Source organism: the organism of the source record quoted next, unplaced genomic scaffold (genome assembly GCF_019419815.1).
Source record: "Pyrus x bretschneideri cultivar Hongxiangsu unplaced genomic scaffold, Pyrus_bretschneideri_v1 Contig77, whole genome shotgun sequence".
NCBI lineage: Eukaryota > Viridiplantae > Streptophyta > Magnoliopsida > Rosales > Rosaceae > Pyrus > Pyrus x bretschneideri.
The window spans coordinates 285,949-346,896 of record NW_025999817.1 but is presented as its reverse complement, the minus strand read 5'-3'; the positions used below and the strand labels follow the sequence as shown (position 1 = coordinate 346,896).

The window sequence follows — 60,948 nt, the reverse complement described above, 5'->3', positions numbered from 1 at the left end:
TATGGAAGCCCCAATGAAATCCGGAGTGTCGTATGTTTGGAAAAATACTGCACGAAAGGTTCTGAGTTTGGGTCTAAGATAGCAGGTGGGTACTGGACAATCCATTTGTATTTGGGAGGACCCTTGGATCCCCATCCCATCTCGGTTTCACCTATATTCTACCAAATCGGTGGGATGCATGCTGACAACAGTGGATGAGTTGATTGACCTTGCTACAAAATGTTGGAAGATTGGTGTGTTGGAAAATTTATTTTATGCAAAGGAGGTTAACTTGATCCGTGCAATTCCTTTAAGTGTTCGTGATCCACCAGATTATTTGATTTGGCATCATAGAGGCATGGAAGATTTATGGTCCGGTCGACCTACCATGCGGCAACAAATTGGCTACAACCCTCAAACCAGGGGGTATCTCCCTCAAACTCTGATGGTAAAACTGTTTGGGCAAAAGTATGGAATGCAAAAGTGCCACCGAAAGTTAAAATCTGCGTATGACGACTTGCTAATGAATTGGTTTCTACTAGGGCTAATTTGGCGGCAAGACATATTACCACGGATTTGGAGTGTGTATTGTGTGGCGCTTATGGTGAATCTACCATCCATCTAATGAAGGAACGCCATTACGCGAAGTGTGCATGGATGGGTTCACAAGTGGGTCCATTTTTTAGGAACAATCATCCTCCATCCTTTAAGGTGTTGATCAGTGAAGTTGTGGATTTAATACCAAAGTCATGCTTTGATGTTTTTTTGATGGTTTGTTGGGCACTATGGGGAGCACGAAACAAGAAATTTTGGGAAGATAAACTGGAGTCACTTAAGGTATGCACTACTTGAGCTATTCAATGGTGGCTGGAGTTTATTAGGACTACAAATCTAGTCATGAAGCATGGTAGCAGGCTGATAAATACCCCCAGATGGATTCTCCCACCTCAGGGCCAGCTCAAGATGAATATTGATGGGTCTTGGAATGTAGGAAGGCGTGTTGCTGGGTTTGGTGCCATTATTAGGGATAGTGATGGTCTCTTTGTGGTTGCCCTTAGTGGAAGTTTTGGAGATGTATCCTCCCCACTGCTATCGAAGGCTATGGCAGTTAGGGTAGGTTTGCTATGGGTGATTGACAGGGGTTTTCAATTCAATCTCTTCAGATTGTAGGGGCGCTGAGAGATCCCATTCTCAATTTATCATCCACTTGACAAGTTGTGGAGGATTGCAAAGCTCTGCTCAACACAATCATTGAAGTAAATATCACTCACACTCGTCGCAAAGCAAACGCTGCCACTCACCACCTTGCAAAAGTCGGTCTATCTCTGATGCAAAATTGTGAATGGGTTGGTTCCCCCTAGTATTGTAACATACTTGTTGAGAAATGTGTGTAGCTCTATGCTTAGAGATGGATAAACTTTTGTAATGCAACTATCGTATCTTTTTCACATAAAAAAAAAAGAAAAAAAAAAAAGGGTTGGTCTTTATTAATTTAGCTTCGTTTTTCCTATTCGTAAATCACATCGGAAACATGGCAAAGATGCTTAAACTACCACAGCTGTGGTCCTGACCAAGTTTTTTTATTCATTTCATCCTACTTGATACTTATTTATAATTAAAGTTAGATGTACGTAGCTTAAATAGGACTAATTAGATAATCCAACGACAATCTTCTTCAACTTTGACGCATGCTAGCCTTCGGTTGTGTGCCGACACATAAAAAACCAATGGTTGTTATGATTAGGGTTTTGTTCAAATGTCAAAACTTGGATGTAATTAAGGAAATGGATTAGTACTGATCTTTTAAAGGAATTTGCTTATTTAGACAGACAGTTCTTGGCATTGCATGGTGGTCTTGTTCACTGTGTTAGGGCTGGTTTGGTATTGCTGTGCTTTGAAAAAAAGCTGCTTCTGCTGTGCTGTGAGAATAAGCAGCTGTGAAATAAAGCAGCAGAGTGTTTGGTAAACTTTTTTGTAAAAGTGCTTTTGAAAAAAAAAAGCAGTATTAGAGTGTTTGGTAAACTTTTATGTAAAACAGATGTGAAAAAAAGCTGGTTTTTCAAAGCTAGGTTTTGCAGCTTCTTGTTTTTGGCTTTTTTTCATCCAAAACTGTGAAAAAAAGCTGAAGCTGAGTGTTTACCAAACACAAAAACAGCTCCCAGCTTTTTTTGATAGCAGCTTTTTTCAGAATCACCTCAGTACCAAACCAGGTCTTAGTCTGTTAGACTACCGATAGCACTGCATCCAGATGTCATGTGCCACAAATGGCACATTATATTAGGGGTGGGCATTCAAGTCTTGGACACATGGGGCAGGGCGGGTCTAGCCTGTTCAGGGCGGTTATGGGACGGTTTCGGATTTTGTAAGCACAAAATGGGATTCAACTTTTATGGGACTAGGACTTTGAACCTAGATTTATTCAACCTTTATCCCCACACCAATCATGATTCTTAATATTTTTCTCATCCAATAGATTTAGAGTATATGAGCCTAGTGCATGCAAAATTAGGTCCAAACAGATATAGACATATTCACAACCATCAATTACTCAAGACGATCGCATAGTATGCGTGCATGAGAAGATCACATGTTAATTCTAGATCTCACAACGATTATCTTACGTCGGTTATCAGTTTTTTTCACAATGATATTGGCAAAGTTCCTTTCCATTAGTATAAGGACAATAACAAGTATCACTAGAAGATAGTGTTAAGATGATTTCTTGAATGTTAAGGGTCTCTCCTCTCCACACAAATCGTGGGAAGTAATCTTTTGCCATAACAAAAGCATTTGCAGATCAGGGAGACAAGCATATCAAACAACTACCCAAGTCATGTTCTAGGTCAAAGTAGGCAAGGGGACCTGATTTCCTCAAACTATACCTAGCATATGACCCAAAGCTGATATGATATAAACGTATAGATTCTATATAGATTCTGATAATGCTCATAACATTAGGCAATGCATGTAGGACCATTCCAAACCATCCGCGTGACCCTAAGCTGTGGACTAATCCTTATCGAAGAACCCCCAGCACACGATGACTTTGTGCAAATTCAAACCCCCATAATCTTTCTTTTTTTTTTTTGGAAACCCAATCCCCCATAATCTTTGAGCAATGAGATTGCATTAACCAGATTAAAGTGGAAGGAATCAAGTGTTCTGTAAGGAACCCTAATTTTTATTTTTAATTTATTTTTTTATGAAGCAAATAGTATTTGTAACGATACAACGGTCAGCACTATGTGTATTTTAGTTATAGAGAAAGAATATTTAAGGGGGGGGGGGAGAGAGAGAGAGAGAGAGAGAGAGAGAGAGAGAGAGAAGATATGGAGGGCCTGGAAATGTGGTAGCGTGAGGTGTTTCTAAAATGTAAAGAAATGTGGCACTATCATAGGGAAGTGCAGTTGGATATAGGAATTTGATATATCCTAAACTTAGTTTTATAATGAATATTCATGCCGATGATCATGTTTGTTTGGTGAGTTCAAGAGGCAGAGGCACAAGATTTTTAACTTCTAAGAAACATACTGCTGTCAACCAGTCAAAAGTTAGTTTAACTTAAAATATAATATTATCATTAGCGTAGAAAAAATTGGCTCAACTACAACTAATTAAAACTCTAATTGATAATTTATGCTCAACTAAAAGTTCATTTGCGATTGCTTATTTTAAAAGTACTTATGCTCACAATCATTTTTAGAGTGCTTTTATTATAATTAGTATGCTGATATTTTATTAAAATTCAAGTGCTTTTTGAAATTTTTTTTTTCTAACCGCACTTCTATGAGTTATAAATGCCTTTAAATTTTTTGACAAACACAGTAGAAAAATGTTATGAATATCAGGAGGTGTTTTTTTTTTTGCCCTTGTACAAACAATCTCAAACCTTCCCCAACTAATAATTTTTATTCTTGTAGTTTAAGAGCCTTATACTCAAGGTCACGTTTGATTCATTCATCTACTAATATTGGTTGTATGTATATCAAGAGAAAAGGTAGTATTTTTCTCAATATTTTTCATCCATATAGTGATGTATGTTGTATTTGTTCATATCAATATTTCTTTCTCATCTCTTAATATTTTTTAGTCTGCTTCATTTTCATTACATGCATCCAATAAAGAAAACCATGGACCTCTTCTTGTATCATTTCATTAAAAGTACTATTTGAAAAGGAAAATGATAAAAATTTACTTCTATTAGAAATTCTTAGTTTCTTCACCTCTAAACTACATATTAATAGAACTTTCTTTCTCAACTAAAAGAGGGTGAAAAAACTATTTAATCTTCTATCACAAAAAAAAAATTAAAGACAGTAACGTAAATTCACAAAACAAAATGTTGTTTTTTGTTCAAGCCTCACATACATGTAATTTTAACATTTCTAATTTTTTTTTTAAATAAACCTCTATTCCCCACCTCCCCACTCCCACGTTCTCTCTCTCCCTCTCTCTCTCTTCTCTCCAATTTTAAAAATAAAAATAAAAAACATTCACACACGGTGTATGGGCATATACTAGTATATGTTAATGTGATTCCATAAATATTGATGACCAAAACGATCAAAGGGGGTGCGCCGGCACACGGCCCCGAATTTCTGAGCGGCCCCCAAAATTTTGATTTCCTATATGTTACATATATATGAGTATAATTTTCTAATAAGAAAGTTTTTAATTGAAAAGAACTTATGATTTTATCTATATTATAATTGATTAAATATATTAATTTTTCACTTTTCTCTAGCAATAAAAAAATTTGTATATTACTTTCTTCCACTTTTCTTTAATGATAAAAAACTAACTTGTATATTACTTTCTTCCACAAACATAAGCATGTTTTCGTATCTCTCTTTTAGTCATACTCCATATTTTCATGGATGAACCCTAAATCATTATTTCATGGCATGTAATTGGGGATTTTTCAACTAGTAAGGGTAAGATACTGATTTCAATTAAGTTTGAATATTGATTGTTTACCTCTCTATGAATATGTTGTCCAAATTATTATTTTTTTAATAAAAATGATATTTTTATTAAATTCGCACTGCACCCCTAAAATATCAGAGATTGCCTTGAAAAAGATCATAACAGATTACCAAATACGAGCTAGATGTGTATGCTAATTATGCTAAGAATCAGTGTTCTAAAAAACGGCCTAGGCGCTGGGCGGTGGTGACCCGAGGCGTTTTCTTGCAAATTGGTTGATAAAATCGGCTGGGCTCTGGCAGCTTGGAGTTTATTATTATTATTTTTTTGAAATTACAAAAAAAAAAAATCCTATCTACATTACTATATTTCCTTATTTTCCTCCTATTTTGCATTTTATGTGGTTTTAAACTGTGAACTTATTGTACACGTGTCATCCTACAAGACCCCTCATTATGGTTATATGGCATATATGCTTAATGTGTTTTTAAATTTTGGACTTATTGGATACTCTTTTTGGATTTTATCATTTTTTTATTATCTTATTCATGGATTTCATACAAGTCTAATTTTTTGTAAGTGTCAATATGCACTTATTTACAAGATATATAAGAAATTTACCTAAATCCATCTAGGCGCCTGCCTAGACCTCGCCTAGCCGCCTAGGCACTAAGTGCCAGCCCGCCATCCGACTGGCGCTTATCGTTTTTTAGAACCTTGTTAAGAACTCATAGGATTTGTTACATATTTTTTTACTATTTGACGAGAAATATTCTGTTATCAACTTGGTTCAACGATGAAGATACTTATGCTGCCATCTTTTTAATACACAATATTTTGATTGATTTTTGTTTGAATGTGTAGTCAAATGCACAACTTACAATATAATGTTTGCCTCAAGATATAAAAAAGATATATATAACAATACTACTTCAGACTTGAACCATTAATGACTCAGATTGCAATATAACGATATGAAAATTTATATATAAGTACGGCAATAGAACAGCATGCACTACTCTAGTTGATCAAACTATATATAAACATTGAAGGTCGCATAGTAGATGTATATATGCTCATTATATTTTTTTTATTTAGTTTCTTTAAATGTGGCCTTGATCAGTGATTCCTTTAATCTTGAGCTCACATGGAACTTGGTTGGTACCAACTGCCCCATGTCAGCATTTTACTAGTTTATAAAATTCGGGAGCACCTGCGGGAACACATACAAATGAAATGCATTATTCAAGACACCAAAACAAATATTAATATACAAGTGGGATGGTAGAATAATTCCTCAAGAGATGGAAATGCTATATACATAACACATCCAAATCCAAAAATATAAATTTTCTTGACGTTAGTAGTCAATTGGTATTTCTCTTACTTGGTTGATACAGTCCCCAAATTACCCCAAATTAATTTGGATTTCCGTTTCCCCACATAAAGTTCAATTTTTATTACAATTTTTTTTTCTCCTAACCCCTGAATTTTAAGGAGACCATATTTTGTATTAAAGTGACGCATACGTGCCATCTTAATAATTAAATAGATAGTGATTGTAGTCACTCAGTACTACGATCTGATGGTATTCCTCTTCGTTTAGAAGTGAGAGGTCTTAGGTTCGAATCTCGTATATGGTGAATTTAATACCAAGTTAGGTTGCCTGTTGTGTGGCTTAGCCGAACTCTCCCTCCCCCTAGTGTAAAAATATTGATACACTAAAAAAAAAAAAGACAGTGGTTGTATGAATCACTTGCCATATCAAGTGGTACACAAATGTGGTACAAATATGTGGTCTGCGTAGCATTATTCAATTTAAATTTGGCCATATTTTGTAAACCATTGGATGTTGATGATTGGATTCCTTCTTTAATCAACTACTACATCATGTGATCTATAAAATATGGTCTAAAAACATAATCCCCTAACATTTTCCTTTAAATTGAGACCTTTTAGCTTAATTACTAACTCTGCAAAAACTTTTAGCTAAACTACAATCTTTTTAGTTTGGGTACAAATAAGATATTCAATCAAAATAATTATAAGTACTACTATAATTCAGCATAATTATTTGATTGCTACTCAATTCTACAATGTTTTCCAACCGGCTAATTAAATTTTCTAGTCTCGAGGTCACATTAAATTTTTCGGTGTCAAGGTCACTGTTCAACAATGAATTTAAAAAATGCTAATAATTTTCTCATAAATTCTCTAATTTTATTCCCATAACTAACATAATTGAAGATGAAAAAGTTGTATCTATTTCTATTTGTTACGTCAATGTTGAACACTGACTTGAAATTTTCCCTTACATTGCTAAGAAATCGATTTAACAATCACATTGTCCCACCAATGTTGTCTCAATATGTTCCTCAAAAAATCCAATTTGTGAGGAATCTTCCCCCAACTAAAGAAGAGGTCTTAGCGGAATTGTTGCATATGAATTTGAGAACAATTTTGCATATATATAGCCTACTTGTTTCTCTAGAAGAGATGGGAAACATGCTCAATTTCATTTAATTGAATTGATGATCCAACTACTTGTTGTTTGAACAAGCAATTGCTTCAATTTGGTTTTTTTCCTTCATAAAAAGCAAACATGGGATAACAAATCCAGTCTTTCACTAAGATTTCAAATAATTGTACTGAATTCAGTAGATTAACTAAAAACAATATAAGAAACCAAATTCAATCATTACTAAGGTACATGCAAATAACGAGATATTTTTCAAAGTGCCATGCATTACAGTGGGTACTCCATCTATTACAAAATAAGTGAAAAAATACTAAAAAATATATCATTTATTCCACTTATATTATGATATGTAAAATATCGCTTGAATACTGAGTATTTGAGAAATCTCTCGCAAAATAACCTAGAACTCAAGTTTTGGTTCACCGAATCAGTAGAGACTACTCTTTTAGCTGACACCACCAGCGTCTCAAAACTCTGATATTGTTCGCATTGCTGGACGAACTTGTCATTTACTAAACTTGTGGAAATCTAGTCCCACATGTGCAAAGCACCCGTTTGGATTTAAAATCTTATATAAATATCAAGATAAGTATATAATTCATTTCCAGTTAGCAAGAGTGTTACTTAGCTGTCGACTGAAAGAAAAAATCCAAGTTGAATTAATACTGAAATGTAATACGAAAGATAAGTATAATCCATTCCCATTTTTTGGAAAAGTGTGACAATCTATTTTCATTTAAATAAATTACATGCATGTCTTAACTGTCTCACAATAAAAAAGTTCAGCTAAATTAAATAATGACATGTAACAAACCATCTTTAGAACATGGTCATTGGATTTCTAATGCAATCACCATCACATTTACCAACATGAACATACGATGAACGTTTGTGGTGCAGATCAATGATGATGTCAGGGTTTTATCCTAATAGACGCATAACAATAATACCATCATAGAAAATAATTTTCTTTCCTCTTTATGACGGGGGTTTCATGAAAGTCGGACCATTGAGATGTCACTCAAAGGTACCCATAGAAATGTATTAAATCAAATTCAACTTCTTATGTAAACCAAGGCCAATGCATTCTAAGCACATGTTGTTGATGCTCATTCCACCATTCTCTAAGCAAAATATTCACCTCCTATACATATTGTACTCTTGATACACATCTATAATATATTGTGCATACCCTTAACTATTTACAAAAACATATAAAAAGGGTAAGGCCTTCAATAATCCTTCTTTTCTAGATTTCTTCGGGGTCAAGCTTAATAATTAGAGGGAGACAATTGGCCTTATTGGGGTCATAAGATCCCAACGACCCCACCTTCTCTCCGGTACTGGTACAGGATCAAAGTCATGGTGATATGAACAGATGATGACCGAAAGAAAAGTGTATGGCAGGGTACAAGGTCTAGAACGCTCTTCTGTTTTCTCATGATGAACACAGAGATTCACTTCGCAAGTTATGGCTTTTGTGGGTTTTGATTTAGGGCGCAAGGGTAATTTAATAAAGAGTTGTCCGGAGTCCGGAGTCCGGGTTATGGTGGCATCAAAATAACCAGAGAGAGTTGTCAGTTTTGGCGTGCTTTACTGTGCAAGGTGGTGAGCGAGCGAGCGAGTGAGGTGAGTGAGTTTGGTTTTTTATTTTGTTTTTTTTTCTTTTTAACAAACGATATTATTTATATTAGAGGATAGAAGGTGGGTTTAGCTTCATAATGAACTAGTGATAATATGGTTCAAATTCGTCTTTGACGAGAATTAAATCTAAAACTTCTTATATACATGTGAAGACGAATACCATTAAATCGTAATACTAAGTGGCTAGATGAGTGAGTAAGTTGGTTGTGTTAATTATGCACCAAAAAAACTCAATGAATCTCTCTCTACTTTTTTTCTCACCAAATTAAAGTAGAGCAAAACTAGAAGAAAAGGAAAGGAAAAACATTTTCTGTGCGCCAAAAAGAAGAGTGGTAGTGTATCTTACTTCCGAGGACTGAATCATGCATTTAGTAAATAACAAGTTTGCTTTTTTCGCACTTGGGTAATTTTTTTTCAGTATCTTGGGGGATGGGTCGACTTTAGATTTTGGTTTGGAACTCAGAAGTACTAAACAGCTGGGAGCTCTTGAGCTATGTGTTATTTTTTGCCCTTTTGGTTTTTGTTTTTCCTGAGTTGGGTGAAAGTTTGTTTGGTGGTGTGTTTGCTTCTCAAGATATGAATGCTTGTGCAACAGCAGCAGCATTCAAAAGCCTCGCCCTTTGGTCTCTTGTTACTCTTCCTCTGAGCGCTGAAAACTCCTTCTGATTCCTCAAGCAAAAAGCTTGAATCGATGGCATGAGATTTTGGGTGAGTCTCTCTCTCTCTCTCTCTCTCTCTCTCTCTCTCTCTCCACCTTCTGTGGTTCTGGTTTTTCTGTTTTCAAATTGCAAGTAGCCAAGTAGGTGATATTTGTTAGTAGATTTTGTACAGCTCTGTAGATTTGATGAAATGGGGTCTTGGGTTTTGTGGGGTTTTACACGGAGAGTGGATTTTGGGGGTTGTCTTTTTGATTATTTCCCAATTTCTTCATGCCCTTGAGATTCTTTGCCTATTTCTTCATGTGGGGTTCTAAGATTTTTACTTTTGCAGCATAATATGATCTTTTGCCTTATTGTTTAACTAGAATTTCTATGACAATATTCTGGTAGATTCCTCAGATTTTAGTCCAATTTTGTAATGATTTATTTTATATTTTGTATGTGATATTTTCTCATTTATTCCCGTGCTTTGCCCAAATAAAAAGAGATGCTTGTTGTCTACCCTTGTGGTGGTTTCTTCAACTGATACCGAGATGCTTGTTGTCTACCGTTGTGGTGGTTTCTTCAACTGATACCGAGATGCTGTTTTCGGTTGCAGGTTTTCAAACTTCAACGGTAAAAAAAAATCTAGAAATTAGGTGGAGTTGATGTGTACATGTTGGGTTTGGAACTTGATTCTTTGAAGGCGTCCAAGGAGGTCTTGGTGGCATGAATCTTTATTAGCTTTTAAAAAGGAAAACAAAGAAACAGAAAACAAAGAAACAGAGTAATCAGAGGAGAAAATATAAGAAATAGTCGGGGAGTGTGGTGGAGTCAGATTTGTGCTTGTGAGCGTCTCTGGTGTTTGATAATTGTTTAGTGTTTAGAGTCTGTTGGTTATGTCCCCTCGCCTGACTTGATGCGCCCGGACTCCGTGGGCTTTGCCGCCGACCAAGGAAACAGCCTCTTCTTTGGCTCTCTTGCCATTCAAGAGAACCTTTTCTTAAAAATTTCCACAAACCCCATCTTCTCTTTCCCTTTCTTTCTCTCTCTTAGATTGCCTTGGTCTGTGTCAAGATTCGGTCATACGCCCCTGCCTTGCCTACATATAAACTCCCCTCTGTCTTTGAGATCCTTCTTTTCTCTCTTGGAGCCCAGGAAGTTGGTTAAAGTGTTGGTCCCCGGTCTTGGTGCCTTCCCTTCCATTTCGAGCAACTTTTCCTCGATTGGGATGCATTCTTGTTGGGGGTTTTTGGTGGTCTGGACGTGAAGTATTTGATCAGGCAGTGACAGGTTGAGTAGAGGGTAAGTTTCGTTTAGGGAAGTGGAGGAGAAGCATTGTTTGCTTGCCAAGATGAAGTTTATGAAACTTGGATCAAAGCCGGATTCTTTTCAGACTGATGGAAATAATGTTAGGTGAGATCTTCTGTCCCTATCTTTGAAAACTGTGCTCTATCTTTCCTCAGTTATCAATTCGAATCATGTGCTGGGCTATTGTGACTCATGCAAAAGCCTGAAAGTATAATTCCTGTTGCAAAATCCTGAAAGTATAATTTTTTTCGCCTAAATTTGAGATGGTTTTTTGTTCATTGGAAAATTCTGGATATTTCTCCTCATGGATAATGGCTATGTCCACTCATTAGTAGCCATCTTGGTTTAAAAATTGGGCTATAAGTTTTCGTCCTTTTTTCCGATTCTCATTGTTTTCCCACTCTCTATTTGCTTAAAATTATTCTTGTTCTATGACTTGGTATCAAATTTGCTCTCATTTACTTTTTAGTTTTTGGTTCACCGAAAACTTGGTTCTCTTACTGCGGCCGCCCGAAGAGAACCTTTATTGAATCTGTCAGTGTGTCACTTGCTCTAGATCAATTCTTTTGGAATATCTGAATCCATTCTGAGCTATTGTCAATCTAGTATTTATTGGTTATCTCTTATAGCTATCATAAGTAGATCACCACACATAATTTGTTATTCGAATTATAAAACTATTGTTCATTAATTTAAGGATGCAAGAGGTTGTGAGCTAATAAGTTAGACTAAACCAGGGTAATACTGTAAAAAATGATAGAGTTGTGTCAAATGTAGACAAAACTTAGAAATGCTAATCAAATTAAATGCATTGATAAAGCAATGTTATAATATAAGAAAGAACGGATGCAGGCAATTGAGTTGTACTTTTGTATAGGAGGAGAAAGATTTCTGGGCTCCTGAAAAGAAAAGTTTAGAAAAGAAGAAAAGCTTGATTTTCAATTGCTCGTTGCAAGATCTAAATGTTTTAGTATGCAGGTCTTCTTATTAGTGCTCTTTTATATACAAAGTCCTTACTAACAGTACAAAAACATTCTTATATGCAGGTATGTCGCAACGGATTTGGCAACAGACATCATTGTTAATGTTGGAGATTCAAAGTTTTATCTACATAAGGTAGTCATCTGGTCCATTTTTCTATATATGGTATCTTGTATCAGGATTGCCAAAAACTGTTTAGTCCTCTTGTCGTTTTTCATTTCTTGGTGAAACAAACGGCTCCCCAGTTACCTTTCATGTTGCATTTTCAAGTGGAGGGATCTATAGTCAGTAATTTATTATAGTACTCATATTAAAGCATCCAGAACAAATCGAGATATGTTTAGCTACTGTAATTATGAAATAGATAAAAGAGGTGTAAGGCTTATAAGCAATATGCATGCGCTCAACTTGTTTCATATAGATAAACTGAACATTTACGGGGATATGACTATTTAATTAATTAAAGACTACTCTGTTGATACTCGACAAATAACCAATCGCTTGACGAATTATTATGATTTTCTAGAGACCAACAGAGCTTTGATAGGTATAGATACTGAGCTTTATAGATATGTTAAGCTCTTTTAAATTCAATAGATGACACAGTCTTGCCAAACTTGTGTTGATTCTCAAGACAACTCTTTTCGTTTTCAAAATTTATGTGAAAATCTGCTGTATATCTACAGATACATGTTTTGTGATACCGATCAAAGTGATAATGTTGTATGCAGTTTCCTCTTCTATCAAAGAGTGCTCGCTTGCAGAAGTTGGTTGCAAACACTAATGAATCAAACACTGGTGAAATTTACATTTCTGACATTCCTGGTGGCCCTGCTGCCTTTGAGATATGTGCAAAGTTTTGTTATGGCATGACTGTTACCCTCAATGCTTACAATGTTGTTGTGTCTCGCTGCGCGGCTGAATATCTGGGGATGCATGAGTCTATCGAGAAAGGAAATCTCATTTACAAGATTGATGTCTTCCTTAGCTCTAGCATTTTCCGGAGCTGGAAGGATTCCATCATTGTTCTTCAGACTACAAAGTCTCTTTTACCGATATCTGAGGAACTGAAGTTGGTTAGCCATTGCATTGACTCTATTGCCACTAAGGCCTGCATGGATGTTTCAAAAGTTGACTGGTCCTATACCTATAACCGGAAGAAGATCCAAGAGGAAAATGGGAATGCTCCAAATTGGAATGGTGTCAGAAATCGTCCAGTTCCAAAAGACTGGTGGGTTGAAGAATTGTGTGAGCTTGAGATTGATTTGTACAAGCGTGTTCTAGCGAATATTAAAAGCAAAGGGGTACTATCTGGTGAAGTGATCGGAGAGGGCTTGAAAGCTTATGCTTACAGAAGGTTGCCAGGTTTCAGCAAAGGTATGATCCAGGATGGAGATATGACAAAGCATCGATCAGCAGTGGATGCAATTGTCTGGCTGTTGCCTGAAGAGAAAGGCAGTGTCTCTTGTAGTTTCTTGCACAAAATGTTGAAAGCAGCTATATTTGTGGACTCTGGAGACACGGCTAAGGGAGAGCTGGTAAGGAGAATAGGGCAGCAACTGGAAGAGGCTTCGGTAAATGATCTTTTGATACGAGCAGCGGAAGGTGACCCTTCTGTTTATGATGTTACTGTAGTCCAAAAAATAGTAGAAGAGTTTCTAAGGCAAGGTCGAAGTCCAGAGATTGAATCACTAGATGAAGGCGATAAACTTCAGGAGGTGAGAAGGCCAGGGATATTGTCAGATGCTTCCAAGCTGATGGTGGCAAAACTGATAGATGGGTATCTTGCTGAAATTTCAAAGGATCCCTGCCTACCCTTGTCGAAGTTTGTTGATCTTGCGGAGATGGTAAAAGGTTTCTCTCGACCTTCTCACGATGGACTTTACCGAGCCATTGACATGTACCTTAAGGTTAGGGGTTTTATACATTTATTCTCTTCATTGACATAAAGTTGGGGTCTTTCATGTTGTGCAAGTTTTTAAATGTTACGATGCAAACAAGGTGCTTCAGATTTTCTGTTCTGTTGTATTTTAGTCAGTGGTGAAATATGATCATGCCATAAAAATTCTGTTTTCCCCCGTGCTTTTGTGTTTTATCTTTGTTACTGTTGGTGGTGATATATGTTTCACACGTTGGCCTGCTTTGCTATGCAGGAGCACCCAAGGATCAGCAAGAGCGAGAGGAAGAAGATATGCAAGCTGATGGACTGCAAAAAGTTATCTGTAGACGCGTGTGTGCATGCAGTGCAAAATGAGAGACTTCCGCTGCGTGTAGTTGTGCAGGTACTATTTTTTGAGCAAGTCAGGGCTGCTGCTTCATCAGGCAGCAGCACTCCTGACCTACCTAAAGGCATGAAGGATTTAAACAGTGGGTCCCATGGTAGCTCAAGATCTGCAACAACCAACACGGAGGAGGATTGGGATGCAGTAGCGTCGGCTGAGGAGCTTAGAGCCCTAAAGGGGGAGCTAGCTTCTTTAAGGTTGAGCAGTGGTGTGGGATTGTGCGACAGGAATGGAGATGGGAAAGGCAGTGTTGACAAGGCGGCAGTAAGTAAAATGAGAGGGTTGCTCAAGTCAAAGAAGAAGATTTTTGCAAAGCTTTGGTCAAGCAAAGGGGTACAAGGTGAGAACAGTGGCTCTGATTCATCCGAGAGTCTTGGTTCGGGTAATCCCGAAGAGGCTAAATCTACACCTTCGAGAAATAGGAGGCATTCGGTTTCTTAGTAGAACAATTGACCCAGAAATAGGTTGGGAATTTTCGGGTTTCACCTTCTCTCGTTATGATCTTAGCAACTAAAAAGGAAAAACTGGTTACCTGAGCAAAAGTGGAGTACATATAGTTTGGAAGAAGGCTTTTTGTTGTTGTACTTGCAGAAAAATTCGCAGGGTGAGAAAATGAGAGAATTTACCTAGAGAATGTAACTGCAGAGGTGATCCAAATGCCAAGAGTTAACTCTCATACTTAATTGTGCTTTTCAAAATCTTTTGTATGCTATATGACTTGTCTAGCAAGAAAAGCATTTATCTATCAATAGCTTTAGAGAATTAGAGGTGGGCTTAATATGATCAGTCCAACTACATCATTCAAAATTCGTTTGATCGAAAAGTTCGCGCTTCTATTGTAGGACTAGATTAATTAAAAGCCGTTTGATTGACGAGTTCACCTTTCTCTTGTAGGTTTAGATTGACGAGTTGGCCTTTCTCTTGCACAATAAAACTCTTGCCATGCTATTACTATGTTGCATTCTTTACTTCATACAAAACAAGGTCTAAAATATCGCTGATATCAGAAATATTGGAATATTATCGATATCGATAAAAATTGAATAAAAACCACGAAAATTGTAAGAAAAACTTGGAAATTTTTATTGAAACTTTGCAAGATGTTTATTTAGTCAATTATCTATTAGTTTATCACAAACAATTGGAAGGAAATGCATTGCATGATGGATTTAACTGATTTAAGTTGATTATATAGCGAGTTGGCAAACATTGTGAGTGTAGAAAATATGTAGTAATTAATGAAAGAAGTTTAAACACACCATAATCATTTATATATAATGAATTAGTACAATATTTTACACTTTATACATTGCATGGTAAGATACATGAGTGACTTAGTACCACATAGAGTTCCTATGAGGTTCAAAATTTTCACTATCTTCATCATCTCTATGTGTAGAGTAACTATATTGTGAAGAGTAGTCATCAAATGATAAATCCCCAAAATAGTTTTGCATGTAATTGTTAACATGTCATCCATATGGATCCGAGATTGGTTGACGTTGTACATAAGCAAAATCATTTGAAGATTGAGTCTCGGATTCTTTCCATGAGTCGCTCAATTCCATCCCAATAGGAATGGGATATGAAGGGTAGGGAAATGGTTGGTTATGAGTATAACCATAGTTACTACTTCTCACTCCAACAAAGTCCGAAGTTATAGATAACGAGTCATCTTCTTGACTTGACAAAGTCCCCTTGCCTCTTTCTCTACGAATATAGTCCTTCCCTATGGAACCAATTCCTGGTCCTGCCCGCCTACTACCATGATCCTTATCCTGTGTTGCATGCATGAAGTTTGCCTCACCAGTGAAGGGGCTCATAAATCAGGGAGGTGGTCCAACATAGTTTCCATATCCACCACTACCTCCAGCTCCATTATATCCTTCATCATTCCTACCTTTGGTGGTAGGTGAGTCTCTTGATCTTGTACTAGAGCTATCATTAGTATCAGCAGGATCTTGTGGTTGTGTAGGATTGGAAGAAGGTGGAATTCCAGTGTTTCTTGGTCTTGGGCGCAAAAGTTCTTCGAAAGAGTCAGCGCTGCTAGATCCCACCTCCTCCTGTAATACTCTTTCTACATTTATCCCTTCATTATGTGCTTCTTCAGCAACTCTTAGAGCTGGGTTACCTTCATCATCATCTAAATGAAGAGGTCTAATCCATTGATAAAGTTGGTTACCCTCTGTATAATCATTTTCAACAACAATATCAAACACATCTAGTGGGTCACCATGGTCGACATGATCTATTTCTGCTTCCTTATCTCAAATTTGAAGCTTCATGTTGTAGTAGCAATAAACTAATTTTTCCAACCTACTATGAGCCAACCTATTTCTTTGCTTTGTGTGTATGAGTGCAAATGGACTCCAATTTCTTTCACAAGCAGATGAGGAAGCTATTTGTGATAATACTTTGATTGCTAACTTTCTCACAGTTGGCGCATCAGTCCCATACATGATCCACCATTCAGCTATAATGAAAAACAATGTTGATAAGTCTAATAACTCCAACAAATTCTATTATAAATTGATAGTGAAATATGTTTACACTCACTAGGAGACATTTTTGTTTGAGTAGCAACTGATGTTGGTTCTCCAAAAGTTCTTCTTGCATCTTTAAACCATGTTAGCTGAATTCAATAAATCGTGTTAGTTTAATCCAACAGTGTAATTATTATAATTTAAGTAATTGTGTACCTCATTTCCAAATTGGCCAACTGCTGGTGATGCAGGGTCTAATTTAGAGTATACATTATGTACAGCACGTATAAGGGTACCATCATCTCCAACACCGGGTCTGTATTGGTATCGAGGATTCAAATAATATGCTATTCAAAGAAACACACACTCTAATAAGAGAAATAATACTTATGCAACTAAAGAAATGAATTGCAAATTATGATATAATTTATACCTGCTGCATGCAAATCGTGGTATAATGTTTTATACCATCGGTCATCAATTATCTTTATGACCCACCTTGCACCATGTTTTCTTTCCAAGTCCTCCTTCACTACACGCATCAACTCATATATTGCCCCCATAATAGGATACACTTCTGTGTCAACGATCCGTAAAACTTTGTAAAAAGGTTCAAACAGTTGGCACACATGTTCTGATTGAGTCCAAAAAGCATGATCAAGCACTATACTTTCCACCATACGACCTGCATTTGAGCGGCTGAAATTGTGGTTGGCCCAATCGTCACTAGTGAATAGTTTCTTCAACCCTGCTTTCTTCTTAAGTAGGTTGTCTAATGCAATATAGTTGGTGGCGAATCGAGTGGTAGCTGGACGAATAATTTCTCCTTTGCAAAATTCACGCATCTTTGCCAACAACCAACCGTGATTGTAAATATAATTTGTGATCGTTCTAGCTATTTTTACGACATTAGCAATATTCTCTTTCTTCCCCATTGCCTCAAACATGAGATCAATACAATGTGCTGCACATGATGTCCAAAACACATTATGATGCTTCATTAATGATGCGAGAATTATATACGCACACAAATTAACCCTCTTTTTGACAATTGCAGTATAAGTATAAGTAGGGATCGTTCTTAACCGGGGATTAGGAGGGATTGCTAAACACTTGGAAACTGACTTAAAAACTCAAAAACAAAGTTTAAAACACTAAACTTGACTCAAAGAATGCAAAACTAAAAGTTAAAACACTTAAACAAACCTAAAACCCAAAACAGCAACTAGAAGACTCAAAACTGCCTAAAAACCACTTTCTGGGCAGTTTTGAGCACCTACACTAATTTGGACGAAATTGGATGAAAACTTGAATCAAAATACTTAGAAACACAAATCAAAACACTTTCTAACTAATTTGGACAATACAAAGACTCAAAGGACTCGAAACAAGTTCAAAAGACTCAAAACTGCCTAAAAACACTAACTAGGCAGTTTCTGACCTTAAACACAAATTTGGACGAATTTAAGATTATAGGTGGATTCAAAACACTTTAAAACATAAATTAAACAGATTCTAAACACTATAGAACAAGAAAGTAAAGGGGGGGGGGTTTTGATTTGACGAAAATTGAAATAACAAAACAAGTTAATAAACTAGGCAGAATTGTAAAACGAATTTGAGAAACAAGATGATGGATGGATTAGTTAGAGGTCCATTCTCCACACAAGACACATTTGTATATGAATCGATTCTCCAATTGATTTTCACTAACTATGATGCTCAACACCCCAAGTTAACCGTGATGCACTAATTAACCTTCAAATTTTCCTTATGTCAATGAATTGGATGATGCATGCGACAATTCAAAGTATTCTCCAACGGTCCTCAACATGAATGCATAGAAGAGATACAGTGAGAGATCATTATGCTCTATGAAAATTATAAGTGTTGACGAGGCAATTGTAACTATGAATGCATGATACTCTTGCCAAGAATTCAATTAACGCGGTTGTGACTAGCAACCTTCACTACTCATGTTTATAAACTTGTGACGATTAGGTGAAACTCGTTTATAAACTAGCATCAAGTTCATGCATGAAAACTAAGTATGCATCCTTAATCAACATACAAGAACAAGTTATGAATAAAACAGATAATTGAATTGCGATCACAACTTAACAAATCACAATTGGAAGAAATCAATTCATATTTCAAACAAGTTCATGGCTTCAAACTTTCCCCTAACTAATTAGGGGTTTAGCCACTCATGATTACAGCAAACTTAGAAGATAATAACAAAGTAAACATTGAAAACAAGAATCGAAGTACACCTAAAAATTCCAACAACTCAATCTTGAATTGTATGAACGTTTAAGCCTCTTCTCCTCTAGTTGCTGCGACACAAGGGGTTTTGGTGAGTTTTGGGGGTTATGGATGATGTAGAATGATGTGTTTAGGGTAGGGATGGATGTAGGGGAAGGCAAGGAGTGTTTTTGGGCAGAAAATATGAAGAATGGTGAAGTATGGTTGTGTTAGAGAGAGGGAATGAATTTCTGGCGTGAATGAATGTGTATGAGAGGTGGTAATCTGATCTAGGGGTTAATATGAGTATATATAAGCACTTAAAACCCTAGGGTAATCAGATATGAGCTTGTGACAAGCTAGGACGGCTAGGAGACAAGCTAGGACGGCTAGGAGACAAGGTAGGACGGCTAGTGACAAGCTAGGACGGCTAGGAGACAAGCTAGGACGGCTAGTGACAAGGTAGGACGGCTAGGAGACAAGGTAGGATGGCTAGTGACAAGCTAGGACGGCTAGGAGACAAGCTAGGACGGCTAGGAGACAAGCTAGAAATTAGGCACCATGTGTGAATAGATAAAGCCTTCTAGAAATAAGGTTTTTAGGCCCCCTTGCAGCTCCCTAACTGAATTCAAGCCTTCAAATTCGTCCATCCTCATGCCTCCATGCTTGCACTATCCAATCTTGGCCCAAAAATGCTCTAGAATGCTCCAAATTGCTTCTTTCTGCATACTTTGACACTAAAACCTGAAATTGCACGAAAATGATTTTAAACACTAAACTAACTAAGGAAAAACAACATAAATGCATGAGAACAAGCCAATTAAGTCGCATAAAAATGCTCCTATCAAATTCCCCCACACTTAGCTTTTGCTAGTCCTCGAGCAAAACAAAGAAATAAAACAGGACAAAACAAACAAACATAATCTAAACCTTCCAACGTTTGCCTCAGGGATTTCCAATGCACATGACATGTTAAAGTTTATCATTCCCACAGATTTGAGTCAATTTAACACTTAAGCACATGCTTAATCATAGTCACTACTTACTAGTTCACAATTAACCAATTAAAACAATGTTTTGAATGTAGTAACATGCCTTAGAGAATTCCCTCAATCCTTAATAGATTTGCACTCTATTTTCACTCAGATTTTATAACTACACACCCTATACTAGTTATATGTGAGAGAATTGATGTAGATATAAAAATGAATGCTCACATATATGTATCACAAAGAACGCAATTTCCGGAGTTAATAGGCATGTTTAGATATGATCTCATGAATGGAATGCTACTACTTAGATGCGAGAACCAGTGACACCATATGCTCATACCAAATTCAAACTCAACAAATTGAAACACATAACACTCAAGATAGAAGTTTAAGGGTTGCAACGGGGCTTGGGGTATTGGTTAACAAAGAAAGGATAGGGAAAACAAACGTTCTTCAAGCATTAGTAAGCAAAGTAATGAAATTAAGACTTAGAATTCACTTAGTTTGCAGAAATTAACTTAAAAACACAAGGGGAAGACTTTAAACAACTTCTTGGGGCCGAATTCAACTTTTTGGACCCTTTCTTCAACAAACAACACCTTGGAACTCTTTTTCTCATGTTGTTCAACTCTTTTCATACTTTTTTTTTCTTTTTTTTTTAACGAATTTTTCTTTTCTTTTCTTTCTACCCGTGCTTATGGCACATAATTCTCAAAACAAAAACTTCCCCCACACTTGGTTTCTGCCATAAAGGAATTCCATTTGAAGCATGCTTACTATACTTTAAGAACGAGGGTATGGATAGTCCTAATCTAGGCTAGGTGAGGGTAATGTGGGTTAACAAAGAAAAGGCTAAACAAGGCTCAATGGGGTTAACACCTAAACATATAATGGAGTAGGGCACACGGCTTTTTGGCTAAAGTGGTGGTCACTACACAACTTCATCTTGAATATGTGTTATGCTAATCAATACCATGCTTTGAATGAAATGGGCATGACTTCTAGTGTTTGGAACTAAATGATGAAACACCTTCTAAGTAGCAACCAAACAAAGAATAATGAGATCATGCAACGATTTTAGAAAACAAAGAATGCACAGATTTTAACTCTCCAAATAAACGTTTAGGCTCAAGTCTCACAAGGTTGTAGCGTTATTTTGAGTTCCTTCCTTCAAGCATGTTACAAAAATTGATTTTTTTCTTTTATGATTGCATGTGAATTCATAAGTTATAACCACAACCAAGCATAAATATAGAGTAAATCAAACTTTCATCCATGTTTGTAACTTTCTTTAACCGTCATGCAATTAAAAACCAAATCCTCATCATTGTGTTGGAAGGTAACCTACGACACCAACAACACACAAAAACAACTCTTTTTGGGTTTTTCAAAACAATTTTTCAAATTTTTATGGTATTTTCGGATTTTTAAGTCAACACACCCTAAAACACTCTAAAATAGCTTAAAAACACTTAAAAACAGTGGGAAACAAGTTTAGACATGTTAGGTGGTAATACCCTACGAATTTCATGCAAAAATATATCAAAACAGAATGTTACCCCCCCACACTTAAACTAAACATTGTCCTCAATGTTTTAGACATAATTAAAAACACAATACACATAACATAAAGAAAGCAACAAAGGAAAGGGTTTAGGGACGCAAATCTGAGTATGGAGCGATTCCCAAGTTCTTCCTTTGTTGATTGCATGGGTTGCCTCCCAAGTAGCGCTTGCTTTAACGTCTTCCAGCCGGACGAAGAACCCAATCACTCCAGATTGGAGCCCACGGCACCCAAGGGAAGCTCTTCCACAACATGCTCCACAAAGTTCTCATAGTATGGCTTCAATCTATGTCCGTTCACCTTGAACTCGTGGCCACTTTTTAAGCTTTGGACTTGGACTGCACCATGAGGAAAAACATTAGTAACAACAAGAGGTCCAATCCATTTAGAACGTAACTTACCAGGGAATAACCGAAGTCTTGAATCAAAAAGCAACACTTTCTGCCCCTTGGAGAACGTTTTGGTACGAAGCATCTTATCATGATAAGCCTTCGTTTTGTCCTTGTAGATGTGAGCATTCTCGTAAGCCTCGTTCCTAATCTCCTCAAGTTCATCTAATTGGAGCTTCCTATGAACTCCAGCAGCGTCTATGTCCAAATTGAAGGTTTTCACAGCCCAATGTGCCTTGTGCTCTAACTCAACGGGCAAATGACATGGCTTACCATATATAAGCCGAAAAGGTGACATGCCAAGGGGAGTTTTGTAAGCCGTACGATAGGCCCACAATGCATCGTCCAAGCGCAAACTCCAATCTCTTCTTGAGGGTCCCACGGTTTTCTCTAGGACTTGTTTGATCTCCCTATTTGAAACCTCCGCTTGCCCATTAGTTTGAGGGTGATAAGGTGTGGAAACCTTATGAGTAACGTTGTACTTCTTGAGCAAAGCTTCAATGGTGCGGTTACAAAAGTGAGAACCCCCATCACTAATTAAAACTCGTGGCATCCCAAACCTAGCAAAAATATTAGATTTCACAAAATCTGCAACAACCTTAGAATCGTTAGTACGGGTGGCTTTGGCTTCCACCCATTTGGAAACATAATCGACAGCTAGCAAGATATAAGTGAAACCAAAAGATGGAGGGAAGGGGCCCATGAAATCAATACCCCAAACATCAAAAATTTCCACAAAGGAGAGAGATTGTTGCGGCATTTGGTCCTTAGGCCCTATGTTACCTGTTCTTTGACACTTATCACATGTTAAACAAAACATTTTAGCATCTTTAAAGAGATTAGGCCAATAAAATCCAGATTGTAACACCTTTAGGGCTGTCCTTTGGGTGCCAAAATGTCCCCCACATGCATAAGTATGGCAGAATGTAAGAATGGAATTAAAATCAGATTCGGGCACACATCTACGCACAATCTGATCTGGGCAGAATTTCCACAAATATGGATCATCCCAAACATAAAAACGTGCATCATGAACAAGTTTATCACGTTGGAATTTGTTTAGGGTACTAGGAACTTGCTTAGACACCAAGAAATTGACCAAATCGGCATACCAAGGGGTTCTTACCTCAATGGACAGAAGTTGTTCATCCGGGAATGTCTCTACGATGGGAACAGGCTCTTCCTCACGCACCATTCTACTTAGGTGGTCAGCCACTACGTTTTCACACCCTTTCTTGTCTCGAATTTCAAGATCGAACTCTTGAAGTAGGAGCATCCATCGAATGAGTCTTGGCTTGGCCTCCTTTTTTGTGAAAAGATACCTCAAGGCTGCATGGTCAGTGAAAACAATGACTTTAGTACCAAGAAGATATGATCTAAACTTATCTAATGCAAATACAATAGCCAAGAGTTCTTTTTCGGTTGTAGAATAATTTAGTTGTGCATCATTCAACGTCCGTGAGGCATAGTAGATGACATGCGGCCTTTTGTCTTTCCTTTGCCCTAAAACAGCCCCTAGAGCATAATCAGAGGCGTCACACATCAATTCAAAAGGGAGACCCCAATCAGGGGGAGCAATGATTGGTGCCGTGGTCAACAACTCCTTGAGTTGATTGAATGAAGCCGTGCACTCCTTGGTGAATTCAAACGCCACTTCTTTTTGTAGGAGACGGCAAAGAGGTTGTGCAACTTTTGAGAAGTCCTTTATAAACCTACGATAGAATCCTGCATGGCCAAGAAAAGAACGAACCTCTCTAACCGAAGTTGGAGAGGGTAAGTGACGTACAAGATCTATTTTAGATTTGTCTACTTCAATGCCGTTTTCAGAGATAATGTGCCCTAAAACTATGCCTTGTTTAACCATGAATTGACACTTTTCCCAATTAAGAACAAGGTTAGTTTCAACACAACGTTTTAGAATCAAACTCAGATTATGCAAGCAACCATCAAAAGAATTACCAAAGACGCTAAAATCATCCATAAAAACTTCAATGATTTTCTCAACATAATCAGAAAATATACTCATCATGCATCTTTGAAACGTAGCAGGTGCATTACATAAACCAAAAGGCATGCGACGATATGCAAATGTACCAAAAGGGCATGTGAAAGTGGTTTTTTCTTGGTCCTCGGGTGCTATGACAATTTGATTATAACCAGAGTAACCATCAAGAAAACAATAGAAAGCATATCCCGCTAACCTTTCGAGCATTTGGTCAATGAACGGTAATGGGAAGTGGTCCTTCCTTGTGGTGGCGTTTAACTTCCTATAGTCGATGCACACCCTCCAACCAGTTTGAATGCGCGTAGGAACAATCTCATTCTCGGCGTTTTCAACCACAGTTACTCCGGATTTCTTTGGAACGCATTGCACGGGCGAAACCCACCTGCTATCAGAAATAGGATAAATCACTCCACAATCAAGCAATTTGATTACCTCTTTCTTCACTACTTCCATCATCGGAGGGTTCAGACGGCGTTGAGCCTCTCGAGATGTTTTGGACCCCTCCTCTAGAAGAATGCGATGCATGCACATAGTAGGGCTGATTCCCTTTATGTCGGCCAAAGTCCATCCAATTGCCGTCTTGTACTCTTTAAGCACTCGCACTAATTTGCTCTCTTCTTGTGCCGTGAGTGAGGATGAAATAATGACGGGCAATGTCTCATCCTCTCCCAAGAACACGTACTTCAAGTGACTCGGCAACGGCTTAAGTTCAAGTGTAGGTGGCTGCACAACTGAGGGAAGCATTTTATTAGTCGAAACAGAACTTAAAATAGGGTCCAAAAACTTACCTGAATGGGATGGCAATGACTCGAGTGCAGCCACCATCTCCATCATATCCTCACTAGGGGGCACGGCCAAGGACTCCTCATGCATGCCGTGGGGTTCCTTGGTGGTTGTCTCAATGTTCTGCACGTCCCTTCCTTGTGCAATGACCAATTCAAGTGCATCGTCCTTCAAATTGTCCAAATGGTCCTGCGCTAGAGAATCAATTATATCAATAGCAAAACACGAATGATTCTCACTAGGGTACTTCATAGAATCAGAAAGATTGAACTTAATAACTTCCCCATCAAATTCCATTGTCAAATTGCCATTATATACGTCAATCTTTGTACGAGCAGTTTTCATGAATGGCCTTCCAAGGAGGATGGGCAATGAAGGGGCATGGTCGGACTCATCCATTTCAAGCACATAGAAATCCGCCGGAAAGATTAAATGATTGACCTGTACTAAAACATCTTCCAAAACTCCCTTTGGATAGGCATTAGATCTATCGGCCAATTGTATAATAACACCATCATTTTTCAATGCTCCTAGATTCATAGATGCATAAATTGAATATGGCATGACGTTTATTGACGCACCTAAATCTAACATGGCAGATTCGAAACGAGTATTACCAATAACACATGGAATTGTAAAACTACCCGGATCCTTGCATTTAGGGGGCAGTTTTCTTTGCAAGATGGCGGAGACATTTTCACCCACTTTGACAACCTCCTTGGTCGAAATCTTCCTTTTATTAGTGCAAAGCTCCTTCAAAAACTTGGCGTACCGCGGGACTTGCTTGATTGCATCCAAAAGAGGGATATTGACTTGAACTTTCCGAAACGTTTCGAGAATGTCTTTTTCGGCTTCCTCTCTCTTTGTTTGCATGAACCTACTAGGAAAAGGCACATTCGAAGGAAAAATATTAGTAGGAACTGAACTTAACACGTTTTTACCTTTATTGGACAGATTGGGTGGTTTAGAGCCACTAGAAGCTTGCGGCAAAGGGAGTTCCACCCTTCCCGTGGGTTTGGTTACTTCCCCCTCTTCAAAATGCAGTTTTTCATCCTCTTTGTGACATGTTTTTGATGAAGAACCTGCCCCAACTTCTTTTCCGCTTCTCAACACTATGGCTTTGGCAGATTCGAATCCACCTTTCGGATTCACTTGCGTTGAACTTGGTAACTTACCTTGTTCTCTACTAAATTGCCCCATGAATTCCGCCATTTGTCCCACTTGTCTCTTCAAATCCGTCACCTCTCGAGCTTGATTTTGTACCTCATTGGCGTAATTTTGCATGTCTTTGGCTTGTTTTTCTTGCCCCTGCGCCAATGTAGTTAGTAATTGAATAACTTGAGAATTATCAAAAGACGAACCTGAGTTGTTTTGGGACGATGGTGGTTGGGTTGCTTGGTATGGCCGTGGGAACCCAGGGGGGTTTTGTTGAAATCCCCTTTGTGGTGCAGATTGTTGGGACTCCCTCCACTTGAAATTGGGGTGATCTCTCCATCCGGGGTTGTAGGTGTTGGAGTATGGATCATGTTTGGGTTGGTTTTGGCCTTGGAAACCAATGGCATTGGCAGATTCCCATCCTCCATTCTCTATCAACTGAGGGCATGTCTCGGATGGATGCCCTTGCATTGAACACACGCCACACACTTGGTTGTCTTGTGGTTTTGATCCCTTGACAACCTGAGACACAAGAGAAGTAAGATTAGCCAATTGTGATTGAATATCAGAAATTGCACTTACCTCATTCACACTTTGTTGCCGTGGCCCCTCTCTTTGTCCAACACCTTCATATTGTTGAGCGTTGTGTGCTCGGTTGGCAATTAGAGCTTTGGCATCCACTAGAGTCTTGTCCACTAATGCACCACCCGCCGAAGCATCTAGCATTTGACGTTCCATGGGAAGGAGTCCCTCATAGAAATATTGAATGAGCAGCTCCTCCTTCATTTGGTGCTGTGGACATGAAGCAACAAGTGATTTAAAACGTTCATAATAAGATGGAAACGACTCACCTTGATTTTGTTGGATGCCACTAATTCGTTTCCTCAAGAGAATGATCTTGGCAGTGGGAAAGAATTTCTCTAAGAATGCACGTTTCATACTTTCCCAAGAGTTGACAGTTCCAGGGGACAATTCAAACAACCAATCTTTGGCCTTGTCCATAAGTGAGAATGGAAAGGCCTTCATCTTCAAAATACTCCCATCCACGTTGATGGGTGTCATACTTGAGCAAACTACTTCAAATTCCTTAAGATGCTTGTTAGGATCTTCCATGGACAACCCATGGAATTTAGGAATATGATGTAATAAACTAGACTTAAGTTCAAATTCTTCCGTCTTACCTTCAGCTGCCGTAGGGTATTGTATGCATAAAGGAACGGCATTGCCCATACCTGAGGCAGAGAGCTCTTTGATGGTACGATTGTCCACGGCCATGGTTGGTACTTCCTCCACAAATTGTGCCGTGGGCTCTCTTTCCTCCACAAACTCGGATGTAGAGCTAGAAGACGGTGGGGTAGGGTTTTGTTGATTCTTTTGCTTCCTCAACGTCCGCTCAAAATCGTCGTCAAAGTCTAAAATATGTTCGTGAACCGGATTAGAACTCCGAGTCATAAACAAGTACCTAGAACAAGAAACAAAATAACATAAGAATCTGATCTAATAAGAAAACGAAAATAACAATCCAAAGGATTAGCAAAGTTGCTAATCCCCGGCAACGGCGCCAAAATTTGATGCGAGAATTATATACGCACACAAATTAACCCTCTTTTTGACAATTGCAGTATAAGTATAAGTAGGGATCGTTCTTAACCGGGGATTAGGAGGGATTGCTAAACACTTGGAAACTGACTTAAAAACTCAAAAACAAAGTTTAAAACACTAAACTTGACTCAAAGAATGCAAAACTAAAAGTTAAAACACTTAAACAAACCTAAAACCCAAAACAGCAACTAGAAGACTCAAAACTGCCTAAAAACCACTTTCTGGGCAGTTTTGAGCACCTACACTAATTTGGACGAAATTGGATGAAAACTTGAATCAAAATACTTAGAAACACAAATCAAAACACTTTCTAACTAATTTGGACAATACAAAGACTCAAAGGACTCGAAACAAGTTCAAAAGACTCAAAACTGCCTAAAAACACTAACTAGGCAGTTTCTGACCTTAAACACAAATTTGGACGAATTTAAGATTATAGGTGGATTCAAAACACTTTAAAACATAAATTAAACAGATTCTAAACACTATAGAACAAGAAAGTAAAGGGGGGGGGGTTTTGATTTGACGAAAATTGAAATAACAAAACAAGTTAATAAACTAGGCAGAATTGTAAAACGAATTTGAGAAACAAGATGATGGATGGATTAGTTAGAGGTCCATTCTCCACACAAGACACATTTGTATATGAATCGATTCTCCAATTGATTTTCACTAACTATGATGCTCAACACCCCAAGTTAACCGTGATGCACTAATTAACCTTCAAATTTTCCTTATGTCAATGAATTGGATGATGCATGCGACAATTCAAAGTATTCTCCAACGGTCCTCAACATGAATGCATAGAAGAGATACAGTGAGAGATCATTATGCTCTATGAAAATTATAAGTGTTGACGAGGCAATTGTAACTATGAATGCATGATACTCTTGCCAAGAATTCAATTAACGCGGTTGTGACTAGCAACCTTCACTACTCATGTTTATAAACTTGTGACGATTAGGTGAAACTCGTTTATAAACTAGCATCAAGTTCATGCATGAAAACTAAGTATGCATCCTTAATCAACATACAAGAACAAGTTATGAATAAAACAGATAATTGAATTGCGATCACAACTTAACAAATCACAATTGGAAGAAATCAATTCATATTTCAAACAAGTTCATGGCTTCAAACTTTCCCCTAACTAATTAGGGGTTTAGCCACTCATGATTACAGCAAACTTAGAAGATAATAACAAAGTAAACATTGAAAACAAGAATCGAAGTACACCTAAAAATTCCAACAACTCAATCTTGAATTGTATGAACGTTTAAGCCTCTTCTCCTCTAGTTGCTGCGACACAAGGGGTTTTGGTGAGTTTTGGGGGTTATGGATGATGTAGAATGATGTGTTTAGGGTAGGGATGGATGTAGGGGAAGGCAAGGAGTGTTTTTGGGCAGAAAATATGAAGAATGGTGAAGTATGGTTGTGTTAGAGAGAGGGAATGAATTTCTGGCGTGAATGAATGTGTATGAGAGGTGGTAATCTGATCTAGGGGTTAATATGAGTATATATAAGCACTTAAAACCCTAGGGTAATCAGATATGAGCTTGTGACAAGCTAGGACGGCTAGGAGACAAGCTAGGACGGCTAGGAGACAAGGTAGGACGGCTAGTGACAAGCTAGGACGGCTAGGAGACAAGGTAGGACGGCTAGTGACAAGGTAGGACGGCTAGGAGACAAGGTAGGATGGCTAGTGACAAGCTAGGACGGCTAGGAGACAAGCTAGGACGGCTAGGAGACAAGCTAGAAATTAGGCACCATGTGTGAATAGATAAAGCCTTCTAGAAATAAGGTTTTTAGGCCCCCTTGCAGCTCCCTAACTGAATTCAAGCCTTCAAATTCGTCCATCCTCATGCCTCCATGCTTGCACTATCCAATCTTGGCCCAAAAATGCTCTAGAATGCTCCAAATTGCTTCTTTCTGCATACTTTGACACTAAAACCTGAAATTGCACGAAAATGATTTTAAACACTAAACTAACTAAGGAAAAACAACATAAATGCATGAGAACAAGCCAATTAAGTCGCATAAAAATGCTCCTATCAATTAACTTTCTTCCAGCTTTGACAAATGTAGAATCGTTGTCAGTCACGACTTGGACAACATTATGCTCCCCCACTTCCATGATTACATCCCTCAATAATTTGTAAATATACTTGTAGTTCTTTATATGGTCTGAAGCATCAATGGACTTCAAAAATATTGTTTTTCCCTTGGAGTATACCATGAAGTTTATGATAGACAATCTAGTCGGGCCAGTCCATCCGTCACACATGATTGTGCAACCATTAGTTTCCCACTTTGACCTCAACGTGTTAACATACTCGCCAATGTCTTTATACTCCATTTTCAAATATTTTTTTCTTACCTCATAGGGAGTGGGAGGTTGTACTCCAACATCGCCCTGTTGACATCCCAATACCATATTTTTGAAATGATGTGATGATGCCTTCTCAGCAGGGACATTTTCATAGATAAAGAACTTGCTAATTAGACGCCCCATTCCCTCCTTTACATTACCTCCAGTGAAATAACTCCAAACACTCTTTTGACGTGCTTTGGATGACTTATATAAACTTGGGGCTATTGGTGGTGTTGGTTGTGATTCTCTAACACTTGCTCCCCGTCTCATTTGTGCACCACCACTTGTCCCGGAACCTTGTGCTCTATTAGGAATTTTATAAAGGTGTTCTCTTTCCCATGCTGACTGTTTGGAGGCACGTAATGCTTGTTTGAAATTGCGTCGTTCTTCAGGTCCTATGTCATCATCACATTCGTCCTCATCGTCATCATCATCATCATCATTGTCAACCACTTGGCCAATGACTTCTCCTCGTAGCCCAGCTTGAATATTTTCCATTCCATGTGTTTTCTTTTCCTTCTGGTATTTTTTATTTTTTAATAATGTGATGATGAATGCCTTCACTTCTGGGGGGACATTATCTCATCGTTGGACATTATTTCCTGGATCTAATCCACCAAGATGGTACTTAAGTCGTGTCACTCCGCCACTCTTCATTACCTGACCACAATATTTGCAAATTGTGCCATGTTTGTTTCCGTCTATTGGGTCTCCATGTTCCCAAGCTAGATCACGTTTAGTAACTCCACTAGACATCTTAAACGTACCTATATTTATTTTTCATGGAAATTAGGCAATTATTTTTTGGCCAAAAATATAGTAGTGATGATGGTTATATAAGAGAACCTAAATAATAAAGTTATTTTACAGAAGAATTAAACACGAAGTAAAGAAAATGATTGTAGTAATTATAAAAATAATATGGAATAATAAAACCTAATATTAATGAATAATAATCCAATTTGATAATAATCCAATTTAATAATAATCCAATTTAATGAATAATCCAATTTGATAATAATCCAATTTAATGAATAATAATCCAATTTGATAATAAAAAGATCTAATATTAATGAATAATAATCCAATTTGATAATAAAACCTAATATTAATAAAATAATAAAATAATAAATAACATTAAACATATTAAAATTATCCTAGGGAGTAATTATACAACATTACTTAATTACTTCAAAAAATTAACATGCAAGTATTATTTGGTTCTTAGATCACATGTACGGGTCCACACAAATTTTTTTGTTGTTGTATAAATTACAATAATATAAATATAAGTTTGTAAACTTACCTTAAATATGGAACCCTTTGTGTTGAAGCTTTGAAAGGGCTCTGGAAAGGCTCTGAAAGGGCTAAGGGAAGAAGAAGAAACGAAAAGGTGTAATAGAGGTGTGATGATCTGATACTCCAAATGTGAAAGAGTTGGAAGTGGCACACGGTTTTGAGTATGAAACCAACCACCACTACTTTTTGTCTTGTCAAAAGTTTCAAAAGTTGGCCTGTTTGGGGGATTTATATTTTATATATATATATATATTATATTATATTATATTATATTATATTATATTATGTAACTTATCATAACACACACACCACCACACACACGCACTGACACACACACTGAATTATTATGTTTATTTTATCGATATTATCCCGATATTACCAATATTACCGATATTATCCTGATATTACCGATGTTATCGATATTATCCCAATATATTGACGAAAATAAGGTGGATGCGTGTGAAAATATCCCCCTCTAAAAAAAATGATATTATCGGCGAAATATCGCTGATAATATCAATATTTAAGACCATGATATAAAATACGATGAAACTACATAAATAAAATTCACCACCTTCACTAAAATTGTCTTGGATCAACAAAAATTGAAATCCCAGGAGGAAATTTGGTGTAGTCCTCAATAGGCCCATCACTGTAATCCTCCACAAGCCCTTAGATACACCACAAATCTTTAGCGCACGATAGACTCATCCAGTGTGGTACTGCTATCCTTAACGGCTCCTGTTTGGCCAAATCTCTGTTAGTAAATATAATTTGTATTTCATCAAATGAATAATGTTGCACAATTGAATATTTATGCAAGGAACAAAACTTAATGAGTAAGCTAACTAAGCTTAACAGCTAACAAAACTAACTTTTATAACAACTATTGCATCTTCAAGTCATATCTCTAGAGGACAAATTTACATTTTTACCCTTAATATCCCCTTTTAGACCAAATTGGGGGATCCGAAGAGCTAGTTCATCATGAAGAAACAAGAATCGTGGTTTTGACAGTGCCTTAATACACATATCAGCAAGTTGATCCTAAGTGCAGACAAACTTAACAAAAACCTGTTTAGCCAATACTTTCTCTTGAATGTAATTTTAATCAATTTCGACATGCTTGGTGTGGACATGAAAGATTGGATTCTTTGCTAGGGAAATGGCTGAAACATTGTCACACCAGAGCTAAGCAAAAAATGGCAGTTTGTAACCAATATCAACAAGTAGCTTGCATATCCAAGTGATCTCTGCAATTGTGTTTGCAAGAGACTGATACTCTGTTTCTGTAGAAGGACGAGCTACATTTGGTTGCTTTTAGCACTCCAACTAAAGATAGAACTACCCAAAAAGATACAAAACCCTGCAGTTGGTCTTCTGAGAACATTCTGCCCAATCAGCACCTGAAAATGCTTGAAGACGGAGAGAGAGGAAGAACACTTAGAGAACCAAAAACCAAGCTCAATAGATCCTTTTAAGTACCTAAGTACTCTCTTGACTACTTGAAGATAAGAGACTCGACGACTGTGCATAAATTGGTAGACAAGATTGACTGCAAAACTGAGATCTGGTCTGGTTTATATAAGATATTGAAGAGCACCAACCAATGATCTATACTCAGTTGCGTCTTTAAGTAATAGAGAGTCATTATCAAGTTTGGAAGTGCTCAGGGGTGTATTGCAGAGTTTAGCTCCATCCATTTTAGCCTTCTGTAAAAGATCCATACTATACTTAGTATGGGAAATGAAAATACCAGATGAGGATCTCTTTACTTCTATCCCAAGAAAATAGTGCAATGGTCCAAGGTCTTTGATGGGAAACATGTTACAAAGTTGAGAAACAACCTTTTGACACTTACTAGTTGATGGTCCAGTGACCAATATATCATCCACATACACTAATACAAACACCAAATAAAGAGACATTTTGACAAAGAGAGAATGGTCATTCTGAGATTCAATAAACCCAAGTGAGTGGAGAGCACCTTGTCGTTTGTCATACCAAGCCCTGGGGGCTTGGTTTAATCCATACAAGGATTTGTGAAGCTTGCAGACATGGTGTGAATGTATAGGTTCCTCAAAATCTGGAGGTTGCTGCATAAACACTGACTCTTGAAGTGTGCAATTTAAAAAAGCATTGATAACATCCAGCTAATTCAAAAACCAGTTAAACTAAGAAGCAAAAGTAAGTAGTAATCTAATAGTCACAGGTTTAGCCACAAGGCTAAAAGTTTCAGAATAGTCTAGACCCTCTTGTTGCTGAAAACCTTTTGCTACCAACTGAGCTTTATACCTGCCAATAGATCCATCTAGTTTTCTCTTCATTTTGAAGACCTATTTACAACCTACCGAGTTCTAAGATAAAGATGAAGGGACTAGAGACGATGTGCCTGTACTAAGCAATGCAATGATGCAATACCCTGAATATTTTAGAAATATGATGTGGATTTTCATTTTTATGTTTATGTGGAGGAAGTCAAAGATAAATCAATTTATGGTTATGAAATTCAAGTGGGGGGAAATGTGAAATCCCGTTCATGGATGTTATTATTAAATTAAGTATTTTGTTGTCGTATTTGTAATTAAGACACATTTATATTTACAGCGTATAATTTTTTGATAAGTGGAAAAGACGAAATGCCTCTGGTTGGCTAAACCGAATTATACGAGGATGTACTTTATCCTTCCATATTTTTCTGTTTTTTTTGGCATATTTGGATAGAGTTCAATCCTATGAGCGTAAAGGCGAAAACCATTCGTGAAATGGAGTTTTTACGAAGGAGAAATTAACGGTTGAATGCAAGGGTAAAATGGTAATTAAACCTTTTATGGAAGGCTTTGGAGAGCTGGAAAACCTTCCAATGCCACGTGTGTGGTTGTGATTAAGGGACAAAAAGAGATGAGAGAAAAGAGGGGAAATCAGACCAATGGGGAAGAGAAGGACAGAGAGAGAAGGGAGTAGCTAACCCGGGTCATCCCTTTTACCCGTTTCTAAATCGTGACTTGGTACACTGATCTGGTTTCTGGAACACACTTTACACCGATTCCAGCATTTTTTGGTGAATCTAGTCGAATCACCACGTGGAATCAAATCCATGATTTTCCCTTTTCCATTTCCACCCAAAAACTGATGGGATTTGCACCCGGTTTCGTGAAGTTTGCACTGACGGTCGTGGGTGCACGGTGGCAATTGGCCATTTCTGAAGGGTATTTCATCGACCACCACCACCATTAGACATCTTTTAAACCTAGGAACAAAGCCTAAACAAGTTTGGGGGCAGTGGAGCTCAATGTTCTAAAATCGGCCTAGGCAACGATTAACCGCCGCAATTAACCTATAATTGGAAAGAAAATCGGGGAAGGGATTAGGCGTGTGTCGAGGCAGTCCGGGCGGTGCTTGGGCGGCCCAGGCGGGGCGACTGGATAGCCTAAACGGTCTGGGCATTTCACTTCCTTTATTTGTTTTCAAAGTGAGGACGGAGGAATGCAGAGCACTGTCTGTGTTATGGGTTTTGAGTCCAACGAAGAAGATGAGAGGAAGAAGAAGAAGAGAGAAAATTGAGTTTCTCTCTCTTCAATTCTCACCCCATGTGACCATCCCTTTCCCACTATTAGGTCTTACTTTTTCATATTTAATATATTTTAAACTATTGTCCAATTAGAATGGGACACCTAGCATTCTATTTGCTTGTATACATATAAAGGAGAGGACAACTAGCACCTTAAAAACTGAATGTTATTAATGGTGCCCCACCTCCCTCCCTTCTATGCATCTCAGTTTCCCACACTCCCTTTGTTTATGTAATTGTTTTAAATTGTTGATTAAATACTTTCTGTTTTTGGTCAAATATTTTGTTTTCAAAATTAAATGATTTCTAAACATATATTTGGCAACTTTATTCCCCTTTAAATGCACTATAAAGTGTATTCTTCTACTTCTATTTTTGCATTTTGTCATTCTTTTATTATCCATACAAGTATATTTTTTTTTAAGTGTAAATAGACACTTATTTACAATATATATAATAAATTTACATAAATCTGCCCAAGCCCCGCCTAGCCGCCTAGGTGCTAGGCCCCTACCCGCCGCCCAACTAGTGCCTAGTGTTTTTTAGAATCTTGGCGGAGATGCGGATTCGACGAATTGAGGAACACCCACTTTAGGGTTTTCGACGGATCGAGGCCAATTTCAGGTGTTTCCTGGCCGAATTGGACTTTGGCCTAGGTATGAAAAATGTTTCTCTCATTGAGCTCTACATGTCTGTAAAATTTGGTAAATGAGTTGGTCGAAATTCGTGGTTTCCGTTAGCAGGAAATCGCCGCATGCGGTGGCGCGTGGCCAAAGGGCCAATTTTGTCTATTTAAGCTAATTTCGATATTGTGGGTTAATATTTGATTTTTATTTGATGTGATTAGATCATGTGGATACAGTTTCATTTTTATCAGCCACTTGAATATTTTTGGTAAACGGTTTAAATTTGATGGCAAACTATGAATGACTTGATCTCGTTTGAGGATACGTAGGTAGTCTAACAAGAATGTTAAATGTAGCAATAAAATGACTGAATTAAATTTATTGTGGTTAATAGAGTATTGATTAACCATGACTTTATTTTTGTCATATTATTGAGAATCGTTTCCGAATAAATTTTGGGTCGTTACAATTGAATTCCTCTTGCATTGCTTGGCGCCAAGGAGCATACTTGGAAGCTTGCAGATAGGTAGTAAGAGTGTAATCTTGAGAGATATGTGAGGGAATTGGATGTTTAGTGGCAATATATGCTTTTGGTTTAAACATCCCTGATTTGGACCTTGTTTGCATTGGATGAGTGTTAGTTGGTAAGGTAGATAAAGGAATGGTAGGACTAGTGGTTGTAGGAATATAAGGAGTAGAGACTTTAGGTTGAGATGGTAAGGATTCAGAAATAGGATTTGGTGTAGATGGTAGTGTAGTAGGGTTTCTAGGTTCAGAAGGTGAGGTAATGATAGAGGTAAAGGTTAGATTGGATGGTATGTGTGTTTGTGATAATGGAGAAGATGCATTGGGACGTATGAAAGTTGACTGATGAAATGGGAAACTAGATTCATCAAACAGTACATGTCTCGAAATATACAACATCTTGGTGACTAGATCAAGACACTTGTAACCTCTGTGATGCAAGTTCCCAAGAATACACACAACTTGTTTTTTGGATCCAATTTTGAAGAAGAATAGGGTTGCAGCCAAGGGAAACAACTGTAGCCAAAAACTTTGAGAGTAATATAAACCGGTGATTTCTTGAACAAAGATTCTAAAGGTGAAGACTTTGTAGCAGTAGGAAGTCTATTTATCAAATAAATGGCAGTAGCAAAGCCTCAACCCAATAGACATAAGGAACCTTGGATGTAGCTAAAAGAGTCCTCGTAGTTTCAACTAGGTGCCTATGCTTTCTCTCAGCACATCCATTTTACTCTAGAATGTGTGGACAACTCAATTGATGTTCAATACCATGATCAATCAAGAATTTTGAGAAAGAAGATCTCAAAAATTCTCCACCATAATCAGACCTTAAGGCGATTATTTTAGTGTATGGAGAATTCTCAACAAGACAGTTAAATTGCCCAAAGGTTTGAAATATGTTAGATTTGTACTTAAAAGAGAAAAAACCAGCTACATTATTTTGTGTAATCATCCACAAAAGTTACATAGTACCTATATCCATGACTAGAAGTGATGGATATTGGCCCTTATACATCTGTATCTATGAATTCTAGAGGCTTACTTTTATTACAAGAAGCTAAAACAAATGGAATCCTAGAACATTTTCCTAAAACACAAATACAGGACTGAGTAGACGACTTATTTAGAATTATAACAGATGGATGACCAATCTTGGGTGCCACATTTTGCTTGAGACCTTAGTAGTTGCTGCAAAAGCTTTATGAATACCATCTGGAGAAGGTGATTGAGATGCATGGAACGTATAGAAACCATCTTGAACAAGACCTTTAAAAAACATCCTCCTCGAGGAAAGATCCTATAAAGATGCATAGAACGCCAATTATCAAGCAAAAATTGATTTCCAGACAATAGATTTTGTTTCAAATTAGGCACATGTAAAACATTGTTTAGTTTAAAAATGCAATTAGATGTAGGTAAAGTAGAGGATCCGAAGTGAAGGATGGGAAAACATTTGCCATCACCAATAACGACTTTTTCTGGACCAATATAAGCTTCTGGACTTTGAAGATGAGCATAAGAGTTGGTCATGTGAGAGCTCACACCAGAATCAACAAGCCATGATGGAGTGGAGGGTAATGTATTTGCAACCATATCTAACTGAGATGGTTTACCATTGTAACTAGGATTTTTCTTGCGAAAACATTCATATGCCTTATGATTAAACTGTCGACAAATTTGATTGATCTTCTTGCCATAGTTGTAGTTACCAGAATTGTAATTGTTACTACCTCTACAAGTGTAGTAGAACCAAGACGGAATAATAACATCCACGAAAGAATCAAATTCAGAAGGTAAGCCATGGAAAGTAACACAGAGAAGTTCAGAATCCTCAACTGAAGCACCGGCACTGGCAAGAGCATCAACAATTCCCTCAATATATTGGAGGTATTGAGCAGGAGATGATTCACCTTCTGTCAGGCTTCAAAGGCGTGAACGAAGTTCATGAATATGAGATTGAGAAGCTACAGCAAGGCGCGATTCCAATTTTGCCTTAAGTTCACAAGCAAATGTGACTCTAATAGTATATGGAATTAGGGATTCAAAATGTGTAGAATTGATCCAGAAAAGAATATTATGATCATTCTTAAACCACACTACATGCTCCAGATTCAAGATCACAGTGCAATTGTTAGAAAATTTTGGAAGAATGTAATTGCAAACCTGGATGGATCAATGTTAAACAACAATATGTAGGATTGAAATATGATTCAATCCTGGTTCTTCACACCAAAAATTAAATCACAACAAAATGAGAAAATAAACAAAGACAGAGTATTTGTACGAAATCTCGCACGAGGAAAAAACCCTCCACACAAGAGAGAAAAACCTCAAGGCACACAGCCAATTTCACTAAGAAAAACGCAAGGACTTATACAAGACTCAATTGATACTTTCTTACACCATAACATAAGCTTGATCAAATACTCTTGTCTTGTCGAACACTTCCTATTCACCTTCTCTTGGATGAACACCGATTCACGCAGGTTGATGATCTTCCTCACAAGTGAAGCTTACACAAAGTTCCATGATGAATGAATGAATGAATGATATGTTATGCTCTCAGATTATCACCTAGATAAAACTAAGAACCTAACGACCTTTAGTTTCTCCCCCTTGACCTTATAAAACAATCTCCCAATTTGATTAGCGTGCAAAAGGTCTGCATTTAAACCACCAGCGCAACCCTTTATATATATATACTAGGTTACAATTAACCCTAATAAACAAATAGATTGGCCCTATTTAAACCTCTTCCTTATTTAAGACTCTTTTCTGATTTGAATAGAACCCTAGAGTCCCACACTTAATCAATCTTTAATAGGGAAAACAAATCCTAAATGAATGCAAATGATTCTTACCAGAAAAAAGCTTTGCCGTGCAAGCTTGGTCAATCAGGCTCCTCATTTAACGCAGACTCCAACCTTTGCAAGTTACAAAAAAATCCTAAGACTAGGAATAATCAACTTATAGACTCTTTACATTTGCTAGGAAATAGCCAAACTTAAATACACTTTCAAAGAATCTCAGGTGGTGCTGTCAGAGATTCATCAATCATTCCAGTAAGATTATAGTGATGGAAGATTGGAGCGAAAAGAGCACTCTAAGTGAGATAATTGGTGGTGGTGAGTTTGATCAGGACGATGAAGCCAATGTTCTGGATCGTAATGGAGTAACTGTCGAAGAATTGAAGAAATTTGAGGAGTTAGGGTTTGGAATCGTATCAGGAGACAGATGAATCTGTGATGCCGATTTAGAAGATGGTAAATCGGAAGTTGCCATAGCCAAAGATCGAAGAGCTAGGGTTTGCATTCGGTGTTGAAGATCGAAGAGAAGACGATCAAATCAGAGAATGAACGGGAATTTTGGATCGAAGGTCGTTAGACATAGGAGGTGTGATAGGAGCATATTTATGCACCTTAGTTTATCTTGTTCTTGTGCGTTTATAGTGTTTTTCCTTAGTAAAGTAGTCTTTTAAGCTAGTTTTATGTATTTTCAGGTTTTAAGGGCAAAGTATGCAAAAGAATGCATTTTGGAGCCTTTTGGAGCAAATTAGAGCTTGGAATGGATATCATATGCTTGGAGCCAAGAGGATGGACGAAAATGAAGATTTGAAGATGAAGATTCCTACTCAAACAAGGTTTCCTACTTGAAGTAGGGAAGTCAAAATCCAACTGGTTTCAAGAGAAGCAACAAAGAAGTTTTCCAAGTCCAAGAAGGAAAAGGAGTCCAAGATGAAGAAGGAATGATGAAGACAAGGTTTCCTAATCCTAATAGGCAAAGTTTCCAAGTACAATGAGGAGTCCTTATCCATTTAGGGCACCTTATCCATTTAGGATACCCTATCCTATCCTTGCCGTGGGTTTTATCCAATTCCCCTTAGTTTTAGGGCTTTCTAGAAGCCCTAAACATTATCCCTAAGCTTTGCCGCAACCTTATCCCCTTTTCCCTACAAATTTGGCACTTAAAGCATGATTTTAGGAACCTTATCTTATCTCCTACAAAAGTGACGCCCAAACCCTTCTAGAAATCTGATTTCCCTTGCCTTGCAAGCCATTCTAGAAACCTTATCACCTTATCCCATACCTGCCGCACCTAGGAAGCATTATCCCTCTCTATTTCTGATTTCTAAGCCTATTTCCTAGTTGATTTGGGTTATTCAAGTCCATATCTGATTACCCTAGGCTTTTAAGTGCCTATATATACTCATGTTAACCCCTAGATCAGATCACCACCTCTCATACACATTCATTCATTCCATAAATTCGTCAAAACATCTCCACAGCCTTGCCGCAGCCACCAACCACCTTTCTCCTTAGTTTTAGACCCTTGCCGCACCACCCTACATACCTAAATCCATCTAAAAACCAGAAAATCATCCAAAAACCCACCATAGACCCTTTGCCGTGACTTAGCAAGGAAGAGGAGAAGGAAGACCAAGCCTTGGGCGTTTGTGCATTCAAGTGGAGTGTTGGACGTTTCTAGGTGTAATCTATCTTTTATTTTCAATGTTTAAATCTATATTGCTTTGTTTTGTCATGAACATGAGAGGCTAAACTTGTTTTAGCCTAGGGATGCTTTGAAACCATGATTACATTTATAATATGAGTTGATTAAGTCCAGTTGTGATTTCATAAATTGTGAACGCAATTTACTTAACCGTTTGATGGATAACTTATTCTTGTATGTTTATTAGGGAGGCCTACTTAATTTGCATGCTTGAATTTGGTGCTAGAATATTAGGGTGTTTCACATAATCGTCACAAACTAATATTCACAAGTAGTTAAGGTTGTTTTCACAATCATGTTAAGTAAATTCCTAGCATGAGTATCATGATGTCATAGTTACAAGTGCTTTGTCAATACTTATGATTTCCATTGAACGTAATGATCTTTGACCGTATCTCTATTATGATGTCATGTAGGGGACGTTTTGGAGAATGCTTTGGGTTGTCGTATGATGTCATCCAATCCACTAACTTAAGGGAAATCTGAGGGTTAATTAGTGATGTCACGGTTAATCTGGGGTGTTGAGGTTCATGGTTTATCGAAAAGCAACTGGAAATCAATTTATGTTAGAAAGTATCATGTGTGGAGAAGTATCCCTTGGCTATCCCATCATCCATTAGTTTTTCTCAAATTCGTCCACAATCTGTTTTAAAATTTTAAGTTACTTGTTTTCTTTTAAATTCGTCCAAAATCAAAACCCCTTTTCTTACTTGTTCCAAATCTGTCCAAAAGAGTCTTTTTGAGTCTTTAGAGTCAAAACTAAGTGTATTTTCGTCCAAACTAAGTCCTAGAGTCTAAATTGAGTCTATTTGGTTGTTTTGAGTCTTTAAAGTTTGTTTTCGAGTCATACAAGTTAGTAAGAGTCTTGTGAGTTATTTAAAGTGTTTTAAAGCCTATTTTCACTTATTTGAGTCAATTTTCATTAGATTAGCAATCCCTCCTAATCCCCGGCCTAGAACGATCCCTACTTATATCTATACTACAATTGTCAAAAAGAGGGTTTAATTTGTGTGCTTATATATTTCGCACCAAATTTTTGGCGCCGTTGCCGGGGATTAGCAATTTTGCTAATCCCCCGTTGTTTCTTTGTGTTTTCTTTTTGTTTTAGCTACTGACCTAGTTTCTTTTCTTGTTTGTAGGTACTAGTTTATGACTCGTAGTTCTCAACCTGTTAGTGCAAACATCTTGGATTTTGACGACGATTTTGAGCGCACTTTGAGGAAGAAGAAGAAGAACCCAGAATCTAGTACGGCTCCCAACCTTGAGGAGGAGGAAGAGCCAACGCCAAGGGAGGAAGAAGAACCCACGGTACAAGAGGAAGAAACCATGGCAGTGGACAACCGTACAATCAAGGAGCTTTCCGCTTCGGGAATGGCCAATGCCGCACCCTTGTGCATCCAATACCCAAGGGCGGCTCAAGACAAGACCGACGAATTTGAATTGAAGTCAAGCTTGTTGCACCACATTCCAAAGTTCCATGGATTGTCCATGGAGGATCCCAACAAGCATTTGAAGGAGTTCGAGGTGGTGTGTTCGAGCATGACTCCAGTTAACGTTGATGGTAGCATTTTGAAGATGAAGGCTTTCCCGTTCTCACTTTTGGAGAAGGCCAAGGATTGGTTATACGAGTTAGCACCCGGAACTGTCACATCTTGGGAGAGCATGAAGAGGGCGTTTCTTGAAAAGTTCTTCCCTACTTCGAGAGTCATTCTCTTGAGAAAGAAGATTAGCGGAATTCAACAAAGTCAAGGGGAGTCTTTTCCAACATACTATGAGCGCTTTAAAACCCTTGTTGCATCATGTCCTCAACATCAAATGAAGGAAGAGCTTCTAATTCAATACTTCTATGAAGGTCTTCTTCCCATTGAAAGACAAATGCTTGATGCTTCGGCGGGAGGAGCGTTGGTGGATAAAACCCCTATGGCAGCCAAGAACCTCATTGCAAACCGAGCTCTCAATGCACAACAATACGAGGGAATTGGGCAAAGGGACCCCCCACGGCAACATGTGAATGAGGTAAGTTCTCAATCCGACCTTCAAACTCAATTAGCTAATCTTACTTCTCTTGTGTCTCAGATGGCCGAAGGAATGAAGACCCAAAATCCAATTGTATGTGGCGTATGTTCTATTCAAGGTCATCCTTCGGACAAGTGCCCTCAATTGATTGAGAATGGTGGGTGGGAGAGTGCAAACGCCATTGGATTTCCAAGCCAAAATCAACCAAGAAATGATCCATATTCCAATACATACAATCCGGGTTGGAGAGACCATCCAAACTTCAAGTGGAGGGAGCCTCAACAACCTTACCAACAAGGAGGCTTTAGGCAGCAACCCCCGGGGTTTTACACCAAAACCCACGGCCAAGAACAAACCCAACCCCAATCCGCCCAATCACATCAAGGTACGTCTTTAGATAATGCTACAATTCTCAAGTTACTTACTAGTTTGTCTCAGGGGCAAGAAAATCAAACCAAAGCAATGCAAAACCAAGACAAAAGGGTGGACCACTTAGAGAAGCAAATAGGGTAGATTGCGGAGTTTGTGGGACAATTCCGAGACCAAGGCAAGCTCCCAAGTTCAACCATTGTCAATCCAAAGGGAGGGTTCGAATCTGCCAAAGCAATTACTTTGAGGAGTGGAAAAGAAGTTGGCACCACATCCACACCATCCAAAACAAGTCGTAATGAAGACGAGACGTTGCAACATGAAGAGGAGACTGAAGGGAAGCCCACGGCAAGGACACCACTTCCATTGCCGCAAGCCCAAAAGGACCAAAACTCATCCAAGCCATCCCATTCGGCCACCAAAGGTAAGTTGGGTTCAAATTTGATTAATTCTAACCTCGTTCCACCCAATGTTCCTTTTCCTCACAGATTTTTGCAAACAAAGAAAGAAGAGGAGGAAAAAGATGTTCTAGAGACATTTAGGAAAGTTCAAGTCAACATACCCCTTTTGGATGCAATCAAGCAAATCCCGAAGTATGCGAAGTTCTTGAAAAAGCTTTGTACAACAAGGAAACGGATTCGGGAGAAAGAGGTAGTACATGTAAGTGAGAATGTCTCTGCACTGTTGCAAAGAAAGCTACCACCTAAATGCAAAGATCCAGGTAGTTTCACTATCCCTTGCGTAATTGGTAATACAAGGTTTGAACATGCCATGCTAGATTTAGGTGCTTCAATTAATGTCATGCCATATTCTGTTTATGCATCGATGAATCTAGGAGAGCTTAAAAATGATGGTGTTATTATCCAATTAGCCGATCGATCTAATGCATATCCGAAAGGAGTTTTGGAGGATGTTTTGGTGCAGGTAGACCATTTGATTTTTCCTGCAGATTTCTATGTGCTTGACATGGAAGATTCGGCACACTCTCCATCATCACCACTCTTACTTGGACGACCTTTCATGAAAACAGCTCAAACCAAGATTGATGTGGCCAAGGGAGCAGTCACTATGGCCTTTGGTGGTGATATGATTAACTTTAAGATTCCTGAATCGATTGAGAATACTAATGATGTTCGTTCTTGTTGTGCCATTAATGTAATTGAACACATAGGGACGAAGTATTCAACAAAGATCAAGAAGGATGTTTCTCGAACTACCACCGAGAAGGAACTTGGAGTAGAGCACAAGGAGTGCACGGCTCCAACCTTGAAAGCACCACAATTGGCCATGAGCAACCCTTGTGCATCCGTCCATTGTGCTACCACTTCTTTGCCGTACAAAGGTAAGCCACCTATTCCAAATTCGATTCCCATTTCAACTAATAGGTTGTTACCTTGTGTGGTGCAGGTACCTAATCGAATTCAACGTCGGGGGAAAATTCGTGTTGATGTAGAAAAGCAAAATACGACAATAAGAAAGGATCATTATCCCACTCCATTCAAGGACCCAAAGCATGAAGTGGTTCGTCGGACAGATTGTAGTTGCACCCCTCCATGCCGTGGGCTTCTATAAACCTTCAAGGGAGCATCGTCCGGCTGTACGACGTTAAAGCAAGCGCTACTTGGGAGGCAACCCATGCATTCAACAAAGGAAGACCGAGAAAGCACTCCAATTCCAGATTTGCGTTCCTAAACCCTTCTCTTTGTTGATTCTTTCTAAAATGCCTATTTAGTTGTTTTACTTGCTGTTTGTGTGTTTCTTTGTGTGATTCTATGCTTAAAACATTGAGGACAATGTTTGATTTAAGTGTGGGGGGTAACTAAGTGTTTTTATGCAAATTCGTGGGATTTTATCACCCATTATTTCAAAACTTGTTCTTTGCTGTTTTTAAGTGTTTTTAAGCAGTTTTGGTGTGTTTTAGTATATTTTGAAGTAAAAATCCGAAAAATCCAGAAAAAATTAAAAAAATTGTTTTGAAAACCCAAAAAGAGTTGTTTTTAAAGTTGTTTTTGTGTGTTTGTTTGTGTCTTAGGGTACCTTCCAACACAATGATGAGGATTTGGTTTTTAAATACATGGCTGTTAAAGAGAATGATTAACATGGATGAAAGTTTGATTTACTCTTTGTTTATGCTTGGTTGTGGTTATAACTTATGACTTCACATGTAATCAAAAAGAAAAAAAAAATTAGTTTTTGTAACATGCTTGAAGGAAGGAACTCAAACAAATGCTACAACCTTGTGAGACTTGAGCCTAAACGTTTCTTTGGAGAGTTCAAATCTGTGCATTCTTGTTTTCTAAAGTCGTTGCATGATCTCATTATTCTTTGCTTGGTTACTACTTAGAAGGCGTTTCATCACTATAGTTCCAAATACTAGAACTCATACCCATTTTATTCAAAGCATGAAATTGATTAGCATAACAAATAACAAGATGAAGTTGTGTAGTAGTCACCACCATAGCCAAATAGCCGAATCCACCCTTGTCATTTGTATTGTAGGTTTAAACCCCTTTGAGCCTTATTTAGCCTATTTTCATTGTTAGCCACATTATCCTCACCTAGCCTAGATTAGGACTTTCCATACCTTTGTTCTTAAAGGATAGTAAAGCACGACTTAGGGTGAACTCCTTTGGTCAATATATGGCAGAAAACGAGTGTGGGGGAAGATGATAGGGCACGAAAAAGAAAAACAAAAAGAAGAAAAGAAGAGAAATTCGTAGAAAAATCAAAAGAAAATAGAAAAGTGTTGAAAAGAAAGAAAAAGAGTTGAAAAATAAGTGAGAATGAACTCACAAGTGTTGGTTGTTGAAGGAAGGGTCCAAAAGAGTGAATTTGACCCTAAATGTTGCATAAATCTTCCCTTGTGTGTACTAACTGATTTCGGCCATTTTGAAGAGAGTTTAAGTGTCAAATTCATTACTGTGCTTACTATTGCTTTAAAGAACTTTTGCTTATCCTTTACCCTTCTTTGTTAGCCAATACCCCTAGCCCCGTTACAACCCTTGACTTTAATCTTGAGTGTTATGTGTTTCAATTTGTGGAGTTTAAAATTGGTACGAGCATATGGTGTCACTGGTTCTCGCATCTAAGTAGTAGCATTCCATTCATGAGATCATATTGATAAACATGCTAGTTAACTCCGAAAAGTGCTTTCTTTGTCATACATATATGTGAGCATTCGTTTTCATATTTACATCTATCTTCTCACATATAACTAGTATAGGGTGTGTAGTCAGAAAATCTGTGTGAAAAGTGAGTGCATATCTAGTAAGGAATTGAGGGAATTCTCTAAGGCATGTTACTACATTCAAAACATGTTTTAAATTGGTTATTTGTGAACTAATGAGTAGTGACTATGATTAAGTAAATGCTTAAGCGTAAAGATGGCTAAAATCTGTGGGAATGATGATTTTTAACATGTCATGTGCATTGGAAATCCATGAGGCGATTGTTGGAAGGTGTAGGTTGTGTTTTACTCGTTTTACTTCGCTCATTTACTTTGCTTCATTTTGTTTTGCTCGAGGACTAGCAAAAGCTAAGTGTGGGGGAATTTGATAGGAGCATATTTATGCACCTTAGTTTATCTTGTTCTTGTGCGTTTATAGTGTTTTTCCTTAGTAAAGTAGTCTTTTAAGCTAGTTTTATGTATTTTCAGGTTTTAAGGGCAAAGTATGCAAAAGAATGCATTTTGGAGCCTTTTGGAGCAAATTAGAGCTTGGAATGGATATCATATGCTTGGAGCCAAGAGGATGGACGAAAATGAAGATTTGAAGATGAAGATTCCTACTCAAACAAGGTTTCCTACTTGAAGTAGGAAAGTCAAAATCCAAATGGTTTCAAGAGAAGCAACAAAGAAGTTTTCCAAGTCCAAGAAGGAAAAGGAGTCCAAGATGAAGAAGGAATGATGAAGACAAGGTTTCCTAATCCTAATAGGCAAAGTTTCCAAGTACAATGAGGAGTCCTTATCCATTTAGGGCACCTTATCCATTTAGGATACCCTATCCTATCCTTGCCGTGGGTTTTATCCAATTCCCCTTAGTTTTAGGGCTTTCTAGAAGCCCTAAACATTATCCCTAAGCTTTGCCGCAACCTTATCCCCTTTTCCCTACAAATTTGGCACTTAAAGCATGATTTTAGGAACCTTATCTTATCTCCTACAAAAGTGACGCCCAAACCCTTCTAGAAATCTGATTTCCCTTGCCTTGCAAGGCATTCTAGAAACCTTATCACCTTATCCCATACCTGCCGCACCTAGGAAGCATTATCCCTCTCTATTTCTGATTTCTAAGCCTATTTCCTAGTTGATTTGGGTTATTCAAGTCCATATCTGATTACCCTAGGCTTTTAAGTGCCTATATATACTCATGTTAACCCCTAGATCAGATCACCACCTCTCATACACATTCATTCATTCCATAAATTCGTCAAAACATCTCCACAGCCTTGCCGCAGCCACCAACCACCTTTCTCCTTAGTTTTAGACCCGTGCCTCACCACCCTACATACCTAAATCCATCTAAAAACCAGAAAATCATCCAAAAACCCACCATAGACCCTTTGCCGTGACTTAGCAAGGAAGAGGAGAAGGAAGACCAAGCCTTGGGCGTTTGTGCATTCAAGTTGGAGTGTTGGACGTTTCTAGGTGTAATCTATCTTTTATTTTCAATGTTTAAATCTATATTGCTTTGTTTTGTCATGAACATGAGAGGCTAAACTTGTTTTAGCCTAGGGATGCTTTGAAACCATGATTACATTTATAATATGAGTTGATTAAGTCCAGTTGTGATTTCATAAATTGTGAACGCAATTTACTTAACCGTTTGATGGATAACTTATTCTTGTATGTTTATTAGGGAGGCCTACTTAATTTGCATGCTTGAATTTGGTGCTAGAATATTAGGGTGTTTCACATAATCGTCACAAACTAATATTCACAAGTAGTTAAGGTTGTTTTCACAATCATGTTAAGTAAATTCCTAGCATGAGTATCATGATGTCATAGTTACAAGTGCTTTGTCAATACTTATGATTTCCATTGAACGTAATGATCTTTGACCGTATCTCTATTATGATGTCATGTAGGGGACGTTTTGGAGAATGCTTTGGGTTGTCGTATGATGTCATCCAATCCACTAACTTAAGGGAAATCTGAGGGTTAATTAGTGATGTCACGGTTAATCTGGGGTGTTGAGGTTCATGGTTTATCGAAAAGCAACTGGAAATCAATTTATGTTAGAAAGTATCATGTGTGGAGAAGTATCCCTTGGCTATCCCATCATCCATTAGTTTTTCTCAAATTCGTCCACAATCTGTTTTAAAATTTTAAGTTACTTGTTTTCTTTTAAATTCGTCCAAAATCAAAACCCCTTTTCTTACTTGTTCCAAATCTGTCCAAAAGAGTCTTTTTGAGTCTTTAGAGTCAAAACTAAGTGTATTTTCGTCCAAACTAAGTCCTAGAGTCTAAATTGAGTCTATTTGGTTGTTTTGAGTCTTTAAAGTTTGTTTTCGAGTCATACAAGTTAGTAAGAGTCTTGTGAGTTATTTAAAGTGTTTTAAAGCCTATTTTCACTTATTTGAGTCAATTTTCATTAGATTAGCAATCCCTCCTAATCCCCGGCCTAGAACGATCCCTACTTATATCTATACTACAATTGTCAAAAAGAGGGTTTAATTTGTGTGCTTATATATTTCGCACCAAGGTGGGTTATACCATATTAGGAAACATAGTTTGTATTTCATCAAATGAATAATGTTACACAATTAAGTATTTATTCGAGGCACAAAACTTAATGCATATGCTAACTAAGCCTAACAACTGTCAAAACTAACTAACTGCTATAACAACTATTGTATCATGAAGTTATATCTCTAGAGGACATAATTACATTTTTACCCTTAATAATCTCTGGCCACATTATGTGTGTGGTCGTAAAACGACTTTGTCATCTTTCCCGCGCGTGGGCCTTGCCCTCTGTATCTGTACAGAAAGACCAAACCAAAATGCCTAAAAACCTCAGACACATAAGGGATTCTCAGCCATAGCAATGCCAGGTCCACCACGCATGTGCCCTTTGCAGCCAAATGCCTTGCAAGCAACGCGCCTTTGATTTCCACCGTAAACACCTTCTTACAGTTCTATGTACTCAAAACCGCCCATGACTTAGGCAGGTCAGATAAAAACTCGACAAAACCCCACCACAAAAACCTGGTAGGTACGGCAAAATATGTGTTGAATTTTTTGATGAAGAGGTTGATGGAAGCTTTGTTGTCCACTTCAGTTGCTATGTATGAATACTCAGCTCCATTTTTCCTAAACCATTCTTCAATTTTATTAACCAGCTTTAACCCAATACCTCTTCTCCTGCAAAACATCACATGACATTGAAATTAAATCAAAATTTTGATTTTAACCAACTAAATTAAACTAAAATGTGTCACATTATTGATCACATCTCTAAAAAAAATATGTCACAACTATATGTTAGTGATGGTGTCTACAATGTGGTACATGGGACATTATTTAATGATTAGATACGTGTGTGAAAGAGATATCCGTAGGCCAAGAATGTAAGCAACTTTCCTGCAAACGGGGACAAGTTTGGGATCAAAATCTTCACTAGTAGGGTTTTCAACTCCTTTGTTATTGCATAAGAGCTTCTTGCCACAAGTAACGATTTTGATGCAACCCCTAATGACTCCACCAATTTCTTTAACACTTGGTGTGTCATTGTTCAAGTCCAACTCCTTAATCACTACTATGCCTTCCACTTCCTCTTGCATACTCATGGAGATTAGTCACTATTTACAAGCACTAATCAACCCAGAATAGAAAATATAAATAGGAATGTAGTGCTTTATATAGTAGCAACAGTAGCATTGGGTAATGGGGCTTACAAAAAAAAAAAATTAGAGTTTATGATTCCTCTTCTTTTTCGATGATTTGAATCTGGGAATGGATTAAGTTGTGTAATCATGGATTAGAGGAAGAGATTAGGCTGTTACGCTGCCATTAAAATTTAAATAAAGAGTAATGCTATGAAGATTGTTTGTAAACCAAATGAAATGGTTGTTGATGATTGGTTTATTACTCAAATGTTGATCAATGTGCTTATTTTCTATTGGTGACACATCATTTGGTTTGTATATTTGGTTTAAAAATTTGGTCTAATATTATCCTTAAATATTGATGTCAAAGATTATTGGTCACTCTAATATCATATTATATATTGACACAAGTCCACATTTCAGTTTTTCTTTCTAAACCAAAATTGATGTATTAACGCTACTTGGTACAACGGTCTAATAATATTCCTCTTCACTTGTAAGTAAGAGGTCTTAGGTTCGATTCTCTCCAGTGGCGAATTTGAACCATATTATTGGTAGTCCATTGTAAGGCTAGCCAATAGCCACTCTCCCATCCTTTAGTGTAGATAATATCATTTGTTTAAAAAAATATATATATATATATATATATATGATGCATTAACAAATTTATAACCGTTGAGGTTATAATGGCCAAGTTCGAGACCTCGTTTATTGGCCGTCATGTGTAGCTTATACTGTCTTTTATAATAACATTCCTCTCTCCCATGCTTATGTCATTTTTTATGTTAAGTAATTTTTTGTTTCCTGCAAACCTCGCCAAGTTGAAAATAATCTTACCGTCTTTTCCTCTCCTATTGTTTGTGTTCTTTCAAATGTTATTAAAAAAAATTAATTCTTATATGTCAAAAGAAAGAATCAAGTTGTTCATCTGATTCAAGTATTGTGAGTTTACGCTTACAAAAGATTATAAGTTGTTGCATCATGAATGGTGGGGTGTCATAACTTGCTACACTTAGACATTATCTCCGAGGAACTAAATCTACTCTTAAGGACAATGAACTTACAAGCCTCAACCTAAAATTCTGTTCTACTCAAGCATCGTTGGAGATCAATATATTCGATACAAAAGATAATTATTTCATTGTTATTATATTAGTTTTATCCATTTTAATATTTTAATGTAAAAGAGTATTTATTAATATTTATTTTATGTGCATTGTTGTAGAAAAAGTAACATCCTCTTGCCAAAATTTATAACACTTACGTCAAGTCTAGTACATATACTTTTCTTCCTAGAATTGAAAATACCCATTATTCCAGGTAAAACCTAATAAATCATGCAAAGTTGTAGCAGATATATTTTAGAAAAATACTGATTCTAACACATGATTCGATTGACTTTCCAAAAACAATGATCCACAAAACATTTCAAGATGAGACATTTAAAATGCACAAGTATTCCTTGTTGACTTGTGTAATATTTTCATTTAATTTTGGGATTCCTATAATATTGGCTTTCCTAGTTTAGGTTGTAGATTGCTTGTAATTATTCTTTCCTTATTGTAGTAGGATTGTACATTGTTGATGCACAAAATCGGCGAGGACTTTGGTACAACAGAAAGTGTCAAGTTTGTGACTTTCGATAGGTTGCTCTGGTCATTAGTATGGATAAGTATGTAAATGAATAGAGACAGGGAAGCAAATAACACAAGATGTGCGTGGTTCACCCAGATTGGCTACGTCCACGGAGTAGAGGAGTTCTCATTAGTTGTGAAGGGTTTACACAAATACATAGGTTCAAGCTCTCTTTTTGTGAGTTCTAGTGAATAGTTTAGTACAAATGACATTAGGGATTATTGTTGGAGAATGATCCCCTTTTATAGAAGAGAGTTTCTAGCTTTGTTCTGACATTGACACGTGTCGTGTTGTGATTGGCCTCTGATATCGACACGTGTCGCCCTGTGATTGGCTTCTGATACCAACATGTGTTGTATTGTGATTGGCCTCCTGGTTGGAGGAAAAGTCTTGTGGGTTCTTGACGGTATGCTGTTGACCGGTGCTTAGTAGTTTCGGGATTGGTCAAGTATGGTACAAACATACATGATTATATATACCTCAGAATGAGAAAAATACAGTCAACACATTCAAAGCATTCTCTTCTTGGCACCAGAGCCACTTCGTAAAAAAGGAAAGAAAGTTTTGAACCTTAACAGGGTTTGTTACTGTGCTGTGCCCAGCACTACTGTTGTGCCTCCAATGAATAACGAGCAAGGTGAAGTTGTCGCTGTGTCCTGATCTTCTGCTCCGAATTACGATGAGTAATGTGTGTTGTTGTTACCCCGAGTACCTTTGCTGCTAACAGGTTCCTATTCTTCGTGAAAGATGTTTGCCGAAAACAACCAAATCGTTTCTGCTACCGCTCTGGTCATGATTTAACCGAATAATTCAAGTTTCAACATTGGGATGGTTTTGGATGAAAAGAACTATGATTTATGGGCTCCTCTTATTCAAATTCATATTGCTGGAAGGAAGAAGATGGGATATCTTCGTGGGTCCATTAAGGCCCCTGCAGAGGATGATCCTAAATATGATGATTAGTTCTCTAAAGATTAAAGAATTAAGAGTTGGCTCTTATCGGCAATAAAGCCAAAGATCATGAAACATTATATTCAATTGTCAACTTCTAAAGAGATATGGGATGCTCTTAAGATTGCTTATTTTGATGAGAATAATGAGGCTAGAATTTACTCATGAAATTAGAAAGTTGCACGTCTTAGGCAGAATAGGCGGCCTTTGGCTAGTTACTTAGGAGAATTGACATAGATTTTTTAAGAATTAGACCACTTTAACAAAGTGGCCATGGCATGTGAAAAAGATGTTCTGATTTTCCAGAAGACAATTGAGCGACAAAGCTTGTATTTGTTTATTGGTAGGCTTGATGATGGGTTTAATCAGGTTTGTGGAGAAATACTGCACAAAGACCCATCACTTAGACTTCAGACTGCTTATGCGTATGTCCGTCATGAAGCAGGTCGCAAAGAAGCTATAAAGATAGGGGGCAAATCTTTGAACCGACTACAATGGTAGCCAGGGCCAGAGGTCCCTCAAACCAACACTGATTGAGGTAGGTCCAAGAATAAAACTAGGCAACCAAGAACCAGTTTAACTGATCATCATCATCCTCAGGGTAAATGTCCCTATTGTGGTATGACGGGACATCCCAAAAGTTGGTGCTTCGAGCTAATTGGGTATCCTAAGAATTGGGATAAGACATATGACCTTTGCTTCAACAAACCTCGAGCGTCTGTTGCCAAAAGCAAGGATGATTTAGCGGATGTTGATAGGAGCATATTTATGCGCCTTAGTTAGCTAGTTCTTATGCATTTTTGTTATGTTTTATTCGTTAAAGTAGTCTTTTAAGCTACTTTCATGTGTTTTCAGGTTTAAAGGACATATTACATGAAATGATGCAATTGGGAGCTTTTGGAGCAAAACTGAGCTGGAATGTGGTGTATGCAAATGGAGCACGAGGAATGAACGAGGTTGAAGGTCAAAGGAGCTTAAGAAATGAAGAAATGAAAGTGAAGAGCAAGGAAGTCGGAATTGGTAACCAAAGTTTCTAAAGTTGGAAGTTTCTATTCTTGGAGGTTTCCATTGTCGTGAGTTTCTATTCTTGGCTTTGGGCTTTTAGAGCACCTAAACCCTAACCTTAGCCCATTTTAGAGCCATTGCCGTGGGCTTTAGCCCAAGTCCTTTCCCTTGCCATGCAAGGGGGGGCATTTTAGGCCCAAATCCATGCATTAAGCCCTTCACCCTAATTGGCCCAAATCCATGCATTAAGCCTTCACCCTAATTGGCCCAAATCCATGCATTAAGCCCTTCACCCTAATTCTTCCTCCTAATTAGTGCATCCCACCATTCCATTCCATAATTTCCATTAGTGCATCCCACCATTCCATTCCATAATTTCCATTAGTGCATCCCACCATTCCATTCACACTTAAATGCCCATTATCCCATTTTTTTTAGCTTTTAATTCTACACCATCCCATTATCCTTTACATCCACTAAACCATGCATCCACATTCACCTAAATAAACCCTAAATTACATCCACTAAACCATCCATCCACCATAATTCCCACCATCCACACCTTTTCCCATCCACCAAATACCTTAAACAAACATCCATTAACACCCATTCTCTTCCTATAAATACCCATTCATTCCATTCACCAAATCATCTCATTTTCCATTGTAATACACAAACACTTCCCCTTCTCCATCTTCTCCATTTCCACTCCATTCCACACTTCCATCCCCCCAACCAACCTATCCTTAAACCTTGTGCTACAACAACGAGGAAGAGAAGAGTGCTTAAACGTTCATACAATTCAAGTTTTGAGTTGTTGGAATGTTTAGGTGTTTCTTTGATTTCAAAGTTATGAGTGAAGGAAAAATTTTGTCCTAGCTAAGAACATGTAAGAACATTTGAATACATATGCAAACTAATAACTCTTTAAAGTAGGCATGCATTCAAAAACAATTCATAAAACCCATGACTTTCAAAGCCTAGTATATGGTGAACCATAAGACTCTTTAACAAAATTAAAGAGAATAAGAATTTAGAGATTCTTTACCCTTGAAGCTCATCCTTGATTACACAAGGGATTCACCCAAGTGGAGGGCCTTCAAGTCACCTCCTTGCTCCTTGAATCTTCCTTGTGATTTCCTCCCTTTTAGTGCTCCTTTTCTTCTTTGAGGATTTGAGGATTTGTTCTCCAAAACACCAAAAGTTTGGTGTCTCTAAGTCTCCACACCAAAGATCTTGTGTGAAGATGAAATGGATGACTTAGGTAAGAAAGATTGCTAGATGTTCCTCACCTAAGGTAATGAGAGAATAGGTTTCACCCAAATTCAATTAGAAACCCTAAGGATGAAATGGCTATAAAGATGTCTTTATACCACCTCACAATGGAGTGGCAAACTTGCAATTAAGCCAAGTTCACTACCCTCCACCCTTATGGCCGGCCATTAGTTGTTATTGGGCTTAATTGCCCATTTTGTTTTAGTTGTCATACAACTTAAACATAATGGGCCTTGTGGCCCAAAACGTTTTTGTGCCCCGAAGCCCAAAACTAACTTAAACGCCCAATACGAACGTTTCGTATAATTAATTAACTATTTAATTAATCTTGACCATTCTTCAATTAAACCATTTAATTGCATATCCATTTCATATAATTTCTTCACTTATATCTTTACTCGGTGTACGATCCATTAGGTTCCAATTAGCGAGGCAGTGGGCGATGTTACTCTTAACTATCGATTGTGAATTGAAACCACATTTCAATTCTCCCTTAAATTAGTGTTTGCTAATCTTTAGGGCTTCCACAAACCATGGGTGACGCCTAGCAGCATGTCATGGTTACCCAAGCTAAGTAGAAGTGGTTGGAGAACCTATCCAGTTACAACTACAATGCAATACGGTCATTCTCTAATACAATACTCTTAATCACATTGTTTGAGTGATAGTTTGTTTCATGTCTACTATCCAATGTGATACTTCTTTATATGATTCAATCGAATAAGATTTGGAACATCTTCCTTAGTCATATTCATATGCTTTGGCCAAAGACTCTCGAATCATATCTTAGAGTATTCTCCTTCCATCATGGAAGGTTAGAGATCCCTTGTTGTACATTCATATGCCTACATGACTAGATAGCTTGACCCCAACAATGCCGTGGACACTCCAATGGAATGCCGTTGACATAATCAAAGATCAAGGACCTAACCATTAGACATCAATGATGCCTCAGGTCAAAGGACTACTTTGCATATTGCAACTATTGAGTTCTTACATGACATGTATGTTCGAACTCTTGTTTGATCGTAGTTCAGTGTACTCGATTACTCTTTCGAGCACCTATGTGTTTGCCTTAGTGTCCAACACCAAATGACTTGAGACTAGTTCATACTCACGCTTGAGTCGACATAACACATACTAACCTTAGCGGATTGTCAATGCCCAATTGGCAATCCTATGGCTAGGAACGTTTTAGGAATGAACATAAGAGAAAGGTCTCGTTAATTTAACTAACTTAAATCACTTGTCTCTTAGATCAAATACATTCCTTGGATTCCCTTATTGCTTAAACACAAGATACTATAAATAGTGATTAACAATAAGCTTTGCCCTTCTATTAAACATATAAAAGTTTAACACAATAAGTATTCCAAAAAGCTATTACATCAAATGAGTGGCTTTGTGGGCATACTTCCAACAATCTCCCACTTGCACTCAAAGCCATCCTCCCATGTATCTAATACCCATCTTTTCCATATGGCGGTCAAGTTGGATTTGAGACATTGGCTTCGTTAGTGGATCTGCTACGTTATCGGCCGAAGCAACTTTGAGGATGTTTACTTTCCCCTCGGCAGCATATCATCTAATGATATTGAAGCGCCTATCAAAATGCTTGTTCTTTTGATGTGCCCTAGGTTCCTTGGCTTGAGCTATCGCCCCATTATTATCACAGTACAAAGTTACTGGTGACGTAATGGTTGGAACCACTCCAAGTTCAGTGATGAACTTTTGCATCCAGAACGCTTCTTTGCCGGCTTCAGCTGCAGCGACATATTCAGCCTCTGTCGTGGAATCAGCAATTACACTTTGTTTCTTGCTTTTCCAGCTGACAGCCCCACCATTCAGAGTGAATACATATCCGGAGTTGGAACTTCTATCATCGACGTCAGATTGGAAATCTGCGTCTGTATAACCTTCCACTCGCAACTCTGATGCTCCTCCATAAACGAGGAACATGTCCTTAGTTCTTCTTAAGTACTTAAGGACCGTCTTGACAGCTGCCCAGTGTTCTGATCCTGGGTTAGATTGATATCGACTAGTAATGCTCACAGCATATGCGATATCAGGCCTTGTGCATATGTCATCTACATATAACACTAGGAATACAACTGCTTCCCCAACGACTTTTTGATAAACACAATTGTCGTCTTCGTTTTGAGTAAAACCAAACGATTTGATTTCAGTATCAAAACGAATGTTCCAGCTCCTGGAGGCTTGCTTAAGTCCATAAATGGACCTCTGAAGCTTGCATACCTTAGTCTTTTCAGACTTGGACACGAAACCTTCGGGTTGAGCCATATAAAGCTCTTCCTCTAGGTAGCCGTTCAGAAAGGCTGTCTTCACGTCCATTTGCCAGATTTCATAATCATGGTACGCAGCTATAGCAAGCAAAATCCGAATGGACTTAATCATGGCTACAGGAGAGAAAGTTTCTTCATAGTCAATCCCTTCTCGTTGCCTGTAACCCTTGGCTACTAGTCTAGCCTTATAAGTCTCCACGTTCCCATCAACGCCTATCTTCCTCTTGAATACCCATTTATTTCCAACAGGTACTATACCTTCTGGAGGGTCTACAAGAGTCCAGACTTGATTTTGATACATGGAATCCATCTCGGATTTCATGGCCTCATACCATCTCTTTGAATCAATGTCGAACATTGCTTCATTGTAGTCTCTAGGGTCCTCCTTTGTGTCATTGTCACCTAGAAGGTGCAATTCCGCAAAGTCATTGTCTAAGCCATACCTCCTAGGTGGCTTATTGACCCGTTCAGATCTACGTGGAGCTAGGGGTTCAGGAACAGGGTTGTCAACATGTCGAGTGCTTGTTTGTGGTTCATCATTAATCTCATTAATTTCCATCGTTTTACTTATAGTTTCTTTGAGAACAAATTCGTCCTCTAGAAACTTAGCAGTTCTGGCGACAAAGACTTTCTGGTCGTCAGGATGGTAGAACTCATATCCCATAGTTTCTCTAGGATATCCCACAAAATAGCACCTTTCTGATCTCGCTTCAAGCTTAGTAGCTTCAAGCTTCTTGACATATGCTTCACAACCTCAAATCTTAATGTGATTAAGACTTGGCTTTCTTCCATGCCATATCTCATAGGGCGTTTGTGAAACTGATTTGGAAGGTACTCTATTAAGCAAGTAAGCTGCTGTATATAGAGCGTATCCCCAGAATGTTACTGGTAGATCAGCGGAACTCATCATAGAACGAACCATGTTCATCAAGGTTCGATTTCTCCTTTCAGAAACTCCATTAAGTTGTGGAGTTCCCGGTGGAGTCCACTGTGATTTTATTCCACACTCTTTGAGATAATCTAGGAACTCATTACTCAGATATTCACCCCCTCGATCTGATCTTAGGATCTTTATCTGTTTCCCAGTTTGCTTCTCAACTTCATTCTTGAATTCTTTGAACCTTTCAAAGGATTCTGACTTGTACTTCATAAGATACACATAGCCAAACCGAGAGTGATCGTCGGTGAATGTGATATAGTAGGAGAAGCCTCCTCTCGACGTAGTAGACATAGGTCCACATACGTCAGTGTGGATTAACCCTAGAATTTCAGTGGCACGCTCTCCTTTCCCAGTGAATGGAGATTTGGTCATCTTCCCTTTCAAACAGCATTCACAAGTACCCATCTGGTCATTACCTAATGGGCGGACATATCCGTCTTTCGACATCTTGCGAATCTTTTCAAGGTTCACATGTCCAAGTTTAAGATGCCACATCCTTTCTTGGTTAACTTCTTCTCTAGCCCTTTTGGGTTTTGAGGTATTCCCGCTTTCAATACAGTGCATCCCACTATTCGTCTCTAGGTGAAAAAATCCCTCTATCATATTACCATGAGAGATAATACGACCGTTCAAGTATAAAGTGCAACTCATTTTGTCAAACAATACTGAGTGCCCATCTCGTAAAAGCTTAGAGATAGAAATCAAATTCTTTATACATGAAGGAAAATATAAACAATTTTTAAGTTCCAGGACTTCCCCAGAGGGTAGGTTAAGCATGTAGGTGCCTATTGCTTTTGCAGAGATTTTGGCGCTGTTCCCAACTCGCACAACTATCTCCCCATTGCGCAGTGTCTTGCTCCCTACTAGTCCCTGCATCGTATTACAGATATGTTGACTAGCGCCTGAATCAAATATCCAGGAATTGGAGCTCACTGTAAAAGCACTTTCTATGACCGAAATAGTCTCTTCAAAAGTTCGTGTCATAAGGCTCGCAATGCGCACCCTGTATTTCTTCTTCCAACGTTCATCCCTTCCACAATGAAAGCATGTTCCTTTGGATTTCTTTGCCTTCTTCTTAAGAAACCTTTTCCTTGTTTTTGCATTCTTACTCCCACTGTCCTTTTTGAAACATCTTTCAAATTTACAGCACATGTCAATCATCTCGTTAAAAGTATGATCGAATCTATTCACTTTATAGTTTACAATAAACTTAGTGAAATCATCCGAGAGATATGCAAGGAAAAAGTCTTGGGCCATTTTGTCAAGTATAATGGTGGGTAGTATTTTAGGCATGTCGTTAACTACATAACATAACAGAAATCGTATTAGATTGTTGATTAATCTACTTGATTGGGTCTTGAATCAAATAGTATCACCCACTATTTTTGGCAAACTCCACATCCCTCAATGGAATTCGAGAGTTATATTGAACTCTTAGCGGGGTATGGGAGACTCACCATTACCAAGCCCACCTCACGATGATACGATGTTGGTTAGCAAAAATAATGATGAGAGAATAACGCATTACTCATTTACAACGTTTGTAATTACCCATCTTGTTTGGCCTCTAGAGAATGTTGCCTCACGATGATACGATGTTGGCATTATTGCACTTAGTTAAGTTATTCCCACCATGCTTAGTTCATGTAGGGGTTCAAGAATAACCTCACGATGATACGATGTTGGCTATCCTCGTTGCCTACACTTACCTCATCATATGTTTATGGACTCCTCCTGAGTGTAAGCATGCACTTTGTACTCCCCCATGATAGGGTGAAGCCGGTGTACAAGTCACAAACGATTGGAGCCCACCACGGTGGAAGGCCTACGAAGAAATGTTCAAAACATCTCTCGTTTATCAACTTAATATTCGTTTGAGGGAGTAGTTTTGGGCTACATCAAAACATTTTAATCATATTAAAAGAACATGGCCCTATCATAACTATTGGTCCAAGTTAATATGATTTAGTAGCATATAATACTCCCACTGTTTCGTTGAAACAAGCGAGACTATATGGAACTACTAACGAACGCATTGCATCCTCATATGGACTATATAGTCATATTAGGTTTTAGGATGATTATGAACCGTTTGATTTGATCCAACACGAGCCTTGTGTTGGACCTTGGGTTTAAGGTAGATAGTTGTTGATTTTAGTTACGCGTTTAATCCAATTAAACCGTTATTTCCTATTGGGCGTTGGACCCAACTATTCCAATTTGCATACATATAATCAAAGAGGAATACATGAAATAATAAGAAGGGCTTATGCCCTTTTACAACACAAATAATGGGCTTATGCCCTTTACAACAACTTGAACTAATCAAATTACATTCATATCTACATTACTTAAAACCCAAGCATTCATAATGTAAATCGGCCAATCACATAGCTCAATTATCGAGGCCTTTGGTTCATAATCACCCTTTTCTCAATTAACTAAATTAACTAAGAAAGCAACTTTAAACAATTGGTTTTTGGATCCATAGAATTGATTTAAATGGAACTAAATATAATGAAAATCCAATTCTCATTAAAGAGACAAAACAATTTTTGTTCTCATTCTATTTGGGCCATTTTGCAAATACACAAACTTTTGGGCCATAATACAAATACACAAAAGTATCAAAACTTTATTTAATTGCACAAAAGCCCCCCACTAGAGGGGTGGCCGGCCATTCATAGATATATTGAGTTTTTGATACAATAAAATTTTGTAAGTGGATTTTGGTGGGTGAGATTAAAGATAGTGGGGTTGGTTTGAAAAGAAAATATACCTTTGATATAATTAAAACCATTTAATCATTTCTTACCAACAAACATCATCCATTAACTAATATTCAAAAATATATTTTTGACATAATCATCACCCATCAACTAATAATCAAAACTTTATGTAAAACATAAAACTTTTGAATCAAAACTTCAAAACTTTTTGTTCTTGATAAGAACTTCAAGAAATATGAAGAACATACATGAAAACTCATAATAGCACCATGGATGTTTTCTTCCATCAAAACTCAAATTTTCACAACTCAAAAGAGGGTTATTATCCTAGGGTACTTAGGGGTTCCAAAAAGCACTTTAAAACCATTTTAACAAGCCTAACATGAACCCAAAAAATTACCCTTTGGATTTGGCCGAAATTCCCAAAACACTTGGCACCAACTTTTAGTTCCATTATTCATGCTTTAATGAAATACATCTACAACATTTGAGATGCTAAATTTTCAAGTAAAATTTATATTCAAAGCAAGAACAAAGCTTGT

General features: G+C 37.7%; 1 protein-coding gene across 2 annotated transcripts; it reads left to right on the top strand.

Moving 5' to 3' along the window:
* The first annotated feature begins 9,316 nt into the window (after nt 1-9,316).
* On the top strand, nt 9,317-15,002 carry LOC103938801 (BTB/POZ domain-containing protein NPY2-like). Of its 2 annotated transcripts, XM_009348844.2 has the most exons (5): nt 9,317-9,736; nt 10,286-11,082; nt 12,024-12,093; nt 12,690-13,868; nt 14,112-15,002. In XM_009348844.2, the coding sequence occupies exons 2-5, from the start codon at nt 11,021-11,023 to the stop codon at nt 14,679-14,681; spliced, it is 1,881 nt and encodes a 626-aa protein (XP_009347119.2). In that variant the 5' UTR covers nt 9,317-9,736; nt 10,286-11,020; the 3' UTR covers nt 14,682-15,002. The 2 variants fall into 2 exon arrangements, with proteins under 2 accessions (XP_009347119.2, XP_048431025.1); XM_048575068.1 differs by lacking the exon at nt 10,286-11,082 and having other exon boundaries at nt 9,318-9,736.
* Nucleotides 15,003-60,948: the final 45,946 nt, after the last annotated feature.

Coding starts and splice junctions, on each gene's coding strand:
- LOC103938801 (XM_009348844.2), top strand. CDS start 11,021: ATGAAGTTTATGAAACTTGGATCAAAGCCGGATTCTTTTCAGACTGAT. Junction 11,083..12,023: donor ACTGATGGAAATAATGTTAG/GTGAGATCTTCT, acceptor TCTTATATGCAG/GTATGTCGCAACGGATTTGG. Junction 12,094..12,689: donor CAAAGTTTTATCTACATAAG/GTAGTCATCTGG, acceptor TGTTGTATGCAG/TTTCCTCTTCTATCAAAGAG.